The following is a 72,089-nucleotide window of genomic DNA, read 5'->3' as shown; positions in this document are numbered from 1 at the left end:
TATTTTTTAAAAAATAATTTAAAAGCTTTATATGAAGGGGAGCCTTAGCCCTTGGTGCAACGGTAAAATTGTTGTCATGTGACCAAAAGATCACGGGTTTGAATCTTGAAAACAATCTCTTACAAAAAGTAGGGTACGGCTGCGTACAAAGTACTATGTGCTCGTCTAGTTCTTATAATTATATCAATTAGGATCAAAAGAATTCACATATTTCTATAAATGATATGATATTGTCGACTTGAACCCTCATGGATTTATTTTTGGGGTCTACCCAAAAAGCCTCATACTCATGGAGATATTATCCATTTTATAAACCCATGATTTTTTTTTCCATATATTTCTAATATGAGACTTTGATTATATTCTTAATCATTCTCCCTTCAAATGAAGGATCACCATTATTCTCATTATCTAGGTCTCTCTCTTCAAGCATCTGATCACTCTTGATCTATTTTGGATCTTCCTTCAAGCATCCGGTCACCCTTGGCCTATTACAGGCCTTTCCTCAAGCATCCGATCAATTGAGACCACTCTTCTCCTCTAAGACTTTTTCACCACCTAGGGATTCACTTCCCTAAACTTTCCATCAAGCATTCGATCACCTTTGACATGTTTAGACTTTTCACCGCTTAGAGTTTATTCCCCTATGTTTTTGCCAAGTATCCGGTCATCCTTGACCTACTTAAACTTTTTGTTTAGAGTTCATTCTTTTGGGAGCCCTCACCTCCTTCGTTCAAGATCACTATTCCACCCATATGACTCGATTTTGACCATGACTCTAATACCATTTATTCGGACCAAAAGAATTCATATATTTTCATAATGATATGATATTGTCCAATTTGAGCCTAAACCCCCATAGATTTTTTTGGGCTCTACCTACCTAAGGTTCACTCTCTCAAGATTTTCGCCAAGCATCTGTTTACCATTGACCTGCTTGAACTTTTTGCTTAGAGTTCACTCCTTTGAGAGCCCCCACCTCTTTCATTTAAGGTAACTATTCCATTTACATGGCTAAATCTAGACCATGACTTGAATACCATTTGTTAGGACCAAAAGAATTCACATAACTCCATAATGGTATGATATTGTGGATTTATTTTTGGACTTTACTAAAATGTCTCTTACTAATAGAGATATCTTCCATCTTATAAACTCATGATCCTTTCCATGTAAGTCTAATGTGAGACTTTAATTGTATTTTCAACCATACTTCTCTCAAACAAAGGACCATCATTATTCTCATAGTTTGGATATGCTCTTAAGCATCCGGTTACCCTTGATCTATTCCGAGCTTCCCACCAAGTATACGATCACCTTTGATCTGTTTAGACTTTTCACTACCTATAGTTTACCCCCTCAGAATTTCCACCAAACATCCAGTCACCTTGACCAGAAGAACTCATATATCTTTACAATAGTATGATATTAATCCCTCATGAATTTATTTTTGTACTCTACCCAAAAGGTCTAATACCAATTAAGATCTTTCATTTTAAAAACTCATGATCTTTTCAATATATTTTCAATGTGAAACTTTTGGTTGTATTTCTAACAATATCCATACCATCAACCATCATTTCCACATGCCATTTTGAGAGCAATTATTTTTTAAATACAATTCGAGTTTTTTAATTGCTTGTTATAGTGTAGCAATCGGTTCGATATGTTTTTGTGACCATGAACAATAATTTTAATCGATTGCTATACTATAGCAATCGATAATTTTTTTTTAAAAAAATGCTTAAAAACATTCTATGATTAAAAATTTGTTGCTTTCAATACGATGTATCGAGTTGATGTTTGAGAACATAAATATAATCAGGATAATTAGATAAATACATAGAACCTAGTTTCATGTCATTCCGAACTCTCTAAGTCTATCAGCTGGTTTCGATCAAAATGGACTGATGGATTTAGAGAGCTCGGAATGACATGAGACCAGATCTTGTATATTCGTCTAGTTCTCCTGATTATACCCATGCCCTCAAGCATCATTTTCATATGTCATATTGAGAGCAATAAATTTTTAAATACGAATGCGACCTAAATTTTTAATTCATGTTAAAAAATTCACTGCTCTGTATATTGTATATCGAATTGATATTTGAGGATAAGAATATAATCAAAAGAACTAGGCAACTTTATAACACTTTATTCCATGTCATTCTGAGTTTTTTAGGTCGATCAATCAGTTTTAACTAAAATCAGCTGATAGACCTAGAGAGCTCAAAATAATATGGAATCAGAGCACATGTGTTTGTCTAATTTTTCTAATTATATCCATACTCTCAAACATTAATTTGATATACCATATTAAGAGCACCATTTTTTTTTATGATAGAAGACTTTTTAATTATTATTTTTTTATAAAAAATTAATTGATTGTTATACTTTGTTAGAGTGTAGCAATTAATTAGCAATTAAGAGTAAGGAGTCAACCCGCCAAACCGACCAATTCACTCATATCGACCCAAATTGAATCGAAAAAAAATTCCACCGGATATAGCACCGGATGTAGGGTTCTGATATTATATTATCTTATCTAATAGGGCTGGATAATTTTTTACCTCAATAACAGAACTAACCCGATTCGTGATTACCCCTACATGTAGCAGCTACTGTCGATAAGCTACTACACATTGTAGCAGCTACTGTCGATTAGCTGCTACAACGTGTAATGAGTAATGCCTATTATTATTTTAAAATATTTTATTTTTTATTGTATTTATATTTATATTTATATTTTATATTTCATTAGATATATAGTTAGATATCTAAATAACTGATAATCCGTCGGATATTTAATACATAAGAATCGTTGGATATAGCACCGGATTAAGGTCCTGATATTACATTATCTGATCTAATAGGATCGGATAATTTTTTACTCTAATAACCGAATCAATCCGATCCATGATCACACCTAATAACTAGCAATCAAATAATTTTTTTTATCACATAAAGATACTAAATCGATTGATACACTGTCACAATCGATTCGGTGAGTGATAGCCAATGAACAAAGGGGTAAAATAGATATCAAGTATATGATTTGAAAAATTACTTATGCTAATACAAAACTTAAACTAGATGGTTCAGTAATTTGCCATATTTATTTATTACGTGTGATTTATAGTTCATGTATTATTTAAGGTAGCCCCACTATCCAATTATTATTTGGAGACACAATTTGTGAATTAATTATATCACAGGCGGTAATTCTTGTTGGCCAGAATCTGGCCAGTTAGAATTTTTTATCCTCCAATTAGAATGCATATATGTACATGCATGTAATTAATGTACACATATGATATTACTAAAATATCCATGTGTACACTTGCATATATTAATTCTAGCTGACCAGATTTTGACCATTTAGCATTACCCTATTACAGGAGTTGTTAGTCTTTCAATTTATAAAACAGTGAAGTTAACAACCATCCTTTTCAGCTCTATTAAAGTTGCCCGTTGGAAAAGAAAAGGGAAGTTTTCTCCCTGCGAGACCTTTTGAGGGGATTTCATCTCCATGTGTATCCACTAGCAGCCTTGAACATCGATTATTTATTAGTCCTGGAGTTATATGCGGCCGTAGAATATTTAGATAAATGTTATATGCAGCTGTAGAATATTTAGATTGTTATTTAAATATTTATGATTTAATCTCTACCTATAATATATTTGTAAAAAAATTCAAATAAAATGTGTAATTAAAGAATCTTGAACTTTTATGAATATCGTGTAAAATTTGATGAGCGATAAAAAAAATTCTATGACTCGAATTAATCATGCTAAGATTAATCAATAAAATTAATTGAATTTATCATATTTTTGTCCTATTAAAGTTGGCAGCGAATTATAACCCCAGATTTTTCGTTGCTCAATTTAAATGCGGCCTTATCAGTCACCGACGTGATAGTGGCCAATTCGAAATTTCTGTACGCGACTGAGTTCATCGTCTCAGATTCAGTGTTTGTAGACTCATTATTTTCATCGATAAGAAAGTGTTTGGCCAGATATCTCAATCAACCCATCATCCGACGTCAATCTGATCGCATTCAATTCCTTTAAAAAATATATTAAAATGTTAAGGGGTTCTAACAAATTTCTGAAAGCTGAGTAAATTAATGGGCCATTTTGAAAATTAGCCAATTAATTAAAACATTCAAATCCATGTTATACACACACAAGAGTTTGAACTGACTAACCCACAACGTAACGGAAATGGAGCACGCAAAATTATAATGGATTTTATTTTTATATACGAAAATTCTTTTTTTTTTTTTAATTCTAAATTATAAAATATATGTTAATGACATTATTATTAAATAGTAAATTCATCGATCAAATTCACATACACATTTTAAAATAGCGCGTTTGTTATCATCACATTAATTAATTATTTTTTCTTGCCATTTTTAAGCATTTATTGTTCCGATTTCATTTGAATATTATCGTACAATATAAATAATATCTTTTACACTTAAAATTTATTCGTATGTATAATAAATCTTTAAGTATCAATTTGTAAGTTAATTATATTTTAGGAGTAGTTAAATGGTCTTTCAATGTATAAAACTAATAAATAAGAAGTGGTCTAATTCCATATACATTCCAACTTGGATTTAGAAAGAATAATTTAATTGCAACTCGTACAAGCTTAAATATTAAAAAACCACTGTATGATTTTCTTAGCATATAAAATTCTTTTACAAATTTATTTTTAAAAAGATTATTTAAATATATCATTTTAATTGTGAAGGGTGCTAAATTATATTATGTATGCATGCATGTTACTAAATTATATGTCAATTAGTGTTAAATTAACAATTTAAAAAGTTTGTGTTGTGCTAATTTGCGTCCGTAATCTCATCCGTTGCCTTATACGGAACAAAGCACCGCTCCACCTCCACGTCAGCAGTATACTGTCACCGCTTTGATACCTCATACCAGGAGCTGAAGGCGGTAACCGGAACGCCTCAAACCCTCGAACCTGTCTCTCTCGCTCAACCCTTTTCTTCCGCCGCCCCAGCGCGGCCTCCTTCCTCCGCTCGCCCGATTTTTCCGCTGCTTATCCCCATCCGCGTCTCCGTCGCCATCGAGAAGGAAATCCCAGAGAACGAGCGCCCCGGACTTTCCTCCGCGATGCCGATGGATCCCATTCTGCGCCCGCTTCGATTGCATGATCCGGGTACAAGACGAGGTGTGCGGCGCCATTGAGGAGTCCGACGGCCGAGGTACTTTCAGGGAGGATATCTGGTCTCGGCCGGGAGGAGGGGGCGGGATTATGCATCCGGAGAATTATGGTGCCGCCAAGGGGGAAGATGGAGTCAAGGATGCATCGGTCAAGGCGGGGCCTGTACCATTCTATGCGCCTGGAATCAGTTAGGTATGCGACAAGTAGTATCCTTTCAAGCTCCAGCTTATTGATCATTTTCTGTAAATGACGTTGAACGAGAGGCCATTACTGTGGTAGTGTAACTCCAGTAGTCAAGAGTGCTCTTAGTAACTGCGAGCTTTACATTATAGCTTGAGGTCTGATCTTGGAACAAACAATTGATTTATTCCTACGCACTTCAGATCAATTGATCGAACATGGCACCATAGGCTCTAGCAATTGCATGTTCAGATGAAAAATGAGTAACAAGGAATCTATGGCTTGCCATAGGTCAAGTCGGTTGTCTCTATGCCTTGCACTGAGGAATTTTTCATCTCAATTTCATCCTGAACACCTTTTATGTGAACTGCCTTTTCGTTCATTACTGTTAGATAAAATCATCAGCATGCTGAACTAAACAACGAAACATCTCGGTAGAAGACTATTTCTGCACATTTTGCAATATGAATCAATATGCTATATCTTGTCATGTATAATAATTTAATCTTTCCTTGAAAGAATTCGGAAAGTTTCAACCTTTGCATCTTATCCTTAACAAACTTTTTCTTTAATGTTCGACTGCAGCAATGGCTATGATCAAGAAATGCTTTCTCTACACGTAATCTTCCACATAAATTTTCAAAGGGAAACTATTAAACATAGCTCATCTTTCCAAGAGGATTTTAAGTAAATTTCATCAGTATGTTTAGTCAAGTTCATGCAAATTTATGCTAACCAAAGCGATCAATCTTTTCACTAGAGTGCTCAAACTCTGTTCTCCCAGCATTTTCCCATTATAGAACAAAGGAAAAAAAACAAACACATCTTTAATAATCGCTATGTAGAATTCAATCTGGTATTCAAGCAAAGTGAGACTAACATCGAATGCTACTCGCATCGTTCCCTTTATGAAGGTTTATGATCGTGGTTCAACATTCGGCCTGAAGCAGCAGCTTCTTCGGGAGCGTGTTCACGGTGGATGGGAAAGTGCTTTTGGGGACGACGGCTACCTTGGAGGGGACGTGCAGCCTGTTGGAAGTGGTGGAAAGGTGCGATTAGGGAGCTGAAATGGGCGCAAAGGGCATGGGAGAGCTACGATCTTCAGTCGTCCCTTGCGGCAAGGCTCACCTCGCAAGCGTTCTTGGCCGGCCAGCCGCTCCTCTTGCCTGAGAAATTTCAGGAGACTTGCAGCGTATCGTCTTACTCGGAGACAGTATAGTATCGCCTCTGGGTGGGTTTCTCTCGTCTGTGAGTGCGTTCTTCCATTAATAACGATCGCAGATTTTTGAATGAAAAGTTTAAATTGGGCTTCTTGTTTGTTGCCAAGGAAGAAAACTTACTACAGGGCCAAAAAGAGAGAATCCGTTTTAACCTTTTTAAATTGGTTGCTTCTTATTAAATTTAAATTAACTTCAATTTCTAATTACTGAATTCATAGGTTTTCTCATTTTATACTACGTATAGAAATCACCTTGGTTGTTAGTTCTCTTTTAATTGCCAATAAATTTTCTCTTCATTGTTCTGTGAGTACATCATCTGTCCTCCCACTCACCTTGCACCTTCATCTCAAGTTCTTAAGCTGTAAATCTAAATTCTCCCTGGCTTTCTTGCTCTATCTCCCGTATAAAAATGTATATCATATTATGCAATAATCAGATATGCATAAATATATCGCAAAGCTCTGAAAATGATAAACAACCAATAACACTATTCAAATCTATTATCCATAGATATAAAGTATCAAAAGAATGGTTGCTGATTTATACAAAAAATAAAGTACAAATGTTCAATGTTCAATGTTCAATGTTGAATGTTCAATGTTCAATGTTCAATGTTCAATGTCGTGAGGTATTCCGGTGCATCTCCTGTAACTGTGTAAGTGTCACAACACTCCAGCGTTCAGTACTCCCATTGACTCGGGCATAGAGCAATTTCTTCACTGAATCTATGCAAATGCTTATGTTACCAAATCCATACACTGGGCGATCATTGTAATATCTACCAACTTTTGGTTTGAAGAACCAGCCTTGCTCCATTGCATAAGCTTCAATGGATTCCTTGAAGCTCAATTCATGAACAACACCAACAGCATTGACATCAATGACATGGACTGAGAAATAAGTTGGAGCCTTCTGTTGTGCTTCTAACTGTCTCTCTATCGCTCTCAGACGGCTGACATTCTCTGTAGCAGCAGGTTGAACCACTTCCATGCCTTCTACAGCCTGGTTCATCATATCCAAACCCGAACATAGAAGCACTCGAATCCTCTTGTTGGCAAGTAATTCTGCAGGGAAGACACCCTTCCAGCCCATATACCACTGCATAACCTCATTAAAATTAGGATCTGAGCGCAACCAATGGTATAAAACTTGCTGCCACTTGCTGAAAAAATCAACCTCCAGCATGTGAACCATATGGTGGATTGGGATTGCAGACGCCCACATCATGACCCAATTGAACTGGTCTAACTCCTGATTAGCTGGAGTCACCTGGAATTCTTGAAGAGCATTTCTCAACTTAGGAACAATATAGCGTAGCATCAGATGCTCCCAACTAGCTGCATCAAACACATTCTTCCATGGAGAAAGTATGGCATATGCTGATGCATCACTTGCATGCCAAGCATGGAGGACACTACCTAGCTTAGAAGGGATTGTATGATACAACGTCTCCAATCTCTGTCCTAGCAATGGAAGCCATGGGTGAACCCAAACATGAATTGGAACACTCTCGCATCGTGGATCCCATGAATCGACAGCCTCCGTTAGCTTAGGCATAACCACATTTTCTAGAATTGACTGCAAAATAACTGGTGGCAGTAACTTCTCCCATATTTCCAGAAACCGGAGCAGTGGTTCAGGATCCCTAGCCTGCCAAGTGTTAGTCACAGATATCCTCACAGAAGGAAGAATAACTTCACTGATAAGCTGGGAATAAGAATCAGAAAAAGGGTTTTCTGAAATATCGTAAGGCTGATCTCCTTGCAACAAATCTTTCCAAGAAGATATAAGATTCACGCCAAACAATGGATTCTGCAATGCTTGCCATCCTTGAAACACCCGGAGAAATAGAGGATATGCAAATGATAAACCAATACATGAAATATTAAAGAGCTTGTAGTCGTCTTTGAAGATCTCTTTTAGATCTTTAAAAGTGGCTAGCAGCGAATCAAGCGTCAAAACTCCGAATAAACTGTCCTCCTTTATCTTTTCTACGACTAATGCAATTGACTCCGTAACATGAAGTTGCTTTCTGTGCCACAGGTCCGGCTTTTGTATGTCAAGCTCAGTAAATTCCACGATTCGTCTAACATTGTACTGGAGCAGCTCGGGCGTGGGCACATCATTCTCTTTCATCTCAGTCTCCGTGTTCAAATTATCCAGACTCGTCGAAACCTCAACTTGTGGTCCCCTCGTATCAAGAACCTTCTGAGCAGCCTCAATACCCTGTTCCTGCTTTTTAGCCAGCGGCTCGTCCGCCGTCAAAATCTCAGCTTCTGCTCTTCCTCGCTTCTGCTTTAACCACCTCTTCTCCTTTGAAGGTCCTGCTGCCACTGGAGTAGCCATCTTTTCCTTTGGTGCTTCATCAAAAACAGGCAATTTAGCCTCCTTGTAGCCGTTGAATCCAATGCCCATGTTCTTTGGATGGAACTTAGCTTCTACCGGGGCAACTATGCCTTGTTCATTCTTCCCCAATCCAGACCCTTCCTTGAATCCCATCTTCTTCATCAGCTTCGAACCTATTCCCTTGGTGTGCGCCTCAAACTTCCCCATCTCAATGGCGCCAGATGCGTCTCTTCCGCCAGAAGACTTCTTGGCCGACTTCGATTTCCCCCTCTCAGACTCCTTCTCCTTCTCGCGATGCTGGGCTCCTTCTTTAATCCTCCTCCCAAAGGCCGTAGGGAGGAAGTTGTCCTCGTCCTCATCATCCTCGATATCCTTTCTGTTGGACTGAAACCCTAGCCCATATCCCAACCCGTGGCCGGAACTGGGAACGCCAGCGGATCGGTCCCCTTCTTCCTGGGGATCCCGTTTGACTTCCTGGCTGGGCATGACGGTGCCGGTGGAGACAAACTGGACAGGTTTGGAGAGGTCGGCCTTGGAGATGAAGTCTCCCTTCCGTTGCTTCCGCCAGCGGCGCCCTCCTCCGTCGGAGTCAGAATGGCTAGACGCGGTGCTGAAGGCGCCGTTGATGGCGTCGTCGCGTGTCTGACCGGGGCGCTCCTTCTTGCTGCGGTAGTAGAACTCGCCTCTAATCCACTCGCAGCCCTCGTAGTCGTAGTCGTTTCAAACCCTCGAAATCGTCGGCCATGGCAAAAAGCTGAACCCGCCTCGTCTAAAGATTAGTTTACATACGACTCGTCTAAACATTATTGTCTATATATATAAGGATGTTTTTTTAATCGAAAAATGAGGAACTAACTGTTTTAACGGAAAAACAAAAAAATCTAACAACATAAAAAATAAAAAATAAATATAAATCTGTTTACAAATAAATAAATATAAAATACAATATTTTAAAGAGTTAGTTTGAATATTTTTATTAAAGGGATGATATTATTCGGTTTCTATTAACGGATGATATTATTATGTGTTTTTTACATTTTTTTTTTAACTTGTCTTTTACTAATTTGGTACGACTCTTCACTTATATCATTAATGTTACCCCTATCCATTCATAAGGCTATAAGACTTCAGATTTACTTCATTCTTCCTATCCCTTAGTTTCATCTTTCAATTGATTTACATAGTCTTGTGGTACATATGACCGATCGTGTCTTTCCTCCATTTTTAGAGGCCCCTTCTCCTCTGCTTGTGGTAATGTTATTTTTTATTGTCTTGCCTGCACCTCTTTTGACTTCTATTGGTGTGTTCAGGAAAATACCATATATTCGTTTCACTCCCTACTCGTGACTTATCGACAAATTTGTATGGACTTAGAGACCATAAACAACAATATGATGTAACTTTGTGTGAAAAACAGCAAATACTTTACGAACCTAACAGACAAGAATGCCAAAGTTCTGAATGATTTGATGGAATCACGACTTAGTTTTGGATGATTTGATGGAATCATGACTCAAGAAGGGGTTGCTCTGTTGTAAGTGTGTAGACTTCAGGATGGGTGGAGAGGCGGAAAGAACAACTAAGGGAAGGTAACTCTTTGCCTGTGATCCCTTGATTCATTCCATTTGTTGGAGAACTAATCCTATTGCATCATGTTTTATAGAGTCAAACAAACTGACTATTTATTTTTGTAATGAAGTATTTGCTTTGGTTAAGCATGCTTATTACTGCTATTTGTTATTTTACATGTTTTTTAGCTATATTTGCGCTGGTTTCTACTATATCTAAGATAACATGAAGTTTCCTTAATTTTCTTTTCTTGTTAGTACACGAATAAGATTTTGTTAGCATTTTACAATAAATTTATTTTTCAATGCTTACATTTCTCGCTTTCACAATCCTTTGTTTTCAAATCTCAAAAATAAAAAATCTTTAACATTCCCGCTTCCTTCACGATCCCTTTTACTAAAAAAAAGACTTGCATAGCTTCTTTTACTCTTAACATCTATTTGTGGGCTTTCAATCTCTTTTCCGTTTTCCTCTATCCGACAATCCCTTCATGCAAACGTGAGATGAAGCAAGTAAGATTCCAACCCTCATCCACCAGTCGGTCGACTTGCCAATCTTTACAACAACAAGCTTAGGTTATTCCAAAGAAGACCAAAAAAAAGGTCAATCAATTGTCCATGCCACCTATGAGACGATCTATGCGAATCATGTCTCATCCAAACTTTGTTTCTCCAACAACCCCTTCATCTCCTATCCATATGAGGATTCTTCTGAAGATTCACCTAAAAAATCTCCTGAGGCACCGATTTCCTTCTCCAATTTTTCAATTCTTGTAAGATAGTGAATTTTTATGATAACTTTATATTTACTTCCCTAACTATTGCCTCTTTGCAACTATAGAACCTAGTGATTCTTTAGATCCATGTTTTGATCCGAGCAATATTCCTAACCATGAATCTCAACTTCAATTGATGATCGCCAAAGCAAAAGCCTTAATAAAAAATTACATTCTCAAGCAGTTGCTGCCTTAGATGAGGCGCTCTGGAGGGAAAAAGTGCTACTCTAAGAGCTCGATTTAGTGCACAACTCTCAAACAAATGAGAAATAAACCCTCCATCCTACTTATGATGTCATATTTTGTGGTTTTACTTAATGTATGTTAGTTGGTTCAGGGTTGTTTGTCAGTCTTTTGTTTCCCATGCTTGGTCACAATGTTGTTCGAATCAAAATATTATAACATTAATCCTATTATCTCAACTTTATGTGTATTGTGAGTTAATATGCGCATTGATACGACTTTTACTTTTTCTTCTGTTGAAGAGTTTTCCCGTGAATCAAAGCATCGTTTTAATTCTACTTTCCTTCTGGTATTCTTGACGAAATAACTCAACTTTCTCTTGAAGTCATATCCCATCAAGAGTAGACAAGACCCAAACATTTTATTTATGAAAGCATATGTGGTGCGATCGTTTTGTCTTCATCTCTTAACTTCTCTATTCTATCTTTTACTCCTTTCCTTAGATGGCGCAAGATCGATCAAACGACGAGATGAAAGCTTAAGGATATATAGGATGGTATCAAAGTGTCTCCTCTTTCAGAAGATGAGATGAAAGCTTCCAAGGACATAATATACTGGAGTAGTCGAAAAATAAAACCTGTGGAGGGTAAGGATGGCAATGGCGCGGGGCGGGGCCGGATTTACCATTCCTATCCCTGTCCCCATCTCCACTTTTTCGGGTTCGGGGAATCCCTGAACCCGAACCATCAGGGATCAAATCCCCATCCCCGGCCCCATCCCACTTTCATCCCCAAATTAATTTAATATTATTATTATTTTACTATTAATATTAATATTAATATCAGTATTAATAATAATTTTATTATTAATAGTTTGAAAATTTTTAATATTAATATTATTATCAATATTATTATTAATATTTTTAAAAATAATAATATAATAATAATAATAATATTGTTATTATTAATTTCGGGGCGGGATTGGGGATGAGGACAATATCTCTATACCGGCCCCATCCCCGAAAAAAATCCCTGAACCCGTCCCCATCCCCGAATAAATCAGGGATTCCCGCCCCCATTTCGGATTTTCCCCGCGGGGCCCTGAATCCGCGGGGAAAATTGCCATCCCTAGTGGAGGGTTGTAACGTCCGAAAATTCTCAAAATAATTATTAGAAATATCCTAGTATTTTTCTAAAATTTTAGGATATTTTTACAGAATTTTTAGAGTAGCGGAAGTAGCAAAAACAAATAGGAACGTAAAATAGCCTACGCGGGTATTGAACCCGAGACCTATTGGGCCCTATGCCTTATAGAGGACTCTAGAAACCAAGTGAACCCAGCAAGGTCGTGCTGAAAGAAAAGAGAATCAATTATATTTATACTTAAGTTGGGCGAATTAACCACTTAATATAAATAAGGAAAATAATTAAGTGAGGAGTTATTTTGGATCGTGACTTTTCCTCTCCTCAACCTAATTCCGCCGAACCCTCTTCTGTCCCTCATCCTCTCGGCGCCCAAGCCAAGGAAGACTAGAGTTCCGTCCCAAGGGTTCCAAGAACACCTTCCGGCAACGACTCCGATATGAGGGCGTTCCTCTCCGCGAGAAGAACACATAGACGCAAGAGGATCATCGAGGGAATCGTCTCCACCGGAAACTAGCGACTAGAATCGTAAGAAACTAGCACAGGAGGTAACAAACCCCTCACCTGCAGTATAAGTAGCTCCTTTCGAAGTTTTACGCATTAGTTTAGTCGTATGCAGAATTTTAGGCATGTAGGGTGTGAACTAGTGCACACCATATGCTTGATAAAATGTGTAGCTCAGTTAAATGCTACCACAGGCATTTTAATAGCTTAGCTAAATGCAATAGAAGCATTTATTCAGTATATGCAGTTTTATTATAGCTTACATGGGACTACGGTCCAATGGGTGGGCTCCCACAGTCGCCTCTAGGTTCAGACAACCTAGCTCTAGGTTCAGATAACCTAGAAAGAGCAAGATAAGAAAAAATTCAGCTATAACTAGTATTTTATTTTCAGCAGTGGCACTGTACTGGACTAGATGTCCATTGGGTTGGGCTCCCACAGTCGTCCCTAGGTTTAGATAGCCTAGTAGACCCTATTAGATTTAGAATTTGCAACCCCGAGTTTAGTTAGGGATGCGCGCATAGCAAGTACAGTTGTCGGGCCCATCAACAGCATGATTATGTATTTTCATCTATTATTGATATATAGTTTTCAAACTTCACAAATTAGTTATGTGAATACAGTGCAGCTTTAGCATTAGTTGATATTAGTTCAGCTCAGCTTTTATGTCAGTTTAGTTCTCTTACGGATTCACATGATAGTTCTCTGCTTAGTTGAATGTCATGTATTGTATGCGATTATGCCATGTTTTAGAATCCATGTTTAGCAATGTTCAGCATATATTTCAAATAGCATGTTTTAAAAGCATAAATTACATCGTATGCATGTTTTGTGAGGTAGATGGTTTCTTACTAAGCGTAAGCTTACAGATACTTCTTTTCCTTATACTGCAAATAAAGGTTAAGGAAAGATGGACTAGCCGAGGCTGGAGGACAATGCTACAAAGATGTGTGTGGGCAGGAACTTGGAATAAAGATCCTTGGAGAAACTAGCAACCTTTAGAATTTAGTATTTTCTTATAGTATTACTTTTCTGCATTTCTAGATACTTAAGTGTCCGAATTATGCAAGATATGCTTAGATGGTTAGTGGACATGCTTAGAACACTAGTTGTTTGCTATTAGAATGTTTTCCAGTTATTTTAGAACTTATGTATGTGACCTTGGCACGAAACAGTGCTGAAATCAGAGCTTAGCTGCGAAATCAGAAACCCCAATCGATCCACCGATTGATTAGAGGCCCTCAATCGATCAGCTGATCGATTGGAGAGTTTTCTCGCGAACAGTAAGCTCCTGGATCGATCAGCTGATCGATCCGGTCGCGTTCTGTCGCGAACAGAGAGCTCTGGAATTGATCCTTGGATCGATTGCCAAGTTTGGATCGATCAGCCGATCGATCTAGAATATTATCCCGCGCACAGTAGCGCGCTGAATCGATCAATGGATCGATTAGTCAGGACGGATCGACCAGCCGATCGATCCAGAATCTTGTCCGTGCACAGTAGCACGCTGAATCGATCAGCGGATCGATCAGATGACTCCGATTGATCAGTTGATCGATTGGAGTGTCTGATTTCAGCTGGAAGGGTCTCAATTCAGTCTTTTGAGCAAATAGAAAGTATGTGTTCCTTCCCTAGTGTATGTATGTCAATGGAAAGGTCTTTGAACCTAATCTTACAGGCTGTAATAGTCACTAGCAGAGTAAGATTTTATTTAGTCCAGTTTTCCGCACCTTAAATTATAGCTTAGCACAGCATAATGTAACCCCCGGCCTTACAGCCTAGCCAGTAGAAGGCGGGTCGTTACAGAGTGGTATCAGAGCAAAAGTTCCATACTTCCTACACACACATCAGCATTGAACCTACAGCTTCCAAGTAAGAAATGTCTCTCACTTTATTATGTTCTTTCTTTCATGTTTATAGATACTGTAGCATGTTAATTGATGATAGTACCTAACATGATAGTAGTAGTAGTTATATAAACATGATTGCCTTAGTCATGTATGTCCTCTATCTCTTTAGAAAATGGTATGAGGACGCCCAGCTAGAAAGACACCAGCTACTGAGCCCCAGCATGAGGCAGGCAGTTTAGTGCCTCCTCCAGACCTTACAGCTGTAGTGGCTCAGTTACAGAAGCAACTAGCTGAACAGCAACAGGAGATAGCCACCCTCAGGGCTAATCAGCAGAACACTCCCACTGTCACCCCAGAACCCAATTTAGCGACCCCAGTGGTGATAGAGGTTCCACCAGTCCAACCTGCAGCACCAGTAGCACCAGCAGTGGGGGGAAGGGGAGAAGCCTATCTGATCCAGTGGCAGAGAGTTAAGCCAGAGAACTTCTCAGGCACCAGTGAACCATGTGATGCTCATGTTGGTTGCTACTCGGAAAACCTAGAGGTTCCACTGTACAAAAATTTTGTACAAAGGTCTGAACCTTTTCCTAGCTACCATGTGTTCTTTTAAATTAAATTTTGGATCGCCTGCGGAACTTAACATGTTTGATCCAAAACTTAATCTATTTGTTCTTTTACGTTTTGACTTGGATCTCCTGCGGAACTTAACACGTTCGACCCAAGTCACCTTAAGTTATTAATTCCATTAAATATTAATTTCCATAATTGGTTCCCAGTACTGACGTGGCGAGGCACATGACCTTCTTGGATATGGGAGCAACCACCACCGACTAGACAAAACCTTTTATAGAAAGTTAATATTTAATTTCCTAAAATAACTTTAGGTTAACCGAAAAGAACAATCAAATCACAAGGAAAAGAAAAACAAAAGAACACTATATCGAAAACAAATTCGAAACACTAAAATCATATGCCTATTGTATTTGGTATTATTTCCAAAAATAACTAGTATGATGCGGAAAAGAAAAATACTAGTTATACCTTTTAGAAAGACCTCTTGATCTTCTATCGTATTCCTCTTCTAACCTCGGACGTTGTGTGGGCAACGATCTTCCGAGATGAGAACCACCAAGCACCTTCTTCTTCCTTGCAAGTTTCGGCCATCAAAACTTCTTCTAGGATGAAGAGGTTCGGCCACCACCACCATGCTCCAAGGGATGCTAGAAACAAAGCTTTCTTTCTCTCCTTCTTCTTCTTCTTCTTCTCTAAACTTGATCCGGCAACCATATGAGTCTCCACAAGAAGGATGAGGTTTAGCCATCAAAGAGAAGAAAGGAGGAGAGGATGGCCGACCACACCAAGGAAGAAAAAGAGAGAGGAAAAATAATAGAGTTGTTAGCCATGAAGGCACCTCTACCCTCTCTTTTATAATCCTTGGCCTTGGCAAATAAGGAAATTTTAATAAAAACTTCCTTAATTCCTTTGCCATGAAAAATAAATTTAATTGATATAAAATCAATTTCTCTTTTATTAATCAACATGGCCGGCCACAATAATCTAAGCAAAGGAAATTTAATTCAATCAAGAATTAAAACCTTCCTAATTTGTTTCCGGAAATTTTAAAATAAAATTTCTCAACAATTTATCCCTTCATGGTGATTTGTAAAAAAGGAAACTTATAAATTAAAATCTCTCTTTAAACATATGGATATTTATAAACAAGGAAAACTTAAAATCTTTCCTTTAAAAATAAATCTCCATGACAAGAAAGATTTTAATTAAAACTTATTCTCCTCTTAATTCCATGTTGACACATCATCAAACTTCTCATGTTGATTTAAATTTGCAAGCAAAACCAAACATGAACAGAACTTATCACGTTTGACTTAATTGCCAAGCAAAACCGTGAACAAAGCTTTCTCACGTTTTAAGTAATTCATGTTGACTTAATTGCCAAGCATAAAAACGTGAATTGCTTCTCATGTTGATAAGCAACACCAACATAAGTTGATGTTCTGTTCACGTTGATTTCAACAATGTGAAGCTTACTTAGATAGCAACATCAACTACATGAATTAGAAGATGGGCTTAGATGGATACAAGATTATATATAGAGGCTACGATAGGGACCGAGAGGAGGAATTGGTTTTGGTCTCCCGATAAAATTAAGCATCCCGTGTTCGCACCGAACACACAACTTAATTTTATCAATGATAATTCATTCCACTAGAGAACTATCATTGAACTACCGCACCAATCCCAAATTACATTTTTGGGCTCCTTCTTATTATGAGTGTGTTAGTCTCCCTGTGTTTAAGATATCGAATGTCCACTAATTAAGCGAGTTCCTGACAACTCATTTAATTAATATCTTAGTCCAAGAGTAGTACCACTCAACCTTATTGTCATGTCGGAGTAAGTCCACCTGCAGGGTTTAACATGACAATCCTTATGAGCTCCTCTTGAGGACATTCTCAACCTAGATCACTAGGACATAGTTTCCTTCTATAATCAATAATACACACTATAAGTGATATCATTTCCCAACTTATCGGGCTTATTGATTCATCGAACTAAATCTCACCCATTGATAAATTAAAGAAATAAATATCAAATATATGTGCTTGTTATTATATTAGGATTAAGAGCACACACTTCCATAATAACTGAGGTCTTTGTTTCTTTATAAAATCAGTATAAAAGAAACGACCTCTAATGGTCCTACTCAATACACTCTAAGTGTACTAATGTAATTATATAGTTAAGATAAACTAATTCCTAATTACACTACGACCTTCCAATGGTTTGTTCCTTTCCATTATGGTCGTGAGTTACTGTTTATAATTTATAAGGTACTGATAACATGATCCTTTGTGTGTGACACCACACACCATGTTATCTACAATATAAATTAATTGAACAACTACATTTATCATAAATGTAGACATTTGACCAATATGATTCTTATTTCTAGATAAATGTTTATACCAAAAGCTAGGCTTTTAGTATACACTCTAACAATCTCCTACTTATACTAAAAGACTAAGCTGCCATATCTGCTGCCATACATCTGATTCCCAACCCTTCAACATGTCCATCAAAAGCTCTCACCTTAAGGACCTTAGTGAAAAGATCTATAGGTCATCATCTGATGCATCCTAGGCGGCAACAACTTCTCCTCGTTTATACGATTTCTCGTATTGGGTAGTACTTGCGCTCTATTGTGTTTACTTGCCTTATAGACTCATGGTTTCTTCGAGTTTGTTACTGCACCATTATTATTACAATAAATTGTAATAATCTTTGGACAAACTAGAAATCATATCTAAGTCTATCTTGAGGTAATTAAGTCATTCAGCTTTTATGGTTTCCTCAGAGGCTTGCCATATACTAAGCTTCTATGGTGGAGTCCAAAAAAAACACCTATGCTTATCACTCTTCCATAGTTATGACTTTACCTCCTAAAGTAAACATAAAACCCCGAGGTTGACTTATTATTGTCCCTATCCGATTGGAAGTCAAAATCCATGCAACCCACAGGGACCAAATTAACTGCCTTGTAAGCTAGCATATAATATCTAGTTCCTCTAAGGTACTTTAATATATGCTTTACTGCAGTCCAATGTCCTTGTCTAGGGTTACTTTGATATCTGCTAACTATCCCCTTGGCAAAACAGATTTTCGATCTCGTGCATAGCATACATTAGGTTGTCTAACTGCCGAAGCATAAAGAACTGCCTACATGTCCTCAATCTCCTTTGATGTCATCGGAGACATCTCTTTAGATAAAGACACTCCATGCTTAAAAGGTAAGAAACCTTTCTAGGAGTTTTGCATGCTTAAAATGAGCAAGGATTTTTCCGATGTATCAAGCCTGGGATAAAATATATTTTTTCTTGCGATCCCTTATTACTTTGATCTCAAGAATATATACATTCTCCCAAGTCCTTTATATCGAATTGTTTGGACAACCATACCCTTACTTCTGACAACATTTTGATATTGTTTCCAACTACCAAAAATGTTATCTACGTATAGTACAAGAAATATCACCACGCTTCCATCACACCTTTTGTATACACAAGACTTATCCGGTTACTAAATCCATAGATCTGGATTACTTTGATAAACCGGATGTTCCAAGACCTTGAAGCTTTGCCTCAGTCCATAGACTGATTGAGCTTGCACACAAGATGCTCTTAGCCCTTTGCAATGAACCCTTCTGGCTGCTTTATATGGATGCTTTCTTCAAGACTTCCATTAAGGAATGCTGTCTTGACATCCTCTTGCCAAATAGATAAAAGAATCCGGATAGACTTAAGCATGACTACCAGTGAAAAAGTTTCCTTTTTCATCAAGCCTTGCTTTGAAAGTTACTACCTTCCTGTTTATCCTTTTTTTTTTTCTATTATAGACCTTTTTACACCCAACGGCTTTTACACCATTTGGTGATTCTACAAGCTTCCAGATTTTATTAGAATACATATATTCTAATTCTTTTATTCATTACTCTTTGCCAAGATGCTGCATCTTTATCTTGGAGTGCTTCATCATATGACCGGAGATCAGATTCATGTCCTCCAGGGATCAAGTCCAAAAACTCTCCCAAAACATGAACCTATTTAGGTTGCATAACAACCCTCCCACTACAACAAGACACTTTCTGTAATTGTGTATCAATTTGTGATATGTGTTGCAGTTTTCTTGTGGTATCTCATCTTGTACAGTTGGTACTAGGTTAGACATGTCCTTTATTATTTTCTTAAGAATAAATTTTCTTATGGGCACGTGGTTTATTACATAATCCTTTTCTAAAAATCGGTCATTGATGCTAACAATGTCTTTCTGATTTTTAAGACTATAAACCTACTTTCATTTCTCTAGAATAACCCACAAACAAGTGAATTCCTGTCCAACTTATCATTGTCTCTCTTCAGCATATGTGCTGGACTACCCGAATCTGAATATGCTTCGAAATAGGCTTACGCCTATTCAGCAATTCTATATGAGTAGAGAGTTCTGACTTTGGAAGGTACTATATTCACTTCCGTTTCCAGAGTATATCCTAAAAATGATTTTGGTAATATTCTAAATAACTCATCAATCTACTTATTTCCATAAGAGTCCTATACCTTCCTTTTTCTACACCATTCTGTTGGGGTGTACCAGGTGCAGTTAGTTGGAATTGAATCCCTACTTCTGATAAGTGACTCCTAAATTCTCCCAAGAGGTACTTGCCACTATGTTCTAACCATAGTGACTTTTACTTTAACATTTCTCTGCATCAGCCTTGTACTATTTAAACTAATCAAAGTACTTAGTCTTGCGGTACATTAAGTAAATTTATTTGTATATTGAATAGTTGTCTATAAAATAGACGAAATATTCAATACTACCTCTTGTCTGGATAGTCATAGGATCACACAAATCAGAATAAACCAATTTCAATATATCTTTGACTCTATACCCCTTAAACTTAAAAACTTCTTGGTTATTTTTTCTTCCAAGTAAGACTCACAGGTTGAAAAGATTTCCACTACCAATGAACCCAAAAGTTCATCAGCTACCAATGAATCCTACTCAAGTTAATATAACCTGGCCTTAGATGCCAAAGATATTGATGGTTCATTTCCGAAGGTTGCTTTCTCTTAAAATTAGAAGATGTGTTACTAATTTCCATTTGTTGCATCGTGGGAGTTATTGGATTTATAAATTGCCAACCAACATACCAGAACAGATAACTTCCCTCTTTTTCTTAATAACAACTTTGTTATTAAAAGAGGCAGAATATCAAGTTCTTTGAATAGTTTAGAAACTGAAAACTAGTTCTTTCTAAACTTGGTGCGTAAAGACAATTACTCAAAAATCCATGTTTTATTCTTATCAAAAGATAAACATCTCCCACTGCAACAGCTACCATTTTTACAGTAGTGCCCATGTGGACGGTGTTTTAATTTTCATTTAGTTGCCGGATTTCCTGGAACCCTGCAATGAATTGCGGACATGATTGATGGCATCTGTATCTACACTCCAGGTTCTGGTAGATAACACCACTAAACATGTTTCAACTAATGAATTAAATACACCTATATTGTTCTTAGTTCTAAGAAGATCTACCTTAATGTCCAAGTCCTATTTCCAATCATTACAATTGGGACTACTAAGTCTTTTCTATAGTATAACAACTAGGGGATTGACAAACATTTTAAATCCTAAGAATCACAAAAATATTTGGTCAAGATCAATTCTTTAAAATCCCCATGAATTTTGTATGCCACGATAGTGTGGACGTATACAAAATCAAAGAGTAGATTTTATCCATTAATTTTATTATCTCGTCAACTTTACTTTATGACGAATAAAATTAATAGTTGATCTATCTTTGATCAAATATTTGGTCAAAACTTTTTGAATTTAAAATAAAATATTGATTCCTCAAACAATATTATTTAAATTCACCAACACCTCAAACACCGTGAATTTTGCATGCCACGTTAGTGTGGACGTATACAAATTCAACATTTGTAAAAGGAGGGTTTTACCCATTAACTATCTTGTCAACGTATCTTTATGACAAATAAAATTATCTCAAACACCGTTAATTTTGTATGCCACGTTAGTGTGGACGTATACAAAATCAATCATTTGTAAGAGGGGTTTTAACCCTTTAATTTTATTATCTTGTCAACCTAGTTTTATGACAAATTAATAGTTGGTTTCATTTGGTCACACAAATAATAGCAGTGACTCCGATGGGGAGGATACTATTAGATGTGTCTAAGTGTATACCATTACTTGATACTAAGTCCATTAATAAGATTATGCCCCTTCCGTTGGGGAAGATCACACGCTCTTAATTCACTTCCTATAGTCATCCATAAATGGAAGTCTGTTCTAGTGATCCACAAACAAGCTCATCCGTTATGGAGGAAGGCACTCAGAGCCAACGCGCAAGCTTGTTTGCATCACTTACAAACCAGTAATGGAGACCATGGGATTTATTTAAAAATCCCTCTCCCACTTAGTTATTTATAAACGAGGAATTTTAACTATGCTAGTCTACTAGTCATGTATACTAACATGCACACACAGCACAATATAAAAGCAATAAATAGAAAATCTAATTTTCAACTATTATGGCTTTTATCTCTAGTTGTCCTCCGTGTGTTGTCATCCCAAGCTGCTGCCATATTTGGCCACCGCCACCGGGTCTAGCTGTCGCATCCATCTTGCTCCTAGTTCCGCTGCGCCTCTGGTCCTTAGAAGGTTCCACACTTTGCAAGATTTGATCCGCGACATAAATAGAATTTTACATTTTGATCCTATATTCCATAAAAGGAATGTACATATATCTAGAACAAAAATAAAATCCTAATAAAACTAAATACAGCTCCTGCTGTATTTTAATACAATCATGCACACACAGATAAATGCCCTTGACATGTCCAAGGGTCCAATCACACACATAATAACTAAAAGCCATAATAGTTGGATCATGCATCCACAAAGTTAGCACATCCTACTATTAACCTGCCTAAATTATGTATGACATGTGCATAATTAAACTAATACCAAATACACAGAGGCAAAACCCTAGCTCTGATACCAATTGTTGGTTGCTACTCGGAAAACCTAGAGGTTCCACTGTAAAAAATTGTACAAAGGTCTGAACCTTTTCCTAGCTACCATGTGTTCTTTTAAATTAAATTTTGGATCGCCTGCGGAACTTAACACGTTTGATCCAAAACTTAATCTATTTGTTCTTTTAGGTTTTGACTTGGATCTCCTGCGGAACTTAACACGTTCGACCCAAGTCACCTTAAGTTATTAATTCCATTAAATATTAATTTCCATAATTGATTCCCAGTACTGACGTGGCGAGGCACATGACCTTCTTGGATATGGGAGCAACCACCACCGACTAGACAAAACCTTTTATAGAAAGTTAATATTTAATTTCCTAAAATAACTTTAGGTTAACCGAAAAGAACAATCAAATCACAAGGAAAAGAAAAATAAAAGAACACTATATCGAAAACAAATTTGAAACACTAAAATCATATGCCTATTGTATTTGGTATTATTTCCAAAAATAACTAGTATGATGCGGAAAAGAAAAATACTAGTTATACCTTTTAGAAAGACCTCTTGATCTTCTATCGTATTCCTCTTCTAACCTCGGACGTTGTGTGGGCAACGATCTTCCGAGATGAGAACCACCAAGCACCTTCTTCTTCCTTGCAAGTTTCGGCCATCAAAACTTCTTCTAGGATGAAGAGGTTCGGCCACCACCACCATGCTCCAAGGGATGCTAGAAACAAAGCTTTCTTTCTCTCCTTCTTCTTCTTCTTCTTCTCTAAACTTGATCCGGCCACCATATGAGTCTCCACAAGAAGGATGAGGTTCAGCCATCAAAGAGAAGAAAGGAGGAGAGGATGGCCGACCACACCAAGGAAGAAAAAGAGAGAGGAAAAATAATAGAGTTGTTAGCCATGAAGGCACCTCTACCCTCTCTTTTATAATCCTTGGCCTTGGCAAATAAGGAAATTTTAATAAAAACTTCCTTAATTCCTTTGCCATGAAAAATAAATTTAATTGATATAAAATCAATTTCTCTTTTATTAATCAACATGGCCGGCCACAATAATCTAAGCAAAGGAAATTTAATTCAATCAAGAATTAAAACCTTCCTAATTTGTTTCCGGAAATTTTAAAAATAAAATTTCTCTAACAATTTATCCCTTCATGGTGATTTGTAAAAAAGGAAACTTATAAATTAAAATCTCTCTTTAAACATATGGATATTTATAAACAAGGAAAACTTAAAATCTTTCCTTTAAAAATAAATCTCCATGACAAGAAAGATTTTAATTAAAACTTATTCTCCTCTTAATTCCATGTTGACACATCATCAAACTTCTCATGTTGATTTAAATTTGCAAGCAAAACCAAACATGAACAGAACTTATCATGTTTGACTTAATTGCCAAGCAAAACCGTGAACAAAGCTTTCTCACGTTTTAAGTAATTCATGTTGACTTAATTGCCAAGCATAAAAACGTGAATTGCTTCTCATGTTGATAAGCAACACCAACATAAGTTGATGTTCTGTTCACGTTGATTTCAACAATGTGAAGCTTACTTAGATAGCAACATCAACTACATGAATTAGAAGATGGGCTTAGATGGATACAAGATTATATATAGAGGCTACGATAGGGACCGAGAGGAGGAATTGGTTTTGGTCTCCCAATAAAATTAAGCATCCCGTGTTCGCGCCGAACACACAACTTAATTTTATCAATGATAATTCATTCCACTAGAGAACTATCATTGAACTACCGCACCAATCCCAAATTACATTTTTGGGCTCCTTCTTATTATGAGTGTGTTAGTCTCCCTGTGTTTAAGATATCGAATGCCCACTAATTAAGCGAGTTCCTGACAACTCATTTAATTAATATCTTAGTCCAAGAGTAGTACCACTCAACCTTATTGTCATGTCGGAGTAAGTCCACCTGCAGGGTTTAACATGACAATCCTTATGAGCTCCTCTTGAGGACATTCTCAACCTAGATCACTAGGACACAGTTTCCTTCTATAATCAATAATACACACTATAAGTGATATCATTTCCCAACTTATCGGGCTTATTGATTCATCGAACTAAATCTCACCCATTGATAAATTAAAGAAATAAATATCAAATATATGTGCTTGTTATTATATTAGGATTAAGAGCACACACTTCCATAATAACTGAGGTCTTTGTTTCTTTATAAAATCAGTATAAAAGAAACGACCTCTAATGGTCCTACTCAATACACTCTAAGTGTACTAATGTAATTATATAGTTAAGATAAACTAATTCCTAATTACACTACGACCTTCCAATGGTTTGTTCCTTTCCATTATGGTCGTGAGTTACTGTTTATAATTTATAAGGTACTGATAACATGATCCTCTGTGTGTGACACCACACACCATGTTATCTACAATATAAATTAATTGAACAACTACATTTATCATAAATGTAGACATTTGACCAATATGATTCTTATTTCTAGATAAATGTTTATACCAAAAGCTAGGCTTTTAGTGTGTGGTTCAAAACACTGGTTCAAAACACTGGAGAGTATGATGGAGCTTCTGGACTGGCCGGAACATGAGAAGGTGAAGTGTGTCTCCTTCTGCTTGACAGGGGATGCACGCATGTGGTGGGAGAAAATTAAAGCGAAGCGCCCAGTGAACCAGATGACATGGGCTGACTTCGAGAAGGAATTCTTCGAGGAGTTCTTTCACATGCGGGTCACAAACTGCCACTACGACGAGTTCACTGAATTTCGTCAGGGCAACCTTTCAGTCGAGGAGGTAGTGAGGAAATTCAACAGACTGGCTCGTCTATGCCCGAACTAGTCAGCACTGAAAGAGAACGAGTCCGGCTGATGCTCAAGATGTTAAGGCCGGAAATAGCAATGAATGTGGCCAGCGGTGTCCGTAGGTCGCAAATTACAGAAGAACTAGTGAGCAGTGCCCTGACCACTGTGCATTATCAGAACAGTATCAAGCAGCAGAAGCAAGTTCTCTTAGAGTCGAAGGGCCAAGGAGGCTCGGGTACTCAGAAGCACCACGGCCACAGCTCCCATGGCTCTAACTGGAAAGGGAACTCCAGCAACAAACGCAAACCAGGGAGTTACCCAAAAGGAGGACCAGCTAGTAAACAGCCCAGCTATCCCAAGTGTTCCACTTGTGGAAAATTTCACCCAGGAGTTTGTCGCAAGGGTACTCGAGGATGTTTCGAATATGGCCAGGAAGGGCATATGGCTAAACAATGCCCAAACAAGACCAGCTTTCCTCCACCACAGCGATTCAGTACGAAGTCAAACCAGCACAGTTGCACCAGATGCAGGCTGCTTTAGATGGTCCAAACATCAGCAAAGGCAGACTGGAGGCCCCCTCAGTCGTGACAAATGCAAGGATTTACTCCCTGACCAGAGAAGACGTAGCGAATGCCTCGACAGTTGTTACAGGTCAGATTAGTATTTTATAGCAAAGTATAACTGTCTTATTCGATACTGGGGTAATCCATTCATATATATCCAGGACGTTTTCCGAAAAGTTAGCGATACCTCCAGAGGTACTCAGTAGTTAGTTTCAGACGACATTGCCTTCGGGAGAAATTATGACGTCCACGCACTGGCTTCGGGCAGTGCTAGTCATTATAGCAGACAGAGAACTCTTCTGTGATCTGATAGTGCTAGATATGACTGATTATGATGTCATCCTTGGAATGGTCTTCCTGATCAGATACGGTGCCTCTATAGAGTACCGTAAACAGAAAGTCGTATTCCAACCTGAAGCAGAAGTACAGTTTGAGTACATCGGAGAACCAAAGAGAAAGGCCAAGAAGTTTCTCTTAGCTCTAAAAGCACAGAAATTAATGGATTCAGGATGTACGAGATTCCTAGCACATGTAGTCAATACCAGTCAGAACAAGGACCAACAGCTAGAAGGAGTCCGAGTTGTATGTGACTACCCAGCAGTCTTCCTTGAAGAGTTACCAAGCCTAGCACCAGACAGGGAGATTGAATTCAAGATAGAACTTGTTCGCGGTACAAATCCTATCTCCAAAGCGCCTTACCGCATGGCTCCAGCAGAACTGAAGGAACTTCATGAGCAACTACAGGAGCTGCTTGACAAGGGCTTCATACGTCCTAGTCGCTCACCATGGGGAGCGCCTGTATTGTTCGTGAAGAAGAAGGACGGGAGCATGCGCCTGTGTATAGATTACAGAGCACTGAACCAAGTCACGATCAAGAATAGGTATCCTCTTCTCAGGATAGATGACCTGTTCGATCAGCTAAAGGGAGCAGCAGTGTTCTCTAAGATAGACCTCAGATCAGGTTATCATCAGGTGAAAGTTAAAGAAGGGGATATACCCAAGACAGCATTCAGGACTAGATACAGACATTATGAGTTCGTAGTCATGCCCTTTGGTGTGACAAATGCTCCAGCTACTTTCATGGACCTCATGAATAGGGTATTCAGAGAATACTTAGATAAGTTTGTCATCGTGTTCATCTATGATATCCTTATCTATTCCAGAACTCAGGAGGAACACGTAGAGCACCTGAAAATAGTACTGCAGACCCTTCAGCAGAAGCAGCTATACGCCAAGTTCACGAAATGTGAATTCTAGCTAGATCAGGTAGCCTTCCTAGGTCACATCATCTCCAAGGATGGTATTATGGTAGACCCCAGCAAAATAGAAGCTGTGAGTAACTGGAAAAGACCCAAGAACGCTAGTGAGATCAGAAGCTTTTTGGGACTAGCAGGTTATTACAGGAAATTCGTAGAAGACTTCTCCAGGATAGCCTCCCCACTGACAGCTCTTACCAGAAAGAACATAAAATTTCAGTGGACAGAGGACTGTGAGAACAGCTTCAGCGAGTTAAAAAGGAGATTGACCAGTGCACCTATTCTGACTCTACCAGAAAACACAGATAGCTTTGATATTTATAGTGACGCCTCTAAATTGGGACTAGGAGCAGTACTGATGCAAAATGACAAGGTGATCGCCTATGCCTCCAGACAACTCAAGGATTATGAGAGGAACTACCCTACTCATGACCTTGAGCTTGCAGCAGTGGTGTTCGCCCTTAAAATTTGGAGATACTACTTGTATGGAGCTTAGTGTAGAGTGTATACAGATCATCAGAGTCTGAAGTACTTCTTTACTCAGAAGGATCTGAATATGCGACAGCGTAGATGGCTCGAACTGGTCAAAGATTATGATGTAGACATCCTCTACCATCCAGGAAAAGCTAATAAGGTGGCAGACGCACTTAGCAGGAAGTCCAGCGTCACCTTACTATCACTAGCAGCCATGTCACTGCCCCTACAGAAGGAGATCACAGATTTCAGCTTCGAACTTATAGTGGGACAACTCTCTACTATGACATTAGAATCCACCTTGCTTGGTGACATCCAGACAGCTCAGGGACAGGATCCTGAAATTCAAAAAATCAAGCAAGGACTAGCAGGATCAGAAAGTGGAGAGTTCAGAGTATTAGATAGTGGGGCATTACATTTTGGTGACAGACTATGCGTTCCGGATCAGGAGGAACTAAAGAGAAAGATTTTAGATGAGGCTCACAGGACTCCCTATGCGATGCATTCGGGTTCCACCAAGATGTACCAAGACCTAAAGAGACGATTTTGGTGGCCTGGGATGAAAAGAGACGTCGCTAGATATGTCAGTACCTGTCTAACCTATCAGAGGGTCAAGGCAGAACATCAGAGACCAGGAGGAGTTCTGCAGCCTATTCCGATTCCAGAATGGAAGTGGGAGGATATTTCCATGGATTTCATAGTGGGACTACCCAGAACCACAAATGGTTATGATGCAATCTGGGCAATAGTTGACAGACTGACTAAATCAGCCCACTTCTTAGCTATCAGGATATCCCACTCCATGGAACAGCTAGCTCAGTTGTATCTCAAGGAGATCGTTAGACTACATGGAGTCCCATGAACCATTATTTCAGACAGGGACAGTAGATTCACATCACACTTCTGGGAGTGTGTACAGTCAGCATTGGGCACCAAGTTAAAATTTAGCACAGCCTTCCATCCTCAGACAGATGGTCAGACGGAGCGAGTAAATCAGGTACTCGAAGATATGCTCCGAGCATGTGCCCTAGACTTCAAAGGAAGTTGGTGCAAATATCTGAGTTTAGCAGAATTTGCATACAATAACAGCTATCAGGCCACTATCAGTATGACACCTTATGAGGTTCTCTACGGGCGGAGGTGTAGATCTCCAATCTACTGGTATGAGAGTGGTGAACAGAAAGAACTAGAACTTCAGACAGATCTAGTAGCAGATACCACAACAGCTATACAGCAGATCTGCCAGAGGATAGAGACAGCTCAGAGTCGCCAGAAAAGCTATGCTGATACACGGCGCAGACCCCTAGAGTTTTCATTCGGGGATACAATATTCCTCAGAGTGGCTCCCATGAAGGGAGTAATGCGTTTTGGGAAGAAGGGTAAATTAAGTCCCAGATATGTGGGACCATACCTTATCACTAGAAGAGTCGGCAATGTAGCATATGAGCTAGAGCTACCTCAGGAGATGTCAGCTATCCATAATGTATTTCACGTCTCTATGCTGAAGATGCATATCCCAGATGCCACCCAGGTGATTGAGCCCTAGTCGGTACAAGTCCGCGAAGACCTCAACTATGATAGTCGGCCTATTCAGATAATAGACCGAGCAGTTAAGAAATTGCAGAACAAGGAAGTACCATTAGTAAAAGTTATTTGATAAAATCACACAACAGAAGAGGCAACTTGGGAGACAGAAGCTAGTGTGAGGCAGAAGTACCCAGAGTTATTCTAAGTTCGAGGATAAACTTTTCATAAAGTATGGGGGATTGTAATGCCCAAAAATTCTCAAAATAATTATTAGAAATATCCTAGTATTTTTCTAAAATTTTAGGATATTTTTACAGAATTTTTAGAGTAGCGGAAGTAGCAAAAACAAATAGGAACGTAAAATAGCCTACGCGGGTATTGAACCCGAGACCTATTGGGCCCTATGCCTTATAGAGGACTCTAGAAACCAAGTGAACCCAGCAAGGTCGTGCTGAAAGAAAAGAGAATCAATTATATTTATACTTAAGTTGGGCGAATTAACCACTTAATATAAATAAGGAAAATAATTAAGTGAGGAGTTATTTTGGATCGTGACTTTTCCTCTCCTCAACCTAATTCCGCCGAACCCTCTTCTGTCCCTCATCCTCTCGGCGCCCAAGCCAAGGAAGACTAGAGTTCCGTCCCAAGGGTTCCAAGAACACCTTCCGGCAACGACTCCGATATGAGGGCGTTCCTCTCCGCGAGAAGAACACATAGACGCAAGAGGATCATCGAGGGAATCGTCTCCACCGGAAACTAGCGACTAGAATCGTAAGAAACTAGCACAGGAGGTAACAAACCCCTCACCTGCAGTATAAGTAGCTCCTTTCGAAGTTTTACGCATTAGTTTAGTCGTATGCAGAATTTTGGGCATGTAGGGTGTGAACTAGTGCACACCATATGCTTGATAAAATGTGTAGCTCAGTTAAATGCTACCACAGGCATTTTAATAGCTTAGCTAAATGCAATAGAAGCATTTATTCAGTATATGCAGTTTTATTACAGCTTACATGGGACTACGGTCCAATGGGTGGGCTCCCACAGTCGCCTCTAGGTTCAGGCAACCTAGCTCTAGGTTTAGGCAACCTAGCTCTAGGTTCAGATAACCTAGAAATAGCAAGATAAGAAAAAAATTCAGCTATAACTAGTATTTTATTTTCAGCAGTGGCACTGTACTGGACTAGATGTCCATTGGGTTGGGCTCCCACAGTCGTCCCTAGGTTTAGATAGCCTAGTAGACCCTATTAGATTCAGAATTTGCAACCCCGGGTTTAGTTAGGGATGCGCGTACAGCAAGTACAGTTGTCGGGCCCATCAATAGCATGATTATGTATTTTCATCTATTATTGATATATAGTTTTCAAACTTCACAAATTAGTTATGTGAATACAGTGCAGCTTTAGCATTAGTTGATATTAGTTCAGCTCAGCTTTTATGTTAGTTTAGTTCTCTTATGGATTCACATGATAGTTCTCTGCTTAGTTGAATGTCATGTATTGTATGTGATTATGCCATGTTTTAGAATCCATGTTTAGCAATGTTCAGCATATATTTCAAATAACATGTTTTAAAAGCATAAATTGCATCGTATGCATGTTTTGTGAGGTAGATGGTTTCTTACTAAGCGTAAGCTTACAGATACTTCTTTTCCTTATACTGCAAATAAAGGTAAAGGAAAGATGGACTAGCCGAGGCTGGAGGACAATGCTACAAAGATGTGTGTGGGCAGGAACTTGGAATAAAGATCCTTAGAGAAACTAGCAACCTTTAGAATTTAGTATTTTCTTATGGTATTACTTTTCTGCATTTCTAGATACTTAAGTGTCCGAATTATGCAAGATATGCTTAGATGGTTAGTGGACATGCTTAGAACACTAGTTGTTTGCTATTAGAATGTTTTCCAGTTATTTTAGAACTTATGTATGTGACCTTGGCACAAAACAGTGCTGAAATCAGAGCTTAGCTGCGAAATCAGAAACCTCAATCGATCCACCGATCGATTGGAGGCCCTCAATCGATCAGCTGATCGATTGGGGAGTTTTCTCGCGAACAGTAAGCTCCTGGATCGATCAGCTGATCGATCCGGTCGCGTTCTGTCGCGAACAGAGAGCTCTGGAATCGATCCTTGCATCGATTGCCAAGTTTGGATCGATCAGCCGATCGATCCAGAATATTACCCCGCGCATAGTAGCGCGCTGAATCGATCAATGGATCGATTAGTCAGGACAGATCGATCAGCCGATCGATCCAGAATCTTGTCCGTGCACAGTAGCACGCTGAATCGATCAGCGGATCGATCAGATGACTCCGATCGATCAGCTGATCGATTGGAGTGTCTGATTTCAGCTGGAAGGGTCTTAATTCAGTCTTTTGAGCAAATAGAAAGTATGGGTTCCTTCCCTAGTGTATGTATGTCAATGGAAAGGTCTTTGAACCTAATCTTACAGGCTGTAATAGTCACTAGAAGAGTAAGATTTTATTTAGTCCAGTTTACCGCACCTTAAATTATAGCTTAGCACAGCATAATGTAACCCTCGGCCTTACAGCCTAGCCAGTAGAAGGCGGGTCGTTACAAGGGTGGTATCAAAGTATCTCCTCTTTCAGAAGAATCCAATGAGGATTCACTACAACAAATATAATTTTCTGTAGCATGTAATTATACTATCCGTCGCGCGCATTGCATGATGCACAACTCCAACATGTTAAGAGTCATAGCACTTCTGTAACATGCGGCCGCATCCTGCGGAAATTACATACGGAGCGTGCAGCCATACACTACGAATGCACTTAATTGTAGTGTGTAGCTGTGCTCTGTGGATGTAATTTTCCGCAGCATATAGTCGTACGTTGTGGAAAAATGCACTTTCTAAGGGTTGGGGTAAAGTGCATCTGCAGCGTGCGACCCCACGCTGCGGTTGCATTTGACAAAATCAATTATAATACAATTCTTATACAACTATATATACATATCTTATACAATTATAATACAAAAAATATACATCCACAACTACAACACAAATAAATAACACAAAAAATTATAATACCACATACACTCAATTATAAAACTAAAATATTTATAATATCACAAATAATCATCAACACCACATTTAACAAAATAACAATTCACTTAGTAGCAACCATTTCAAATCAGTAACACAAATTCACTTAATAACATAAATACTTTCCTAAAAAGTATAAAATCGGTAACTCAATATAATAATACAAAACTATAAACTTGGATAACTAAGTAATTGTGCTTCCTATTGCATCTTTGAGAAAAATCATTTCATCATTTGGTCGAATTAGGTCCACTCTATCAATCCAAACTTTCCAACAAGTTCCATTAACAGGAACGTGATGCACTTTTACTTTTGGATCTGTGGATGCAATTCGACCTTCTGCAATAACTCCATGAACACTCCAATGAAGCAGCTTACATTTAGTACTATCAATGATATCTCCATGACTCAAATTCTTCAGTTGTGACAGTATAACAAAAACAATCTATATAAGTTATATAGAGTTGATTCCAAGTAATAATTAAATATAAATAATATAGAACTTTAAACAATACAATTTTCAAATGGCACAAACATATAGACACAGTCGAGTCACAAGATGCAAATATACTTTCAAGCAACTGAAGTTTCAATTGTCGCTTGTTCACACTTTGTTTTTCAGTTCTCTTCTACTAATCCCTCATACATTAATTATTTTGGTCCATCAACACAACCTTAGTTAACTTGAAATTATTAGAGTTAATGTCAATGTCAAACTGGTCCTAATTCTACGACCCATCAAACTTGTTACAAGAACAAGAAGAAAACAAAAATAATAAACATATCTACTATCACATGCATTTACAACATGTATTTACTCTACTATCACATAACTTGTTACAACAACATGCATTTACTCTACTATCACATAATTTGAGTATCAATAGATTACACATGTATTTATATCTAAGTACAGTAAGTTAGTTACATGAGTTGCAGCTTGTTGTTGACTAACATTACAAACATTGACATCAATACCAACATGAATATAATTGTCAATACCGCTACCAATGCTATACTAACAACCTAATTTTATAACAAATTGTGTAAGTAATATCACCATAATATAATTACACTAACATGAATATAAAAAAATCATAATAATTAAGAGTAAATGCATGTTGTTTAATTACTAACTTGTTCTTGTTCATTTTGTTGCCTTTGATTTTGTAAAAACATGCTCCTCATTTCTTGCATTTGTTGTTAAAGTATATACATCATATTTTCAAGATATTTAATGACTTTATTTTGTTGCCCAGACATTCCAACTTTTGATGGTGTAACTCTAAATCCCATTTCTTGCACTCTTCCTCGAGATTCCTTGCCAAATACAAGGCTAATTGCATCATTAGCAATGTTAGCTGCGTTCAGAGATTTGGGTGGACATTCTTTTATTTCTTTCTGCAAATAACAAGATACAAACTTTGTAAAAAAAAAAAAAGTTTAAGTTAATAGTGGCATTTGTATGAAAACTTTTAGATATAATAACAAGAGATAACTTTATTAATATTTTCTCGGCAATAACTTGTCTAATAGGTTGTCTTATTTTTCTTTGTGTGACCTTCAATCTAAACTTGTGATCTTGTAATTGGGGTATCAGGACTTGCTAAATATATATATTGTGTTTTATAAAAATAGTTAGGAATAAATAAGAATGTTAAGTATATTCACATAACTTTACATAACATTTTTAAAAATATAATACTTACCATAGCATAACCTCTCCGGCTCATCATGTGAATGTGGTCTTAATTTACCCTGATTCTTTTGAATTTTTCACTCTTCTCCTGATAAGAAAAATATATTTAACATATTCAATTTGAATCCACCAAATATTTCTAATACAACCAAATTCATTAAGTGACTAGTATTAGTAATTAATACTTATTTGAAATTCAGGTGATAGTGTCCTCTTTACAAATAATTCCTATTGCTCTTGGTCCATCAATCAGTTTTAGCCAAAATCAACTGATGGACCTAGAGAGCTCGGAATTATATGGAATCAGAGCACATGTGTTCGTCTAATTCTCCTAATTATGTCCATACTCTCAAATATTAATTTGATATACCATATTAAGAGCACCAATTTTTTGACATAGAAGACTTTTTAATTATTATTTTTTTTTAAAAAAATAATCGATTGTTATACTTTGTTAAAGTGTAGCAATTAGAAGTGAATAGTCAACCCACCAAACTGATCAATTCGCTCATATCGACCCAAACCGAATGGAAAAAAAAACTCCATCGGATATAGGGTCGGATGTAGGGTTCTAATATTGCATTATCTTATCTAGTAGGGTTGGATAGTTTTTTACCCCAATAATAGAATTAACCCGATCCGTGATCACCCCTACTTGTAGCAGCTACTGTCGATAAGCTGCTACACGTTGTAGCAACTACTGTCGATTAACTGCTACAACGTGTAATGAGTAATGTCTATTATTATTTAAAATATTTTATTTTTTATTGTATTATATTTATATTTTATATTTTATTGAATATAGGGTTGGATATACAAATAACTGATAATCCGCCTGATATCTGATACATAAGAATCATCGGGTATAGGGTCGGATGTAGGGTCCTGATATTGCATTATCTGATCTAATAGGGCCGGATAATTTTTTACCCTAATAACTGAACCAATCTGATCCATGACCACTCCTAATAACAATTGAATAAAAAATCTTTTTTTTATCACATAAACATACCAAATCGATTTTTTTTTTAAATCTTTCAAAGATCTCTTTTAGATCTTTGAAAGTGGTTAGCAATGAATCAAGCGTCAAACCCTTGAATAAACTGTCCGCTTTTATCTTTTCTACGACTAATGCAATTGACTCCATAACATGAAGTTGCTTTCTGTGCCATTGGTCCGACTTTTGTATGTCAAGCTCAGTAGATTCCACGATTTGTCTAACATTGTACTGGAGCAGCTCGGGTGTGGGAACATCATTCTCTTTCATCTCAGTCTCCATGTTCAAATTATCTAGACTCATCAAGACCTCAACTTGTGGTCCCATCATATCAAGAACCTTCTGAACAGCGTTAATATCCTGTTCCTGCTTTTTAGCTAGCGGCTCATCCATCGTCAAAATCTCAGCTTCGGCTCTTCCTCGCTTTTGCTTTAACCACCTCTTCTCCTTTGAAGGTCCTGTTACCACTTGAGTAGCCATCTTTTCCTTTGGCGCTTCATCCAAAACAGGCAATTTAGCCTCCTTGTAGCCGTTGAATCCTATGCCCATGTTCTTTGGATGGAGCTTAGCTTCTACCCGGGCAACTATGCCTTGTTCATTTTCCCCCAATCCAGACCCTTCCTTGAATCCTATCTTCTTCATCAGCTTCAAACCTATTCCCTTGGTGTGCGCCTTAAACTTCCCCATCTCATGTTGGAAGATGAATTATGGGAGAAGAAATAAAAAGGATTATAGAAGAAAAAAAATGTGGAGGAGGAGGAGAATCTCTACGTGGAAGAAGAGGAGAAATAAAATAAAACACTCAACTTGCTTCATTCATGAAAGAAAGTACATATTTATAGGCTTAATGGATAAACACCAATTGAATTATTCTATCTCTATGAAACTTCTTATTCATATCATAATTGTCACCTCATCAACTTTATCCTATCACAAAGTCTAGTCAAACTTGCGACCTCATCATTCTATCTTCACAAACTTTTATTAACAATTTTTATCTCTAAAATAAAGTTTAATTTCTAACACCCCCTCTTAAACTTAATTTTGTGACTCCAAGTAGATTCCGCATCTTGATGAAATCTTCAAATTTGAGTAGCTTTATAAAGATGTCAGCAACTTGATCTTTAGTCTTCACATAGACTAGCTCCACATCTTTGTTTTTCATATGTTCGCGAATAGAATGAAAGCGAACATCAATATGTTTACTTCTTTGATGATATACCGAATTCTTCCCCAATGCAATTGTCGATTTGTTGTCAATGCAAATTTGAGTTGCTTCATTTTGTTCAAATTTTATCTCCTTCAGTAGGTTTCTCAACCATATAGCATGACTAACACATGAGGATGCCGCAATGTACTCTGCTTCACAAGTGGAAAGAGTAATAATAAGTTGTTTTTTGATATCCAAGAAAATGTCGTATCTGTTAGAGTGTATACTAAAAGCCTAGCTTTTGGTATAAATATTTATCTAGAAATAAGAATCACATTGGTCAAATGTTTACATTTATGATAAATGTAGTTGTTCAATTAATTTATATTGTAGATAACATGGTGTGTGGTGTCACACACAGAGGATCATGTTATCAGTACCTTATAAATTATAAACAGTAGCTCACGACCATAATGGAAAGGAACAAATCATTGGAAGGTCGTAGTGTAATTAGGTATTAGTTTATCTTAACTATATAATTACACTAGTACACTTAGAGTGTATTGAGTAGGACCATTAGAGGTCGTTTCTTTTATACTGACTTTATAAAGAAACAAAGACCTCAGTTATTATGGAAGTGTGTGCTCTTAATCCTAATATAATAACAAGCACATATATTTGATATTTATTTCTTTAATTTATCAATGGGTGAGATTTAGTTCGATGAATCAATAACCCCGATAAGTTGGGAATGTTAGGATCCTTCGTACTCGGCTAGAGAGGGGGGGTGTGAATAGCCGCCCCAAATCGATCGCGTTTCTTCCTACGATTAGGTTAGTCGCAGCGGAAATACAAGAAAGAAACTAAGGAGAAGAAAGCAAACCTCAAACGCAAGGATGTAACGAGGTTCGGAGATGAACTCCTACTCCTCGGCGTGTCCGTGAGGTGGACGAGCCCTATCAATCCGTCGGTGGATGAGTCCCCGGAGAACCGGCTAATAATATACTCCTTGTGGGTGGAGAAACCTCGCCACAAACGTTTGCAACAGCAAACAAAGAGTACAAGAACAAAGAGTAAGCAAGAAATACAATAAGAATACACAAGCACTCTACCAATCTTGCTTTCTCGTCGACTGGAGTCCGGATGAAGCAGCAGCTTCGAAAACTCTAACAGCAGCAGCTGTTCCAGTCGGTGAAGCTCACGCGAAGCTTTGGACGAGCTCAACAAAACTCAAGCACAGCAGCACTTAGCAATAGGAAGGAGGAAGAAGAAGTAGACCCACAGAAGATGCCCTCGATCCTTTTATACCTGCGAAGACAGAAGCCAGCGGAGAAGAAATCTAGCCGTTGCGTCGCAACGGCTAGTGCCCTGATCGGTCTGTGGACCGATCAGGGAACCTACTGATCGGTCCCCAGACCGATCAGCATGATTCACAGAAAGTTGCCCAACTTTCTGTTCGTTTCCTGATCGGTCTGTGGACCGATCAGCCTCCTGATCGGTCTCCAGACCGATCAGATAACCTACAGTAGGCTACTGGATGGTTACTGATCGGTCTGGTGACCGATCAGGCTATCCAGTGTATCACTGGATCGGTCCCCAGACCGATCCAAACTCCTCAGCCTTAAACCTCAGGCTTCTACACCAACATCCCCAAACCAACATTCGGTCAACCTCGACCTGTTGGTACTTAATTCCTAGCATCTGGTCACTCCCTTGACCTGCTAGAATTCCCCGCCAAGTGTCCGGTCAATCCCTTTGACCTACTTGGACTTTCCTCAATACCAGATGTCCGATCATCCCTGATCTATCTGGATTTTTCCCTTGCCTGGCTTCACTCACCAGGACTTTCACCTGGCTTCACTCACCAGGATTTCCACACTGCCTAACATCCCAGTTAGGACTTTCTCACTGCCTGGCTTCACTCACCAGGACTCTCCACACTGCCTGGCTTCACTCACCAGGACTTTCCACACTGCCTAACATCCCAGTTAGGACTTTCTCATTCACCTAGCTTCACTCACTAGGATTTTCACGAATGCCTGGCTTCACTCACCAGGACTTTCACCTTCACCTAGCTTCACTCACTAGGATTTTCACCTGGATTCACTCACCAGGATTTCCCGACTGCCTGGCTTCACTCACCAGGACTTTTCCCCGTGCCAAACTCCCTGTTTGGACTTTCCCCGTGCCAAGTCTCCATACTTGGACTTTTCACGTGCCAAGCTCCCTGCTTGGACTTTTCCAGTGCCAAGTCTCCATACTTGGACTTTTCCAGTGCCAAGCTCCCTGCTTGGACTTTTCCGTGCCAAGTCTTCATACTTGGACTTTCCCAGTGCCAAGTCTCTATACTTTGACTTTTCCAGTGCCAAGTCTCCATACTTGGACTTTTCCAGTGCCAAGCTCCCTGCTTGGACTTTTCCGTTGCCAAGTCTCCATACTTGGACTTTTTCCCGAATCAGGTCAACCAGGTCAACCTTGACCTACGGTTGCACCAATAATTTCCCAAACATCTATTCTTGTCCCATATCAAGAATAGAACTCTCTCACGAGTGTCAAACATCAACATGCAACTCAACTAGGTCAATCTTGACCTAAGGTTGCATCAACAGTCTTCCCAAGTCAAACATCAAAATACAACTCGAGTCAAGTCAACTCGAGTCGGGTCAACCAGGTCAACCTTGACCTAAGGTTGCACCAACAGGGAAATGATATCACTTATAGTGTGTGTTGTTGATTATAGAAGGAAACTGTGTCCTAGTGATCTAGGTTGAGAATGTCCCCAAGAGGAGCTCATAAGGATTGTCATGTTAAACCCTGCAGGTGGACTTAGTCCGACATGACGATGAAGTTGAGTGGTACTACTCGTGGAGCTAGATATTAATTAAGTGAGTTGTCAATAACTTACTTAATTAGTGGACATTTGTTATCTTAAACACAGGGAGACTAACACACTCATGATAAGAAGGAGCCCAAAATGTAATTTGGGATTGGTGCGGTAGTTCAATAATAGTTCTCTAGTGGAATGAATTATTATTGATAAAATTAAGTTGTGTGTTCGGTGCGAGCACGGGATGCTTAATTTTATCGGGAGACCAAAACCAATTCCTTCTCTCGGTCCCTATCGTAGCCTCTTAATTATAGAGTACTATACCCACCTATACCCACCTTCTTACCCATCCTATAGGGGCCGGCCAAGCTAGCTTGGAGACCAAGCTAGGGTCGGCCATGGGTATGTTCATGGGTTCATGTGGTCGTCTCTATTAAAATAGAAAAGAATTTTAATTTTAAAATTTTTCTTATGTGGATAATATTATTTAAAAGAGAGTTTAAAAATTTAAATCCTTCCTTTTATAAGATTCTACAAAAGATTAAGAGAAGAGTTAAAATCTCTTTCCTAATTTGTAGATTAAAAGGTTGATTTTAATTTTGGTAAAAACTTTCCTTTTAATTATATTCATGATTTAAAAGAAAGTTTAAAAATTAAAAATTCTCTTTTATTAGTTTCTACAAAAGATTAAGAAAAGATTTAATATCTTTCCTTATTTGTAGATTGAAAGGAGATTTTAATTTTTAGAGATAACTTTCCTTTTTGGAAATTATCCACATGTTTAAAAGAAAGATTTTAATTTATAAAATTTCTTTTTATTAACCAATCATGAAGGGATTAAAATTATTGGAGAAATTTTTATAAATTTCTAGAAACAAATTAGGAAGTTTTAATTTTTGTTTTAATTAAAACTCTCCTTGTTTTGGGGAGAAGAGTGGCCGGCCATTATAATTTGAAAAGAAAATTATTTTAATTAAATAAATTTTCCTTTTCAATGACAAAAGAATTAAGGAAGTTTTTATTAAATTTTCCTTATTTGCCAAGACCAAGGATTATAAAAGAGGGGGTAGAGGAGGCTTCAAGGCTAACGACTCTATTCTATTTTTCCTCTCTTTTCTCCTTGGGTGTGGCCGGCCCTTTCTTTCCTCTCCTCTCCTTTGTGTGGCCGAAACCTTCTCATGGTGGAGATATCTTTGGTGGTTGGATCTAAGAAGGAGAAGAAGGAGAGAAAAGAAGCCTCTTTTCTAGCATCCCTTGGAGCATGGTGGTGGTGGCCGAACCTCTTCATCCTAGGAGAAGTTTTGATGGCCGAAACTTGTAAGGAAGAAGAAGGTACTTGGTGGTTCTCATCTCGGAAGATCGTTGCCCACACAACGTCCGAGGTTAGAAGAGGAATACGGTAGAAGATCAAGAGGTCTTTCTAAAAGGTATAACTAGTAATTTTTCTTTCCGCATCATACTAGTTATTTTTGGAAATAATACTAAATACAAGAGGCATACGATTCTAGAGTTTCGAATTTGTTTTCGATATAGTGTTCTTTTGTTTTTCTTTCCCTTGTGATTTGATTGTTCTTTTCGGTTAACCTAAAGTTATTTTAGGAAATTAAATATTAGCTTTCTATAAAAGGTTTTGTCTAGTCGGTGGTGGTTGCTCCCATATCCAAGAAGGACATGTGCCTCGCCACGTCAGTACTGGGAACCAATTATGGAAATTAATATTTAATGGAATTAATAACTTAAGGTGACTTGGGTCGAACGTGTTAAGTTCCGCAGGAGATCCAAGTCAAAACCTAAAAGAACAAATAGATTAAGTTTTGGATCAAACGTGTTAAGTTCCGCAGGCGATCCAAAATTTAATTTAAAAGAACACATGATAGCTAGGAAAGGTTCGGACCTTTGTACAAAATTTTTACAGTGGAACCTCTAGGCTTTCCGAGTAACAACCAACAATTGGTATCAGCTAGGGTTTGCCTCATGTATTTGGTATTAGGTTAATTATGCACATGTCATACATAATTTAGGCAGGTTAATAGTAGGATGTGCTAACTTTGTGGATGCGGGATCCAACTATTATGACTTTTAGTTATTATGTGTGTGATTGGACCCTTGGACATGTTAAGGGCATTTATATGTGTGTGCATGATTGTATTTAAATACAGCAGGAGCTGTATTTAGTTTTATTAGGATTTTATTTTTGATCTAGATACATGTACATTCCTTTTATGGAATATAGGATCAAAATGTAAAATTCTATTTATGTCGCGGATCGAATCTTGCAACGCGTGGAACCTTCTAAGGACCAGAGGCGCAGCGGAACTAGGAGCAAGATGGATGCGACAGCTAGACCCGGCGGCGGTGGCCAAATATGGCAGCAGCTTGGGATGACAACACACGGAGGACAACTAGAGATAAAAGCCATAATAGTTGAAAATTAGATTTTCTATTTATTGCTTTTATATTGTGCTGTGTGTGCATGTTAGTATACATGACTAGTAGGCTAGCATAGTTAAAATTCCTCGTTTATAAATAACTAAGTGGGAGAGGGATTTTTAAATAAATCCCATGGTCTCTATTACTGGTTTGTAAGTGATGCAAACAAGCTTGCGCGTTGGCTCTGAGCCTTCCTCCATAACGGATGAGCTTGTTTGTGGATCACTAGAACAGACTTCCATTTTTGGATGACTATAGGAAGTTAATTAAGAGCGTGTGATCTTCCCCAACGGAAGGGGCATAATCTTATTAATGGACTTAGTGTCAAGTAATGGTATACATTTAGACACATCTAATAGTATCCTCCCCATCAGAGTCACTGCTATTATTTGTGTGACCAAATGAAACCAACTATTAATTTGTCATAAAACTAGGTTGACAAGATAATAAAATTAAAGGGTTAAAACCCCTCTTACAAATGATTGATTTTGTATACGTCCACACTAACGTGGCATACAAGATTAACGGTGTTTGAGATAATTTTATTTGTCATAAAGATACGTTGACAAGATAGTTAATGGGTAAAACCCTCCTTTTACAAATGTTGATTTTGTATACGTCCACACTAACGTGACATGCAAAATTCACGGTGTTTGAGGTGTTGGTGAATTTAAATAATATTGTTTGAGGAATCAATATTTTATTTTAAATTCAAAAAGTCTTGACCAAATATTTGATCAAAGACAGATCAACTATTAATTTTATTCGTCATAAAGTAAAGTTGACGAGATAGTAAAATTAATGGATAAAATCTCCTCTTTGATTTTGTATACGTCCACACTATCGTGGCATACAAAATTCATGGGGATTTTAAAGAATTGATCTTGACCAAATATTTTTGTGATTCTTAGGATTTAAAATGTTTGTCAATCCCCTAGTTGTTATACTATAGAAAAGACTTAGTAGTCCCAATTGTAATGATTGGAAATAGGACTTGGACATTAAGGGAGACTGTCTTCTTAGAACTAAGAACAATATAGGTGTATTTAATTCATTAGTTGAAACATGTTTAGTGGTGTTATCTACCAGAACCTGGAGTGTAGATACAGATGCCATCAATCATGTCCGCAATTCATTGCAGGGTTCCAGGAAATCCGGCAACTAAATGAAAATTAAAACACCGTCAACATGAGCACTTCTGTAAAATGGTAGTTGTTGCAGTGGGAGATGTTTATCTTTTGATAAGAATAAAACATGGATTTTTGAGTAATTGTCTTTACGCACCAAGTTTAGAAAGAACTAGTTTTTAGTTTCTAAACTATTCAAAGAACTTGATATTCTGCTTCTTTTAATAACAAAGTTGTTATTAAGAAAAAGAGGGAAGTTATCTGTTCTGGTACGTTGGTTGGCAATTTATAAATCCAATAACTCTCACGATACAACAAATGAAAATTAGTAACACATCTTCTAATTTTAAGAGAAAGCAACCTTCGGAAATGAACCATTAATATCTTTGGCATCTAAGGCTAGGTTATATTAACTTGAGTAGGATTCATTGGTGGCTGATGAACTTTTGAGTTCATTAGTAGTGGAAATCTTTCCAACCTGCGAGTCTTACTTGGAAGGAAAAATAACCAAGAAACTTTTAAGTCTAAGGGGTATGGAGTCAAAGATATGTTGAAATTGGTTCATTCTGATTTGTGATCCTATGACTAACCAGACAAGAGGTAGTATTGAATATTTCGTCTATTTTATAGACAACTATTCAAGATACAAATAAATTTACTTAATGTACCGCAAGACTAAGTACTTTGATTAGTTCAAATAGTACAAGGCTGATGCGGAGAAATGTTAAAGTAAAAGTCACTATGGTTAGAACATAGTGGCAAGTACCTCTTGGAAGAATTTAGGAGTCACTTATCAGAAGTAGGGATTCAATTCCAACTAATTGCACCTGGTACACCCCAACAGAATGGTGTAGAAAAAGGAAGGTATAGGACTCTTATGGGAATAAGTAGATTGATGAGTTATTTAGAATATTACCAAAATCATTTTTAGGATATACTCTGGAAACGGAAGTGAATATAGTACCTTCCAAAGTCAGAACTCTCTACTCATATAGAATTGCTGAATAGGCGTAAGTCTATTTCGAAGCATATTCGGATTCGGGTAGTCCAGCACATATGCTGAAGAGAGACAATGATAAGTTGGACAGGAATTCACTTGTTTGTGGGTTATCCTAGAGAAATGAAAGTAGGTTTATAGTCTTAAAAATCAGAAGGTCATTGTTAGCATCAATGACCGATTTTTAGAAAAGGACTATGTAATAAACCACATGCCCATAAGTAAATTTGTTCTTAAGGAAATAATAAAGGACATGTCTAATCTAGTACCAATTGTACAAGATGAAATATCACAAGAAACTGCAACACGTATCATAAATGATACACAATTACAGATAGTGCCTCATCGTAGTGGGAGGGTTGTCAAGCAACCTAAGAGATTCATGTTTTAGGAGAGTCTTTGGACTTGATCCCAAATGAACATGAGCCTGATCCCGGACATATGATGAAGCACTCCAAGATAAAGATGCAGCATCTTGGCAAAGAGTAATGAATAACAGAATTAGAATATATATATTCTAATAAAATCTGGAAGCTTGTAGAACCACCAGATGGTGTAAAAGCCATTGGGTGTTAAATAGGTCTACAATAGAAAAGGAAGGACAGACAGGAAAGTGTATACTTTCAAAGCAAGGCTTATTAAAAAAGGGGAAACCTTTTATCAGTAGTCATGCTAAAGTCTATCCAGTTTCTTTTTAGCAAGTGGATGTTAAGACAGTTTTCCTTAATGGAAGTCTTGAAGAAAGCATCCATATAAAGCAACCAGAATGGTTCATTACAAAGGGCAAAGAGCATCTTGTGTGCAAGCTCAATCAGTCTATGGACTAAGGCAAAGCTTCAAGGTCTTGGAACATCCGGTTTATCAAAGTAATCCAGACCTGTGGATTTATTTAGTAACCGGATATGTCTTGTGTATACAAAAAGTGTGATGGAAACGTGGTGGTATTTCTTGTACTATACGTAGATAACATTTTTGGTAGTTGAAAATAATATCAAAATGTTGTCAGATGTAAGGGTATGGCTGTCCAAACAATTCGATATGAAGGACTTGGGAGAATGTATATATTCTTGAGATCAAAGTAATAAGGGGTCGCAAGAAAAGAATATTTTATTTATCCCAAGTTTCATATATCGAAAAAAAAAATCCTTGCTCATTTTAAGTATGCAAAACTCCAAGAAAGCTTTCTTACTTTTTTAGCATGGAGTAACTTTATCTAAAGAGATATCTCCGTAGACATCAAAGGAGATAAAGGACATGAAGGCAGTTCCTTATGCTTCGGCTGTGGGAAGCCTAATGTATGCAATGCTGTGTACGAGACTGGATATCTATTTTGTCGTGGGCATAGTTAGTAGATATCAAAGCAACTCTGGACAAGGACATTGATCTGCGGTAAAGCATATATTGAAGTACCTTAGAGGCACTAGAGATTATATGCTAGCTTATAATGCAGATAATTTGGTCTCTGTACATCCAATCAGAAAGGGACAATAGTAAGTCAACCTCGGGGTTTTGTGTTTACTTTAGGAGGTAAAGTCATAACTATGGAAGAGTGATAAGCATAGGTGTTTTTCTGGACTCTACCATAGAAGTATATGGCAAGCCTCTAAGGCAACCATAAAAGCTGAATGACTCAATAACCTCAAGATAGACTTAGATATGATTTCTGGTTTGTCCAAAGATTATTACAGTTTATTGTAATGATATTGGTGCAGTAACAAACTCGAAGAAACCATAAGTCTATAAGGCAAGTAAACACAATAGAGCGCAAGTACTATATAAACGAGGAGAAGTTGTTGCCGCATAGATTGCATCAGGTGATGACCTATAGATCCTTTCACTAAGGTCCTTAAGGCAAGAGCTATTGATGGGCATGTTGAAGGGTTGGGAATCAGATGTATGGCAGCTTAGTCTTTTAGTATAAGTGGGAGATTGTTAGAGTGTATACTAAAAGCCTAGCTTTTGGTATAAACATTTATCTAGAAATAAGAATCACATTGGTCAAATGTTTACATTTATGATAAATGTAGTTGTTCAATTAATTTATATTGTAGATAACATGGTGTGTGGTGTCATACACAGAGGATCATGTTATCAGTACCTTATAAATTATAAACAGTAGCTCACGACCATAATGGAAAGGAACAAACCATTGGAAGGTCGTAGTGTAATTAGGTATTAGTTTATCTTAACTATATAATTACACTAGTACACTTAGAGTGTATTGAGTAGGACCATTAGAGGTCGTTTCTTTTATACTGACTTTATAAAGAAACAAATACCTCAGTTATTATGGAAGTGTGTGCTCTTAATCCTAATATAATAACAAGCACATATATTTGATATTTATTTCTTTAATTTATCAATGGGTGAGATTTAGTTCGATGAATCAATAACCCCGATAAGTTGGAAAATGATATCACTTATAGTGTGTGTTGTTGATTATAGAAGGAAGCGTGTCCTAGTGATCTAGGTTGAGAATGTCTCAAGAGGAGCTCATAAGGATTGTCATGTTAAACCTGCAGGTGGACTTAGTCCGACATGGCGATGAAGTTGAGTGGTACTACTGTGGAGCTAGATATTAATTAAGTGAGTTGTCGTAACTTACTTAATTAGTGGACATTGTTATCTTAAACACGGAGACTAACACACTCATGATAAGAAGGAGCCCAAAATGTAATTTGGGATTGGTGCGGTAGTTCAATAATAGTTCTCTAGTGGAATGAATTATTATTGATAAAATTAAGTTGTGTGTTCGGGGCGAGCACGGGATGCTTAATTTTATCGGGAGACCAAAACCAATTCCTCCTCTCGGTCCCTATCGTAGCCTCTTAATTATAGAGTACTATACCCACCTATACCCACCTTCTTACCCATCCTATAGGGGCCGGCCAAGCTAGCTTGGAGACCAAGCTAGGGCCGGCCATGGGTATGTTCATGGGTGAATTCATGTGGCCGTCCCTATTAAAATAAAAAAGAATTTTAATTTTAAAATTTTTCTTATGTGGATAATATAATTTAAAAGAGAGTTTAAAAATTTAAATCCTTCCTTTTATAAGATTCTACAAAAGATTAAGAGAAGAGTTAAAATCTCTTTCCTTATTTGTAGATTAAAAGGTTGATTTTAATTTTGGTAAAAACTTTCCTTTTAATTATATTCATGATTTAAAAGAAGTTTGAAAATTAAAAATTCTCTTTATTAGTTTCTACAAAAGATTAAGAAAAGATTTAATATCTTTCCTTATTTGTAGATTGAAAGGAGATTTTAATTTTTAGAGATAACTTTCCTTTTAGAAATTATCCACATGTTTAAAGAAAGATTTTAATTTATAAAATTTCTTTTATTAACCAATCATGAAGGGATTAAAATTATTGGAGAAATTTTTATAAATTTCTAGAAACAAATTAGGAAGTTTTAATTTTGTTTTAATTAAAACTCTCCTTGTTTTGGGGAGAAGAGTGGCCGACCATTATAATTTGAAAAGAGAAAATTATTTTAATTAAATAAATTTTCCTTTTCAATGGCAAAAGAATTAAGGAAGTTTTATTAAATTTTCCTTATTTGCCAAGACCAAGGATTATAAAGAGGGGGTAGAGGAGGCTCAAGGTGAATGACTCTATTCTATTTTCCTCTCTTTTCTCCTTGGGTGTGGACCCTTTCTTTCCTCTCCTCTCCTTTGTGTGGCGAAACCTTCTCATGGTGGATATATCTTTGGTGGCGGATCTAAGAAGGAGAAGAAGGAGAGAAAAAGCCTCTTTTCTAGCATCCCTTGGAGCATGGTGGTGGTGGCGAACCTCTTCATCCTAGGAGAAGTTTTGATGGCGAAACTTGTAAGGAAGAAGAGTACTTGGTGGTTCTCATCTCGGAAGATCGTTGCCCACACAGCGTCCGAGGTTAGAAGAGGAGGTAGAAGATCAAGAGGTCTTTCTAAAATGTATAACTAGTAATTTTTTTTCGCATCATACTAGTTATTTTTGGAAATAATACTAAATACAAGAGGCATCGATTCTAGAGTTTCAAATTTGTTTCGATATAGTGTTCTTTTGTTTTCTTTCCTTGTGATTTGATTGTTCTTTTCGGTTAACCTAAAGTTATTTTAGGAAATTAAATATTAGCTTTCTATAAAAGGTTTTGTCTAGTCGGTGGTGATTGCTCCCATATCCAAGAAGGCCATGTGTCTCGCCACGTCAGTACTGGGAACCAATTATGGAAATTAATATTTAATGGAATTAATAACTTAAGGTGACTTGGGTCGAACGTGTTAAGTTCCGCAGGAGATCCAAGTCAAAACCTAAAAGAACAAATAGATTAAGTTTTGGATCAAACGTGTTAAGTTCCGCAGGCGATCCAAAATTTAATTCAAAAGAACACATGGTAGCTAGGAAAAGGTTCAGACCTTTGTACAAAATTTTGTACAGTGGAACCTCTAGGATTTCCGAGTAACAACCAACAGTATCTCCAACGAAAAATGTAAAGCCGGAAGTGCTTTTCCGGTCATCACAATCTCCACTCCAATCACTATCCAAATATCCAACAAGTTGAGAATTGTTAGAGTGAGAATAAAATAATCCGTGATTCAGAGTACCTCGGACATAACGAAGGATTTGCTTGACCGCCTTCCAATGAGTCTCTTTAGGCTCCTCCATGAACCTGCTCACAAGACTGACTCCATATAATATATCTAGTCGAGTACAAGTTAGGTACCGCAAGCTTCCCACCAAGCTTTTCAAACGTATGGGATCAACCATCTTTCCTTCGCCACTCTTTGATAGCTTTGTTCCACAGTCCACCGGTGTGTTAACTGGATTACAATCATCCATTCTAAACCTCTTGAGGACCTCCTTTGCATATTGTTCTTGAGTCATAAATATGTCATCAACTCCTTATTTCACCTCCAAGCTGAGAAAGTAGGACATAAGTTCCATATCGGTCATATCAAATTCTTTTGCCATAGCTTCCTTAAAAGGTTTTATCATTTAAGGTGAACTTCTGTCACAATTAGATCATCTACATATAATGATACCAATAAGATGTTATCATTATCTGCTCTTACATAAAGAACATGCTCATAAGGGCATTGAATAAAGCCTTTTTCTTTGAAGTATGCATCAATTCTTGAATTCCTTGCTCTCGGTGCTTGCTTCAAGCCACATAGAGCTTTCTTCAATTTCAACACCTTTCTTTCTTGCCCCCTCTTGATGTAGCCAACCGGTGTTGGAGTGTATACTAAAAGCCTAAGCTTTGTAAACATTCATTATGAATAAAGAATCACATTTGGTCAAATTGTCTACATTTGTTTGTAGTTGTTTATTTAATTTATATTGTAGATAACATAGTATGTGGTGTCACATGCAGAAGATGATGTTATCAGTACCTTATAAATTATAAACAGTAGCTCACGACCAAAATGGAAAGGAACAAACCATTAGAAGGTCGTAGTGTAATTAGGTATTAGTTTATCTTGACTATATAATTACACTAGTACACTCAGAGTGTATTGAGTAGGACCATTTGAGGTCGTTTCTTTTATACTGACTTTATAAAGGAACAAAGACCTCAGTTATTATGGAAGTGTGTGCTCTTAATCCTAATATAATAACAAGCACATATATTTGATATTTATTTCTTTAATTTATCAATGGGTGAGATTTAGTTCGATGAATCAATAAGCCCGATAAATTGGGAAATGGTATCACTTATAGTGTGTTGTTGATTATAGAAGGAAATCCTAGAGATACTAGGTTGATAATGTCCTCAAGAGGAGCTCATAAGGATTGTCATGTCAAACCCTGCAGGTGGACTTAGTCCGACATGACAATAAGGTTGAGTGGTACTACTCTTGGACTTAGATATTAATTAAATGAGTTGTCGTTAACTCACTTAATTAGTGGACATTCGATATCTTAAACACGGAGACTAACACACTCATAATAAGAAGGAGCCCAAAATGTAATTTGGGATTGGTGCGGTAGTTCAATAATAGTTCTCTAGTGGAATGAATTATTATTGATAAAATTAAGTGTGTTGTTCAGGGCGAACACGGGATGCTAATTTTATCGGGAGACCAACAATTCCTTCTCTGGTCCCTATCGTAGCCTCTTATTTATAAAGTACTATACCCACCTATACCCAACTTCTATACCCACCAATAGGAATTGGCCAAGCTAGCTTGGGAACCAAGCTAGGTAGGCCTAGGTATAAATTGGGGCATTTAGCTTGAACCCAAGCTAGTGGGGGCTGGCCAAATTAAATTAAAAAAGAATTTTAATTTTAATTTTTATTATGTGGAAGAAATAATTTATTAAAGAGAATTAAAATTAAAATATCTCTCTTGTAAAAGATCTACAAAAGATTAAAGAAAGAGATTAGATTTCTTTCCTTATTTATAGATTGGTGAGATATTTTATTTTCTCTTTAAAATTATCCACATGTTGATAAAATTAAAATTATAGAAATTTCTTTTTATCAACCATGAAGTAATTTTTAAAGAGAAATTTTAATTTTAAAATTTCCGGAAACAAATTAGGAAGTTTTAATTGTTGATTAAAACTTGTCTAATTTATCTCTTTTGATGTGGCCGGCCATTAGAGATTAATTGGGGAAATTTTATTTTATTTTTCTCAATTAAATCATGTCAAGGGAATTAAGGAAATTTTATTGTAATTAAATTTCATAATTTGCCTAGGCCAAGGTGTTAGAGTGTATACTAAAAGCCTAGCTTTTGGTATAAATATTTATCTAGAAATAAGAATCACATTGGTCAAATGTCTACATTTATGATAAATGTAGTTGCTCAATTAATTTATATTGTAGATAACATGGTGTGTGGTGTCACACACAAAAGATCATGTTATTGGTTCCTTATAAATTATAAACAGTAGCTCACGACCAAGATGGAAAGGAACAAACCATTGGAAGGTCGTAGTGTAATTAGGTATTAGTTTATCTTAACTATATAATTACACTAGTACACTTAGAGTGTATTGAGTAGGACCATTTGAGGTCGTTCCTTTTATACTGACTTTATGAAGGAACAAAGACCTCAGTTATTATGGAAGTGTGTGCTCTTAATCCTAATATAATAACAAGCACATATATTTGATATTTATTTCTTTAATTTATCAATGGGTGAGATTTAGTTCGATGAATCAATAAGCCCGATAAGTTGGGAAATGATATCACTTATAGTGTGTGTTGTTGATTATAGAAGAAAACTGTGTCCTAGTAATCTAGGTTGAGAATGTCCCAAAGAGGAGCTCATAAGGATTGTCATGTTAAACCCTGCAGGTGGACTTAGTCCGACATGATGATGAAGTTGAGTGGTACTACTCTTGGAGCTAGATATTAATTAAGTGAGTTGTCAGTAACTTACTTAATTAGTGGACATTTGTTATCTTAAACACAGGGAGACTAACACACTCATAATAAGAAGGAGCCCAAAATGTAATTTGGGATTGGTGCGGTAGTTCAATAATAGTTCTTTAGTGGAATGAATTATTATTGATGAAATTAAGTTGTATGTTCGGGGCGAACACGGGATGCTTAATTTCATCGGGAGACCAAAACCAATTCCTCCTCTCGGTCCCTATCGTAGCCTCTAGTATATAGAGATTTATACCCACCGCATACCCACCTTCTTACCCATCCAATGGGGCCGGCCAAGCTAGCTTGGAACCCAAGCTAGGGCCGGCCAATATCAAGTGGATGAGTCATGTAGGTGGTCGGCCAAAGCTTGGGTCCCAAGCTTAGGTGGTCGGCCACTAGAATATTAAAAAGGATTTTTATTAAAATTATTTCTTATGTGGATATCATGTTTTTAAAAGAGAGTTTAAAAATTAAAAATTTCCTTTTATAGCTTTCTACAAAAGATTAAGAGAAGAGATTAATCTCTTTCCTTATTTGTAGTTTAAAAGGATGGTTTTAATTTTGGTAAACTTTCCTTATTTGTAAATCATCTACATGTTTAAAAGAGAGTTTAAAATTTGAAATCTTTCCTTATTTGTTGATTAAAGGAGGATTTTAAATTTTAAGAAAAATTTCCTTTTTAACCATGTTCATGATTTAAAAGAAAGTTTAAAAATTAATAATTCTCTTTTATTAGTTTCTACAAAAGATTAAGAAAAGACTTGATATCTTTCCTTATTTGTAGATTAAAAGAGATTTTAATTTTTAGAGATAACTTTCTTTTTATCCACATGTTTAAAAGAAATATTTTAATTTATTAAATTTCCTTTTTATAAACCAATCATGAAGGGATTAAAATTATTGGAGAAATTTTTTATAAAATTTCCGGAAGCAAATAAGGAAGTTTTAATTTGTGTTTAAAATTTTTATTTGCTTGGAGAATAGGTGTGGCCGGCCATTATAATTGTGAGAAGAAAAATTATTTTTAATTAAAAATTTTTTTCCTTTTCATGGAAAAAAGAATTAAGGAAGTTTTTATTAAAATTCCCTTATTTGCCAAAACCAAGGATTATAAAAGAGGAGGTAGAGGAGCCTTCAAGAGGTGAACTTCTATTCTTTTTCTTTCCTCTCCTCTTTGGTTTTGGTGGCCGGCCCTATTTCTCTCCTCTCCTCTTGTTGGCCGAAACTTATCTCTTGGTGGAGCTTTTGTTTGTGGCCGGATCAAGGAAGGAGAAGAAGGAGAGAAAGCAAGCCTCGTCTCTAGCATCCCTTGGAGCATTGGTGGTGGCCGAAATTCTTCATCCTTGGAGGAGTTTATTGTGGCCGAAATCTAGAAGAAAGAAGGAAGGTGGAAAGGTGGTTATCATCTCGGAAGATCGTTGCCCACACAACGTCCGAGGTTAGAAGAGGAATACGGTAGAAGATCAAGAGGTCATTCTAAAAGGTATAACTAGTAATTTTTCTTTCCGCATCATACTAGTTATTTTTGGAAATAATACTAAATACAAGAGGCATATGATTCTAGAGTTTCGAATTTATTTTCGATATAGTGTTCTTTTGTTTTTCTTTTCCTTGTGATTTGATTGTTCTTTTCGGTTAACCTAAAGTTATTTTAGGAAATTAAATATTAGCTTTCCATAAAAGGTTTTGTCTAGTCGGTGGTGGTTGCTCCCATATCCAAGAAGGTCATGTGCCTCGCCACGTCAGTACTGGGAACCAATTATGGAAATTAATATTTAATGGAATTAATAACTTAAGGTGACTTGGGTCGAACGTGTTAAGTTCCAAGTCAAAACCTAAAAGAACAAATATATTAAGTTTTGGATCAAACGTGTTAAGTTCCGCAGGCGATCCAAAATTTAATTTAAAAGAACACATGGTAGCTAGGAAAAGGTTCAGACCTTTGTACAAAATTTTTATACAGTGGAACCTCTAGGTTTTCCGAGTAGCAACCAACACAAGGAATATAAAAGAAGGGGTGAGGGTGCCTTCATGAGACAACCTCTATTATTTCTCTCCCTCTTTTATTCCTTGGAGTGGCCGGCCATCCTCTTCCTCTCTCCCTCTTTGTGGTGGCCGAATCTCTCAAAGGCTTGGAGCTCTTGTGGTGGCCGGATACTACTTGGAGAAGAAGAAGAAGAAGAAGGAGAGAAAGTTAGCATCTCTTGGAGCTTGGTTGGTGTTTTGTTCTTCATCCTTGGTTAAGCTTTTTATGGCCGAACCTAGCTAGGAGGAGAAGAAGGTGGTTGGTGGTTTCTCATCTCGGAAGATCGTTGCCCACACAACGTCCGAGGTTAGAAGAGGAATACAGTAGAAGATCAATAGGTTTTTCTACAAGGTATAACTAGTAATTTTTCTTTCCGCATCATACTAGTTATTTATGGAAATAATACCAAATACAAGAGGCTTACAATTCTAGTATTTCGAATATATTTTTCGATGTTGTGTTCTTTTGTTTTATTTTTCCTTGTGATTTGATTGTTCTTTTCGGTTAACCTAAAGTTATTTTAGGAAATTAAATATTAGCTTTCCATAAGAGGTTTTGTCTAGTCGGTGGTGGTTGCTCCCATATCCAAGAAGGTCATGTGCCTCACCACGTCAGTACTGGGAACCAATTATGGAAATTAATATTTAATGGAATTAATAACTTAAGGTGACTTGGTCGAACGTGTTAAGTTCCGAGAGATCCAAGTCAAAACCTAAAGAACAAATAGATTAAGTTTTGGATCAAACGTGTTAAGTTCCGCGGTGATCCAAAATTTAATTTAAAAGAACACATGGTAGCTGGAAAAGGTTCAGACCTTTGTACAAAATTTTTGTACAATGGAACCTCTAGGTTTTCAAGTAGCAACCAACAATTGGTATCGGAGCTAGGTTTGCCTCTGTGTATTTGGTATTAGGTTAATTATGCACATGTCATACATAATTTAGGCGGGTTAATAGTAGGATGTGCTAACTTTGTGGATGCAGGATCTAACTATTATGGCTTTTAATTATTATGTGTGATTTGACCCTGGACATGTCAAGGGCATTTATCTGTGTGCATGATTGTATTAAAAATACAGCAGGAGTCGTATTTAGTTTTATTAGGATTTTATTTTGATCTAGATACATGTACATTCCTTTTATGGAATATAGGATCAAAATGTAAAATTCTATTTATGTCATGGATCGAATCTTGCAAAGCGTGGAACCTTCTAAGGACTCGAGGCGCAGCGGAGGAGCAAGATGGATGCGACAGCTAGACCTGGTGGCGGTGGCCAAATATGGCAGCAGCTTGGGATGACAACACACGGAGGACAACTAGAGATAAAAGCCATAATAGTTGAAAATTAGATTTTCTATTTATTGCTTTTATATTGTGCTGTGTGTGCATGTTAGTTTACATATTTAGTAGGCTAGCATAGTTAAAATTCCTCATTTATAAATAACTAAGTGGGAGAGGGATTTTTAAGTAAATCCCATGGTCTCCATTACTGGTTTGTAAGTGATGCAAACAAGCTTGCGCGTTGGCTCTGAGTGCCTTCCTCCATAACGGATGAGCTTGTTTGTGGATCACTAGAACAGACTTCCATTTTTGGATGACTATAGGAAGTTAATTAAGAGCGTGTGATCTTCCCCAACGGAAGGGGCATAATCTTATTAATGGACTTAGTGTCAAGTAGTGGTATACACTTAGACACATCTAATAGTATCCTCCCCATCGGAGTCACTGCTATTATTTGTGTGACCAAATGATACCAACTATTAATTTTATTTGTCAAAAAGTTAGGTTGACAAGATAATAAAAGTAATGTGTTAAAACCCTCCTTTTACAAATGTTGAATTTGTATACATCCACACTAACGTGGCATACAAAATTCACGGTGTTTTGAGGTGTTGGTTAATTTAAAATAGTATTGTTTGAGGAATCAATATTATTCTAAATTTAGAGTTCTGACCAAAAGTTATTTGTGATTCTTAGGATGACTTTCAACCCACTGTCCATCATACTTCAACAGAATAGACTTACTGGACCTAATTACATAGATTGGAAAAGGAACCTGGACATTGTCTTTACTGCTGAAAGCTATAAATTTGTATTGACTGAGCCTTGTCCTGAAGCACTTACTGGTGAATCTACCCAAGATGAGATTGAATATCATAGGAAATGGGTAAAAGCAGATGAGATGGCGCGGTGTTACATTTTGGCTTCAATGTCTAATGTATTGCAACATCAGCATCAAGATTTACCAACAGCTATGATATTATGAACAATCTCAAGGAACTCTTTGGTCATCAGGATAGGGCTTCTAGGCAAGAAGCCATGAGAAAGATAATGACAGCTACCATGCAAGAGGGTACTCCTGTAATGGATCATATCCTAAAGATGATGGCTTATCTGAACGAGATACAGATCCTTGGAGGAGAAATTGATGGGGAAACCCAGATCGATATGATCCTCCAAACGCTACCTAGAAGTTTTGAGCAGTTCCGCCTGAACTATAATATGAATAAGAGGATTTATTCATTAGGGGAACTACTGACAGAACTTTAAGCGGCAGAAGGATTATTTCGTCACAATTCTCAAATTCACTATGCTGAAAATGGTTCTACTTCTAAACCGAGAGGAAAGAAGAAGAAGAAACAAGCTGCCTCAGCAAAGAAAGTGAATAAATCTCAGAGTACTGGATTTAAAGCTGGAGTGAAGAAGCAGAAGGGCAAGTGCTTCATCTGCAAGCAGCCAGGACATTGGAAGGCGGACTGTCCTCGTAGGAACCAAAACAAAGGTATATCTCATGCTCTAGTTGTTGAAACATGTTTAGCGGTGTTATCTACCAGCACCTGGTGTGTAGATACGGGAGCCACTGATCATGTCTGCAATTCCTTGCAGGGGTTCCAGGAAACCCGACGACTATCTAAAGGGGAGATTACCGTCTACATGGGCAATGCTACTAAGGTGGCAGCTGTTGCAGTGGGAGACGTCTACTTATCTTTTAGTAGAAATAGAAATTTGGTTTTAAGAAATTGTCTTTATGTACCCAGTTTTAGAAAGAATTTAATTTCAGTTTCTAAACTGTTTTTAGATGGATATTCAGTTTCTTTCAGTAACGATGTAGTTATTAAAAGAAATAAAGTGATTATCCGTTCGTGCATTAGTTGGCAATTTGTATACTTTAAATCCAATTTCTTCCACAAAGCAAAACATGGAAATTTATAACTCTTCTTCTAACTCTAATAAGAGAAAAGAACCTTCGGAAATGAACCAAGCATATCTTTGGCATCTAAGGTTTGGTCATATTAACTTAAGTAGGATTCAGAGGCTTATAGCCGATGGACTTTTGAGTTCATTAGAGTTGGAAAATTTTCCAACTTGTGAATCTTGCTTAGAAGGTAAAATGACCAAGAGACCGTTCAAGGCCAAGGGGTATAGAGCCAAAGAAGTGTTAGAATTGGTTCATTCTGATTTGTGTGGTCCTATGTCTGTCCAGGCAAGAGGTGGCTTTGAATATTTTGTCTCTTTTATAGACAATTATTCAACATACGGATACATTTACCTAATGCGCCGCAAGTCCGAGTGCTTTGATAAGTTCAAAGAATACAAGGCTGATGTGGAGAAACGACTAGGTAAAAGTATCAAGACACTACGATCTGATCGTGGTGGCGAATACCTCTTAGGAGAGTTTAGGAATTACTTATCAGAGGCCGGGATTCAATCCCAATTGTCTGCACCTGGAACACCCCAACAGAATGGTGTAGCAGAACGAAGGAACAGGACTCTTATGGAGATAGTTAGATCGATGATGAGTTATTCAGAATTACCAAATTCGTTTTGGGGATATGCTCTGAAAACAGCAGTATACGTTCTGAACTTAGTACCTTCTAAATCAGTTTCTTCTACTCCCATAGAATTGTGGAATGGGCGAAAACCCGGTCTAAGACATATTCGGATTTGGGGTAGTCCATGTAACGACCACCCTTCTTACTACTACTACTCTCTAAGGATGACCGTTACTTAACTACTAACTCTACTTAACCGGTATGATTAAAAATCACATGGAAACCCTACCGAAAAATATCGACAGAGTCTCCCTTGTACCGGTGACCATATTCAACAATACATGCAATATATACTCAGCCACAAGCGGCTGGAACACATATCAATCAACCACGCAGTTAAATAAGTATCAAACACACAATTATCTACTTACTAAACTGAACTCATCCTACATGTAATCTAAACAGAATAATCTCAAATGACATGAACTTAAAATACAACTCAAATGTTTACAATAACTAAAATGCGGAAACTAAAATTAAAACTTCTTTCCTAGTCCCAAGGCTTCCATAGTTCTGGCATCACACATCCTTCGAACACCTCTTTGTCGCCTTCCTTTCTATATCTTTTCCTTTCCTGTATCTGCAGTAAGAGGAAGTGTAGTCTATAAGCAAAATTTGCTTAGTAAGCACTATCTAACTCACAAAATCACGAATGTGCATGTATACGAAAAGAACTAGAAATTATATGCTCTAAAAAGAAATAAAGCATAAACATAACTGCTCATGTCAAACTAATAGCAAAGAAAAGCTAAGGAATCTACTCATGTAATTCTAATAGTTAATCATGCTGCTCATCTAATAGGTAAACGTGAAAACTACTCATCTACTAGATAAACATGGTAGAATAAAGAACTAAACTTACTGATTTTTAGAACTATATGAATCTTATTTCATTTGTTCTAAACTTAATCTTTAATACTTTATGTTTATGTAAAACTCGTTTTACTTGTCCAAAATCTTATACTTATAATACTTCAAAATAATAATCAACTTCTTCTTGGGCCCAGACGTAGTACCATCTTATGCGCGTTCCCTAATAGGTTGGGGTAGCGAGCCACCAATCCTAAAAGAGCAGACCTCGGTCTACCAGGGCCAAGACCTCGGAATTGGACACCTGGATTTGTTTAACGACAACCTCGGAAGTCGGGTACTAGCCTCTTCTTAAAAGTAAAATACTTATAATCTTAATTACTTCTTCCTTTAATGCCTCGGCATTTTAATAGGCACCTTGTATGCCAAAATCCCTAAAGTCTTGACTTTTGGGATCTACTTAAGGCCTCGGCCTTTTCTTTCTTTTCTTTATCTTTCTTATACTTTTCTTATAAAAGAATGCTTCTTACAAAAAGAAACTGAAATGTTTAAGCAAATTCTAACTTTGAAATGCTTAAACCAAAAATCTGCCTACTATGCTAAATAAATTTTGCAATGCAATACTTATAAAAAGATCTGCATACCATACTTATAAAAATCTGCATACTATACTTATGAAAATCTGTATACTATACTTATAAAATCTGCATACTATACTTATGAAAATTCTGCATACTATACTTATGAAATTCTGCATACTATACTTATAAAAATCTGCACTTGCTTAACAGAAATTCTGCAAAGAAACTTAACAAAAGAAACATATTCTGGCTAGTACAGATTTTCATCGTCTCTCAAACTTCCTTTCCATAATATGACTAATACACAGCTTATCTGGAATTAACTCAATAAAGATATTATAACTCGTAATCCATTTAAAATTCCAGAATCAGCCAAGCACAGATGTTATCCATATACTTGAATGGAAGTAGCATAACTAAACCTCAAGCTCAGATTCGACATAAGCAATTTATCTAAACCTCATGCTCAGATTTAATGTAAGCAAATTATCTAAACCTCATGCTCAGATTTAAGAACCTCAAATCTGTATACTCGAATGAAAGTAGCATATCTAAATTACTCACATACTTCTCACCTGTTAAATTCATTACATCAATTCAAATCATCTTTAGTCTTAACACATGATACTCACCAAATCTATACTTGAATCTGTAGGTTTTGCTACCACATCCGTGATCAACTCAAGAGAATCCAAACATCAACAATTAGCTTCTCGGAACTTAAACTAGCTTCAAAGGAACTAACAAATAAAAATCTAACTCATGCATAGGGAAGTAAAAGATGGATCAAGAAAATTGCTACTAGAAATCAAAACTTCGTGCATGGATTAACTACTAAGAATCCAACTGAAACTTTCCGAATTAAATCAGTTCATTGTTGTTTACTTGGCAACAAAGGGTTTAGAACTGCATATTTAAAGAAATGAACAGAGAACTGCACAAATCCTAATACACAGCAAATTTCAAAGGCTGTTCTGTTCATGCCAATTTGGTAGTACCACCCATTCTGATACTATCAAAGCTATCTCATCCAGAATTAAGAAAAGTATAAACAGAACATTAAGATCATTGTTTCATTGACCTAACAACATGGAATTATCTTATACTAAAAAGAACCAAAATCAATAATCCTTCTTCATGTTCGATGCTACAAAGATTTGCTACTAAGAACTTATGAACATAGCTGTTCTTCACGTTCTGTTAACAAAGTATACTATTCTGCAGTAAGCTACAACATCAACCTACAAACTTTAGAACAAAACTAAACCCTCTCTTGTACCTTGCCCAACAACAAGATTCCAAACTATTCATCCTCTTTCTTTCTTTAGGGCTCACGGCAGAAAAACTCCTAACTCAATCATCCTTCTGATCAGTACCACAGTAAACAAACAAAAGAAACCAAAGTGCTTCTAATAAGGAAAAATTGTCACTGAAAACCTAAATTCAAATCCGTTCTTCATGCTTACTAAACTAATTTGTCTCTTCTTTCTTTAGGATTCACGGCAGCAAACAAAACCAAGATTTCTTCACGGTAAAACTCAAGAAAACAAGAAAACAGCAAAGCAAAAATCAGAACAACTCTTACCGTAGGTGAGTAGCAACTTACCGCCGGTTCTTGGACTTACAACCGAAGGGTGGAAGAGATTCTAGGGTTCGGAGAAACCCGAGCTCGGGGTGCTTCCTTTGTGCTCGCGTGCTTCCCCTGACAAGGCGACCTTAAGGAGTTGAAGAGAGCCCCTCGGGAAGCTTTGGCCAGCCGCCGGAATCGCCTAGGTGTGCCTGCGGTTTTCGCCCGAGGAAGAGGAGGCGCCGTCGCAAGGGAGAAGGAGAGGGATTTTTGAGAGAAATTGTTTTGGTTTTTCGGAAATGAAAACCTAATTTCCTTTCTTATTTTCGGGTTTAATCACAACTATGCTTTAATATCAATTTTCTCCATATTGGATTGACAAAGTTCGTGTAGTTCAGCTGGTTGGGCCGGATTTAGTTGGGTCAGTCCGACCCGAGGTCGTAGGTTCGAACCTCGCCTTCAACAGTTTTTTGTCAAAATTTCTTTCTTTTTTGTAAACATACTAAACGACCTCTAAAAATTACGTAAAAATACTCTAAAAATCTCTAGAATATTTCTATAGTATTTCTAAATATTTTTGAATTATTTATGGGCTCAAAATGAGGAAATTTGGGTCGTTACAATTCCCCACACCTTATAAAAAGTTCGTCCTCGAACTTAGAATAATTCTAGATCTCTCTCTCTCATACTGTCCTCACGCTCCTAAGTAACTTCCTCTTGCTTCTGGTTCTAAATGACTTTCACTAATGATACTCTTTGTTCCGTAACCTCTTAACTTCTCGGTCCTCTATTATTCATATTGCATCGTACCCATTAGTGGTCCTTGGAAGACTTGATATCTTCTCTATTCTTTCTAAATATACTTATGTATATAAATATAAGAGAAACAAAACTTCTATCTTACTAAAGCACATATAAGCAATTACTCTATACTGCAAATAATAAAGAAAGCATAAAAAGAAAAACTTAAATACTTTCTTACTTGAAGACGGCAAGGATGGTGCTGATGTGTGATGCTGGAGAATGAGAACTGCTCTAATACCAACTGTAACGACCACCCTTCTTACTACTACTACTCTCTAAGGATGACCGTTACTTAACTACTAACTCTACTTAACCGGTATGATTAAAAATCACATGGAAACCCTACCGAAAAATTTCGGCAGAGTCTCCCTTGTACCGGTGACCATATTCAACAATACATGCAATATATACTCAGCCACAAGCGGCTGGAACACATATCAATCAACCACGCAGTTAAATAAGTATCAAACACACAATTATCTACTTACTAAACTGAACTCATCCTACATGCAATCTAAACAGAATAATCTCAAATGACATGAACTTAAAATACAACTCAAATGTTTACAATAACTAAAATGCGAAAACTAAAATTAAAACTTCTTTCCTAGTCTCAAGGCTTCCATAGTCCTGGCATCACACATCCTTCGAACACCTCCTTGTCGCCTTCCTTTCTATATCTTTTCCTTTCCTGTCATCTCACTAGGTTATTAGGATTCATAAACTCTAATACTTAAGCCTGGAGGTTTAGAGTTCGAATCCTGGGGGAGGCAAAAATCCACTGCCAGGGGTGGAGAGTCCTAGTGAGTAACGGCACGGCCAAGGGTCGTCAGTCGACGACATGAGAGGTCGCCAAATGGGCCAACGACATAAGAGTCGACGGTCGACGACCCGAGGGTCGCCAAATGGGCCACCAAATGGGCCAAGAGGGTCGGGTCGTTACAATAAAAAGGCGTCTTTTATTGTAACGACCCGGCCCTTTGGCCTCTTGGGCGGCCCTTATGGTGGCCCAACTGGCCTTGAGATAGCCATCATTTGAATTTCAGTTGCCGATCGATTATTTTCACAGTGGAGTTTCACTAGGATTTTGCCTCAAGATTCGAACTCCAAACCCGTGCCAAGTATTAGAGTTTGCGAATCTTGCAACTGTGAGATCATTTATGATCTCGCAACCAAGTGAGATGATCTCATTGTTACCGTGGATTCATAAACTCAATACTTAAGCCCGGAGGTTTAGAGTTCAACTCGGGAGGCAAAATCCACCGCCGTGGAAAGTCCTAGTGAGTAACGGCAAGGCCAAGGGTCGTCGGTCGACGACATGAGAGGTCGCCAAATGGCCGACGACATAAGGGCCACAAGGGTCGCCCAAGAGGCCAAAGGGCTGGGTCGTTACAATAACAAATGTGCTGAAACCAGATTCTGATAAGTTAGAATCCGTACAGAAGTTCGCGTGTTTGTAGGATATCCCAAAGGAATGAAAGGTGGTTTATTTTATAGTCCTAAAGACCAAGGTCATTGTTAGCACCAATGCCCGCTTTTTAGAAGAAGACTATATAATGGATCACAAGCCCAGAGTAAAGTTGTTTTAGAAGAACTTAGAGAGGACACGCCTACTTCAGTACTCAACAGGACAAGATGAAGTACCACAAGAGACCGCAACACGTGTCACACATGATACACAACCACAGACAGTGCCTCATCATAGTGAGAGGGTTGTGAGGCAACCGAAAGATTCATGTTTTTGGGAGAGTCTTGAACTTGATCCCGGTAAACATGAACTTGATCCACAAACATATGACGAAGCACTCAAGATATAGATACAGTATCTTGGCAAAAGGCGATGAACCCTGAAATAGAATCTATGTATTCTAATAAAGTCTAGGAGCTTGTGGAACCACCAAATGGTGTAAAAGCTATTGGATACAAGTGGATCTACAAAAGGAAAAGAGGGACAGACGGGAAGGTAGAAACCTTCAAAGCTAGGCTTGTTGCGAAAGGGTACACTCATAAAGAGGGAATCGATTATGAGGAAACATTTTCACCGGTAGCCATGCTTAAGTCTATCCGGATACTCTTATCCATTGCTGCTCATATGGATTATGAGATTTGGCAAATGGATATCAAGACAGCTTTCCTTAATGGAAGTCTTGAAGAAAACATCCATATGAAGCAACCAGAAGGGTTCATTGAAAAAGGCAAAGAGCATCTAGTGTGCAAGCTCAATCGGTCTATTTATGGATTGAAGCAAGCTTCAAGGTCTTGGAACATCCGGTTTAATGAAGTAATCCAGTCGTATGGATTTATTCAGTGTCCAGATGAGTCTTGTGTATACAAGAAGTGTAACGGAAACATGGTGATATTTCTTGTACTATACGTAGATGATATTTTGTTAATTGGCAACAATGTCAAGGTATTATCAGACGTAAGGGTATGGTTGTCCAAACAATTTGATATGAAGGACTTAAGAGATTGTGCACACATTCTTGAGATCAAAGTTATAAGGGATCGTAAGAAAAGAATGTTGTGTCTGTCCCAAGCTTCATATATAGATACAATCCTTGCTTATTTTAGCATGCAGGATTCCAAGAAAGGTTTCTTGCCTTTTAGGCATGGAGTAGCTCTATCTAAAGAGATGTCTCCGAAGACGTCGAAAGAGATAGAGGACATGAAAGCAGTTCTTTATGCTTCGGCTGTAGGAAGCCTAATATATACAATGCTATGTACGAGACCTGATATCTGTTTTGCCGTGGGCATGGTCAGCAGATATTAGAGTAACCCTGGACAAGGACATTGGACTACGGTAAAGCATATATTAAACTACCTGAGAAGGACTAGAGATTATATGCTAGTTTACCAAGCAGACGATCTGCTCCCTGTGGGTTACACGTGTTGGAGTGTATACTGAAAGCCTAAGCTTTGTAAACATTCATTATGAATAAAGAATCATATTTGGTCAAATTGTCTACATTTGTTTGTAGTTGTTCATATAATTTATATTGTAGATAACATAGTATGTGGTGTCACATGCAGAAGATGATGTTATCAGTACCTTATAAATTATAAACAGTAGCTCACGACTAAAATGGAAAGGAACAAACCATTAGAAGGTCGTAGTGTAATTAGGTATTAGTTTATCTTGACTATATAATTACACTAGTACACTCAGAGTGTATTGAGTAGGACCATTTGAAGTCGTTTCTTTCATACTGACTTTATAAAGGAACAAAGATCTCGGTTATTATGGAAGTGTGTGCTCTTAATCCTAATATAATAACAAGCACATATATTTGATATTTATTTCTTTAATTTATCAATGGGTGAGATTTAGTTCAATGAATCAATAAGCCTGATAAGTTGGGAAATGATATCACTTATAGTGTGTGTTGTTGATTATAGAAGGAAACTGTGTCCTAGAGATACTAGGTTGATAATGTCCCCAAGAGGAGCTCATAAGGATTGTCATGTTAAACCCTGCAGGTGGACTTAGTCCGACATGACGATAAGGTTGAGTGGTACTACTCTTGGACTTAGATATTAATTAAATGAGTTGTCAGTAACTCACTTAATTAGTGGACATTCGATATCTTAAACACAGGGAGACTAACACACTCATAATAAGAAGGAGCCCAAAAAATATAATTTGGGATTGATGCGGTAGTTCAATAATAGTTCTCTAGTGGAATGAATTATTATTGATAAAATTAAGTTGTGTGTTCGGGGCGAACACGGGATGCTTAATTTTATCGGGAGACCAAAACCAATTCCTCCTCTCGGTCCCTATCGTAGCCTCTTATTTATAGAGTACTATACCCACCTTCTATACTCACCCAAAGGGGGCCGGCCAAGCTAGCTTGGGAACGAAGCTAGGGCCGGCCTAGGTATAAAATTGGGTGGCCGGCCCTAGCTTGAACCCAAGCTACTAGGGGCCGGCCAAATTAAATTATAAAGGAATTTTAATTTTAATTTTTATTATGTGGAAGAAATAATTTATTAAAGAGAATTAAAATTAAAATATCTCTCTTGTAAAAGATCTACAAAAGATTAAAGAAAGAGATTAGATCTCTTTCCTTATTTGTACATTGGTGAGATATTTTATTTTCTCTTTAAAATTATTCACATGTTGATAAAATTAAAATTATAGAAATTTCCTTTTATCTACCATGAAGAGATTTTTGAAGAGAAATTTTATTTTTTAAAATTTCCGGAAACAAATTAGGAAGTTTTAATTGTTGATTGAAACTTGTCGAATTTGTTCTTCATGATATGGCCGGCCACTTGAATTTAATTTGGGAAATTTTATTTTATTTTTCTCAATTAAATCATGTCAAGGAAATTAAGGAAATTTTATTGTAATTAAATTTCCTAATTTGCCTAGGCCAAGGAATATAAAAGAAGGGGTGAGGGTGCCTTCATGAGACACAACCTCTATTATTTTCTCTCCCTCTTTTGTTCCTTGGTGTGGCCGGCCATCATCATCATCTCCCTCTCTTCCTCTTGTGGTGGCCAAACCTCTCTCTTCCATTAGAGCTCTTGTGGTGGCCGGATACTACTTGGAGAAGAAGAAGAAGAAGGAGAGAAAGCTAGCATCTCTTGGAGCTTGGTTGGTGTTTTGATTTTCTTCCTTGGTGAAGCTACTTTATTGGCCGAACCTAGCTAGGAGGAGAAGAAGGTGGTTGGTGGTTTCTCATCTCGGAAGATCGTTGCTCACACAACATCCGAGGTTAGAAGAGGAATACGGTAGAAGATCAAGAGGTTTTTCTACAAGGTATAACTAGTAATTTTTCTTTCCGCATCATACTAGTTATTTATGGAAATAATACCAAATACAAGAGGCTTACGTTCTAGAATTTTGAATATGTTTTTCGATGTTGTGTTCTTTTTTTTTTCTTTTCCTTGTGATTTGATTGTTCTCTTTGGTTAACCTAAAGTTATTTTAGGAAATTAAATATTAGCTTTCTATAAAAGGTTTTGTCTAGTCGGTGGTGGTTGCTCCCATATCCAAGAAGGCCATGTGCCTCGCCACGTCAGTACTGGGAACCAATTATGGAAATTAATATTTAATGGAATTAATAACTTAAGGAGACTTGGGTCGAACGTGTTAAGTTCCGCAGGAGATCCAAGTCAAAACCTAAAAGAACAAATAGATTAAGTTTTGGATCAAACATGTTATGTTCCGCAGGCGATCCAAAATTTAATTTAAAAGAACACATGGTAGCTAGGAAAAGGTTCAGACCTTTGTACAAAATTTTTGTACAGTGGAACCTATAGGTTTTCCGAGTAGCAACCAACAACACGGATTCAGATTTCCAATCAGATAGGGACAACAGTAAGTCTACATCAGGCTATGTGTTTACTTTAGGAGGTGGAGCCATTTCATGGAGGAGTGTTAAGCAGAAATGCGTTTCAGACTCAACCATGGAAGCTGAGTATGTAGCAGCCTCTGAGGCAGCTAAAGAAGCAGTATGGCTCAGGAACTTTCTAATGGACTTAGATGTGATTCCTGGTTTGCCCAAAATCATCACAATTTATTGTGATGATAGCGGTGTAGTTGCAAACTCGAAGGAACCACGAGCTCATAAGGCAAGTAAACATATAGATCGCAAGTACCACCTGATACGAGATATCGTGAAGCGAAGAGAAGTTGTCATCGCCAAGATTGCATCAGCAGATAACCTGGCAGATCCTTTCACTAAGGCCCTTCCGGCGAAAGCTTTCGATCGGCATGTGGAGGGAATGAGAATCAGATGTATGGTAGAAGATATGACAGCTTAGTCATTAGTATAAGTGGGAGATTGTTGGAGTGTATACTGAAAGCCTAAGCTTTGTAAACATTCATTATGAATAAAGAATCACATTTGGTCAAATTGTCTACATTTATTTGTAGTTGTTCATTTAATTTATATTGTAGATAACATAGTATGTGGTGTCACATGCAGAAGATGATGTTATCAGTACCTTATAAATTATAACAGTAGCTCACGACCAAAATGGAAAGGAACAAACCATTAGAAGGTCGTAGTGTAGGTATTAGTTTATCTTGACTATATAATTACACTAGTACACTCAGAGTGTATTGAGTAGGACCATTTGAGGTCGTTTCTTTCATACTGACTTTATAAAGGAACAAAGATCTCGGTTATTATGGAAGTGTGTGCTCTTAATCCTAATATAATAACAAGCACATATATTTGATATTTATTTCTTTAATTTATCAATGGGTGAGATTTAGTTCGATGAATCAATAAGCCCGATAAATTGGGAAATTGTATCACTTATAGTGTGTGTTGTTGATTATAGAAGGAAATTGTGTCCTAGAGATACTAGGTTGATAATGTCCTCAAGAGGAGCTCATAAGGATTGTCATGTTAAACCCTGCAGGTGGACTTAGTCCGACATGACAATAAGGTTGAGTGGTACTACTCTTGGACTTAGATATTAATTAAATGAGTTGTCAGTAACTCACTTAATTAGTGGACATTCGATATCTTAAACACAGGGAGACTAACACACTCATAATAAGAAGGAGCCCAAAAATGTAATTTGGGATTGGTGCGGTAGTTCAATAATAGTTCTCTGGTGGAATGAATTATTATTGATAAAATTAAGTTGTGTGTTCGGGGCGAACACATGATGCTTAATTTTATCGGGAGACCAAAACCAATTCCTTCTCTCGGTCCCTATCGTAGCCTCTTATTTATAGAGTACTATACCCACCTATACCCAACTTCTATACCCACCAATAGGGGGTCGACCAAGCTAGCTTGGGAACCAAGCTAGGGCCGACCTAGGTATAAATTGGGGTGGCCGGCCCTAGCTTGAACCCAAGCTAGTGGGGGCCAGCCAAATTAAATTAAAAAAGAATTTTAATTTTAATTTTTATTATGTGGAAGAAATAATTTATTAAAGAGAATTAAAATTAAAATATCTCTCTTGTAAAAGATCTACAAAAGATTAAAGAAAGAGATTAGATTTCTTTCCTTATTTGTAGATTGGTGAGATATTTCATTTTCTCTTTAAAATTATCCACATGTTGATAAAATTAAAATTATAGAAATTTCTTTTTATCAACCATGAAGAGATTTTTAAAGAGAAATTTTAATTTTAAAATTTCCGGAAACAAATTAGGAAGTTTTAATTGTTGATTAAAACTTGTCTAATTTATCTCTTTTGATGTGGCCGGCCATTAGAGATTAATTGGGGAAATTTTATTTTATTTTTCTCAATTAAATCATGTCAAGTGAATTAAGTAAATTTTATTGTAATTAAATTTCCTAATTTGCCTAGGCCAAGGAATATAAAAGAAGGGGTGAGGGTGCCTTCATGAGACTACTGTTGGATCGAGATCGCGCTAGAGGGGGGGTGAATAGCGCTTGCGGCTATTTTTATCGTATCGGAATCGTAAAACTATCAAAGTAAATATACGCAGTGGAAGTAACGAATGCAATCACAGAAGGACACAGATAGTTTTACTTCGTTCGGAGCCTAGGTCGACTCCTACTCGAAGGGCCGCGATCCTTGATCGCTTTCGGTGGGCAACACTTATAAGTACGGAAAAAGAGTACAAGATTTACAATCAGTACAGTAATTAAAAACAAGTTTACCGACGACAGAATCGTAATCTCGAAGCTCCTGGCCGTCGTGGACTCGTAACAGCACTTCAGGGTCGTTGATTGAGCAGTACGCAGCACAAGGATCGCTTGTTCGTTGTTCTTCTAAGCTGCTGGTCGAGACCCCTTATAAAGAGGGTTCAAGGCGCCTTACACTGTTCATCAAGGCACCTTGAACGAGCCGAGTCACCCGCGTGGATCAGCACGGACCTGGTCGAACTCTATCTGGTCTAAGGCGCCTTCAGCCTATCCATTCAAGGCGCCTCCAGTCTGCTGCGCTGGCCTTTTCCTGGCTCGCACCCGAGGCGCCTCCAAGCCCCATGGAGGCGCCTCGGACACTGTTCATCCGAGTTCTTCTTTGTGTTTTTGGTACCTGCAAGTATATTAATCCAAAAGTACCTGCAACACAGAGTTAACACAAAATAATAGTATGACTATGAAGTTATGACAGTCTCCGGACTATCCGGGTCTGACTTCGGATTTCCTACCGGAAACCCTAGGTCGACCCGACGCCTACTGTTCCCTCTACGGGGAACGCGTCCTCACCTACTCCACTCAGGAGATTTACCTGTTGCCAGTACGATCCTCCAGATCGACTGGACTTTTGCTCGGCACTCGAAGCTTCCGGACTTTCCGCTGAACATCCGCTTCACCGGCTAGTTCAGACTTTCACCTGGTTCGCGACACCAGGACTTTCCACCTAGGGTTACCACCCCCTAGGACTTTTGCCTGAAGCCATCGACCTGCCAAGACTTTCCGCATAGGGTTACCACCCCCTATGACCTGTTGGAGTGTATACTGAAAGCCTAAGCTTTGTAAACATTCATTATGAATAAAGAATCACATTTGGTCTAATAATCTACATTTGTTTGTAGTTGTTCATTTAATTTATATTGTAGATAACATAGTATGTGGTGTCACATACAGAAGATGATGTTATCAGTACCTTATAAATTATAAACAGTAGCTCACGACCAGAATGGAAAGGAACAAACCATTAGAAGGTCGTAGTGTAATTAGGTATTAGTTTATCTTGACTATATAATTACACTAGTACACTCAGAGTGTATTGAGTAGGACCATTTGAGGTCGTTTCTTTTATACTGACTTTGTAAAGAAACAAAGACCTCAGTTATTATGGAAGTGTGTGCTCTTAATCCTAATATAATAACAAGCACATATGTTTGATATTTATTTCTTTAATTTATCAATGGGTGAGATTTAGTTCGATGAATCAATAAACCCGATAAGTTGGGAAATGATATCACTCATAGTGTGTGTTGTTGATTATAGAAGGAAACTGTGTCCTAGTGATGCTAGGTTGATAATGTCCTCAAGAGGAGCTCATAAAGATTGTCATGTTAAACCCTGCAGGTGGACTTAGTCCGACATGATAATAAGGTTGAGTGGTACTACTCTTGGATTTAGATATTAATTAAATGAGTTGTCAGTAACTCACTTAATTAGTGGACATTCGACATCTTAAACACAGGGAGACTAACACACTCATAATAAGAAGGAGCCCAAAATGTAATTTGGGATTGGTGCGGTAGTTCAATGATAGTTCTCTAGTGGAATGAATTATCGTTGATAAAATTAAGTTGTGTGTTCGGGGCGAACACGGGATGCTTAATTTTATCGGGAGACCAAAACCAATTCCTCCTCTCGGTCCCTATCGTAGCCTCTTATTTATAGAGTTCTATACCCACCTATACCCACCTTCTATACCCATCAATAAGGGGTCGGCCAAGCTAGCTTGGGAACCAAGCTAGGGCGGCCTAGGTATGATTTTGGGTGGCCGGCCCTAGCTTGAACCCAAGCTAGTGGGGCCGGCCAAATTAAAAAAAAAGAAATTTAATTTTAATTTTTTATTATTATGTGGAAGATATAATTTAAAGAGAATTAAAATTAAAATATCTCTCTTGTAAAAGATCTACAAAAGATTAAAGAAAGATATTAAATCTCTTTCCTTATTTGTAGATTGGAGAGATGTTTTATTTTCTCTTTAAAATTATTCACATGTTAATAAAATTAAAATTATAGAAATTTCCTTTTATCAACCATGAAGAGATTTTAAAGAGAAATTTTATTTTTTAAAATTTCCGGAAACAAATTAGGAAGTTTTAATTGTTGATTAAAACTTGTCCTCTTTTGTTATCCAATGATGGCCGGCCACTTGAAATTAATTGGGGAAATTTTATTTTATTTCTCTCAATTAAATCATGTCAAGGAAATTAAGGAAAATTTATTGTAATTAAATTTCCTAATTTGCCTAGGCTAAGGAATATAAAAGAAGGGGTGAGGGTGCCTTCACAAGACACAACATCTATTATTCCTCTCCCTCTTTTGTTCCTTGGTGTGGCCGGCCAACCTCTCCATCTCTTTCTCTTGTGGTGGCCGAACCCTACCCTTCTATTGGAGCTCTTGTGGTGGCCGGATACTACTCGGAGAAGAAGAAGAAGAAGGAGAGAAAGCTAGCATCTCTTGGAGCTTGGTTAGTATTTTGATTTTCCTCCTTGGTGAAGCTTCCTCTTTGTTGGCCGAACCTAGCTAGGAGGAGAAGAAGGTGGTTGGTGGTTTCTCATCTTGGAAGATCGTTGCCCACACAACGTCCGAGGTTAGAAGAGGAATACGGTAGAAGATCAAGAGGTTTTTTCTACAAGGTATAACTAGTAATTTCTATTTCCGCATCATGCTAGTTATTTATGGAAATAATACCAAATACAAGAGGCTTACGTTCTAGTATTTCGAATATGTTTTTTCGAAGTTGTGTTCTTTTGTTTCTTTCTTTTCCTTGTGATTTGATTGTTCTCTTTGGTTAACCTAAAGTTATTTTAGGAAATTAAATATTAGCTTTCTATTAAAGGTTTTGTCTAGTCGGTGGTGGTTGCTCCCATATCCAAGAAGGCCATGTGCCTCGCCACGTCAGTACTGGGAACCTTTTATGGAAATTAATATTTAATGGAATTAATAACTTAAGGAGACTTGGGTCGAACGTGTTAAGTTCAGCAGGAGATCCAAGTCAAAACCTAAAAGAACAAATAGATTAAGTTTTGGATCAAAAGTGTTAAGTTCCTGAGCGATCCAAAATTTAATTTAAAAGAACACATGGTAGCTAGGAAAAGGTTCAGACCTTTGTACAAAATTTTGTACAGTGGAACCTATAGGTTTTCGAGTAGCAACCAACAATTGGTATTAGAGCTAGGGTTTTGCCTCTGTGTATTTGGTATTTAGTTTAATTGTGCACATGTCATACATAATTTAGGCAGGATAATAGTAGGATGTGCTAACTTTGTGGATGCAGGATCCAACTATTATGGCTTTAGATAATTATGTGTGTGATTGGACCCTTGGACATGTCAAGGGCATTTTATGTGTGTGCATGATTGTATTAAAATACAGCAGGAGCTGTATTTAGTTTTTATTAGGATTTTATTTTTGATCTAGATACATGTACATTCCTTTTATGGAATATAGGATCAAAATGTAAAATTCTATTTATGTCGCGGATCGAATCTTGCAAAGCGTGGAACCTTCTAAGGACCAGAGGCGCAGCGGAACTAGGAGCAAGATGGATGCGACAGCTAGACCCGGTGGCAGTGGCCAAGTATGGCAGCAGCTTGGGATGACAACACACGGAGGACAATTAGAGATAAAAGCCATAATAGTTGAAAATTAAATTTTCTATTTATTGCTTTTATATTGTGCTGTGTGTGCATGTTAGTTTAGTAGACTAGCATAGTTAAAATTCCTCATTTATAAATAACTAAGTGGGAGAGGGATTTTTAAGTAAATCCCATGGTCTCCATTACTGGTTTGTAAGTGATGCAAACAAGCTTGCGCGTTGGCTCTGAGTGCCTTCCTCCATAACGGATGAGCTTGTTTGTGGATCACTAGAACAGACTTCCATTTTTGGATGACTATAGGAAATTAATTAAGAGCGTGTGATCTTCCCCAACGGAAGGGGCATAATCTTATTAATGGACTTAGTGTCAAGTAATGGTATACACTTAGACACATCTAATAGTATACTCCCCAACGGAGTCA

At 37.4% G+C, this 72,089-nt stretch overlaps 1 protein-coding gene, 1 long non-coding RNA gene and 1 pseudogene across 2 annotated transcripts; 1 reads left to right on the top strand and 2 right to left on the bottom strand.

Annotated features, from left to right (window-relative positions):
- The first annotated feature begins 4,933 nt into the window (after positions 1-4,933).
- On the top strand, positions 4,934-6,859 carry LOC122052985. The gene is made up of 2 exons (XR_006132141.1): positions 4,934-5,389; positions 6,292-6,859. It is a non-coding gene; the product is annotated as an uncharacterized LOC122052985 (long non-coding RNA).
- A 226-nt stretch (positions 6,860-7,085) lies between these two features.
- Positions 7,086-9,688, bottom strand: LOC122055389 (annotated as a pseudogene).
- A 22,720-nt stretch (positions 9,689-32,408) lies between these two features.
- On the bottom strand, positions 32,409-35,607 carry LOC122037987 (septin and tuftelin-interacting protein 1 homolog 1-like). The gene is made up of 3 exons (XM_042597506.1): positions 34,936-35,607; positions 33,494-33,625; positions 32,409-32,639 (listed from the first exon to the last, which is right to left on the bottom strand). Exons 1-3 carry the CDS (start codon positions 35,605-35,607, stop codon positions 32,409-32,411), a joined length of 1,035 nt encoding a protein of 344 aa, XP_042453440.1.
- Between the last annotated feature and the right edge of the window lie 36,482 nt (positions 35,608-72,089).

The sequence above is a fragment of the Zingiber officinale genome, chromosome 1B (genome assembly GCF_018446385.1).
Source record: "Zingiber officinale cultivar Zhangliang chromosome 1B, Zo_v1.1, whole genome shotgun sequence".
NCBI lineage: Eukaryota > Viridiplantae > Streptophyta > Magnoliopsida > Zingiberales > Zingiberaceae > Zingiber > Zingiber officinale.
Note: the sequence above shows the minus strand (reverse complement) of the source record. Positions and strands in the feature narration are given on the sequence as shown.

Excerpts from the sequence above, each read along its gene's own strand:
- LOC122037987 (XM_042597506.1), bottom strand. The coding sequence starts at position 35,607 with ATGGGGAAGTTTAAGGCGCACACCAAGGGAATAGGTTTGAAGCTGATG. Across the intron at positions 33,626-34,935 it reads TTAAAAAAAAAATCGATTTG|AAAGAAATAAAAGAATGTCC; the intron begins GTATGTTTATGT and ends TGTTATTTGCAG. Across the intron at positions 32,640-33,493 it reads TTAGAGTTACACCATCAAAA|AATTTGAGTCATGGAGATAT; the intron begins GTTGGAATGTCT and ends TCACAACTGAAG.